Genomic DNA, 72,089 nt, shown 5'->3' on the forward strand with positions numbered 1-72,089 from the left:
GACCGATAGTATCAATATTAGAAATAATCAAATTGTTTCATGGACAATCTTCAGTGCCGAGCTGTTAACACAAGCTGCTCTGGTGAGATCTAAATCATTAGTATCACAAAGAGGGCCAACCAGCCTCTCGGCCAAGTGCACCACGCTAAGAGAATAGCTAAGGAAAGCAGCCAGATTACTAAGAACAGCAACTCAGCAGTCTCCTGTCTGTGAACGCTTAAAACCTCCAAATATACAGTATAAAAACACAACCCTGGGAGGACAGGAGAACTAGTAAAGACACATTCTGGACAAGGCTAATATTCAATGCCAGGCAGACTAATTCAAGAAAAGTCTGGGAGACAATAAATGGGCTTAACAGATCATCTAAAGTGATAAATAACTCAAATATACCTGAGCCGCTATGGGCAGCCCAGCTAACCAATGTTTTCATATTTGAGAAATGCCACTCTGGAGCTAAGCACGGCAAACATGATCTATAAGGTAATAGGTCAGTTTCCACCGATCCTCTTATAACCTAGGTAGTCATGCCCAATGGTCGGTCCGACACAGGAAAAGGTAATGGACGCTCACGTACTCCGACAAAGGTTTCTACTCTCCATCTGAAGTCAGAAACGTTTTACTCACTGGACATCAAGATGGAGCGCTAAGGCCAAATGGAACCCACAGGCTATCTTTAAAGAAGACTCTCCGTTCTGGCCATTTGCGTTATCAGCATTATACAAAGATGTTCGTCAAGTGGTCTCATACCAAAGAGCTGAGTGGCTCTGTAATAAACGCAGTATTTACAGGAGGTGATAAGGACAACCCGGCCAACTACAGGGTCGTTACCCTTCCGAACTCCAAAGTTGGCATTACACCTCCCTCGTACAAGCTGAGCTGATTGACTGGTCAACTTCAAATAATGTGACTCTACTAAACCAATCAGGATTCAGGAAAGGCTCACGTACCACAGCAAACATTCAAGCAACCTTGTTGATAATTGACCAATGTGAACAGGCAAAGAGGAAACTACACAATTGCTTTATAGACTATGAATCAAGCTGCTTTTGACAGTGTCAGCAGAGGGATACTCTGGAACAAATTAAGGAAATGAGGTCTATCCCATAAGTTGACACGAGCAATAGAACAGCTGTACTCGGAAACCTGGATCCAAGTAAAAATTAGAGACATTACTAATATATCTCTGAAGACACCAACTAACCAAGAGTCCAAGCAGGGTTGCATGTTGGCACCTCACCTTTTTACAATACTTATGGCAGATTTATCACCATTTTACAATACTTATGGCAGATTTATCACCAGCCATGGACCAGGAAAATTCCCATCTGCCACGACTGGGCCTGCTCTGCCTCTTCCACCTGCCCTATGCTGACGACACTGTGCTGTTCAGCATGACAAAGGTGGGCCTACAAAGGTTAGTAAACATACTGAAATCTTACATCAAAACCAACAATCTTGAGGTAAATACAACAAAAGCAAAATGACTATCAGTAATCGACCGGGGTGGGCAGCTACAATCCTCCTAAGTGACATTTCCTTGGAGGTGGTGAACTACTACAAATACCTGGGGTTATCCCTGGACTCAGGTGGTAACTTTTTCCACCAGAAACAATACATAGTTAAAACAGTAAAAATGCATGCCTTCCTTACCCAAGCAAAAGAAATTGATGGTCCCTCTTTTCAGCCACTGTTAGCAGTCATCTCTGCCAAATTACTCCAGACCATTGCATATGCAAGAGAGGCCATGAGAGGCCAGGAAGCAGCTGTTTTGGGTATTTTGTAGGTTAATGGCGAGCATTTTTCTTGCCTCAAAAATTATCTTCGGCAGAAATCTGGCTTGAGTTTTATCTAATAAAACAAGAACTGGGCAGAAGGTCCACTGCAATACAATTCTGGTATAAGATAAGGCAAACACAAGGTGCCCCACGAAACAATGCACTTTGGTGGGCTCTACAAAGTGACCAGCAGTCATCTTATCACAATTATTTGAATGATTCCATCAATCAGTTGCACTTAACTGAACTGTGGGGCAGCAGTGTCCCATATAATGCCTTCAAAAGGGCGACAATCAAAGCTGTAAAGTTTCAATTGTGCCTGGAAGACAAAAACATATGTAGTTCCTGATCACAAACCTGGATGATGATTACAAATGATGTTGCTTAGAGGCAGGCGCTACACCTAGGCATCTCTTTTCCAGCATACATAAAGTGGAGATTAATGACCTTCGATTGGGCAAATTACTAGTGGGGGCGCAAACAATTCCACTCCTCTGGTGGAGTTCACAGTGCATTGCCCACTCTGCATCCTGCTTGGAGTGCAGAGTGCTGGCAAAACTCCGCCAACCATTGCGTGGTGGAATTTTTTCTTTGTGCGCAGCTTGCTAAAGGTAAGTTGGCAAATGAGAATTTGAACCCGTCATGCAATTTTCAGGTGGAGCGATTTCTCAACGCAGGTCGTTGTGGCAGGTTGTGAATGATCCCATAGAGAAGCCTGCTGCTCAAAAAGAAAATTGGCAGAAAGAAGCAGCGCCCTCTGGCGTGCCTTGTGATGCTTTTCGCGCTGTAACAAGCTCCTGGTGCTGAAAAAAAGCCACGAGCAGCGTGACATGCCCGAATTCCTCTCACTTCAGGAACTCTAAGGAATCTTGCAAAGTTTTTATGTAACGCCATGACATTCTGTGGAGTGAGACGCTGCAAGTTCTGTCCAGGCCTACAAATCACCAGCACTGGCTAATCGAACAACCTGAATCTACAGTGGACGCACAGAATGTAAACTTTGTAAAGTAAAAAAGGAGGACTTTATCCATCTGGTCTGTATTGGTCCTAGCCTGCACAATCTTCAACTAACATTATTAAAAATGAGTTTTAACAATAGAGAGATTCCGATATGCAGAGAAGCAATAATAAAGAGTCTCAACCCACGGGTCTAGCAACTAAATTGCAAACTGGTGAAAGTTTTGACAATGGGTCCCATATGACACAGTCTAAGTTAATATCACCAGTGCTGGAGCGTAACCATCATTAATAAAAATGTGCTACTTAAACAAAAAGAAATGACATGTTTAAAATGTGTAATGCTGAAAACGTGTGTTTTAGAAAAACATATGCTTTAGAAAACATGAGCACTCTGGTGACAGCCATAAATCCAGTTCGACAATAACAATAAATAACTGTCTAATGAAATGTATTTTGTGCATTCATAATTAAATGTACTGAAAAACAATAATTAATATGTAGTAAAAGAATTAATGGTTTAAAAAGTATGAAATGTTTAATTTAGAATTTGTTTTAAAAAGGCCTCATGTTAGAAATTGCATCAGCTGGAATGTTTAAAGTGCTAACCTTGTGAAATTATTTTTCTAAGCATCTTGTGTTTTGATTTTGCACTCTGGAAAGTTATGTTCTAGACCTGTGACATTTTGTCTGGCTTCCTGAAGATAATATGTATTCCTGAACAAAGACTTACTGATTTTATGAATAGGCTTGTGTGTAATCTGCAACATTTGTATTTTGCTGCGGAGACTGGTGACAGCATTGAGAAAGGATGAACTAATGGTGAATGCAAAAAATGAAAAAAGTTTACAGGTGAGAAAATGGAGAAGAGTTAATTGGTTCTAACCTAAGCCACCCCACAGACTGACCAATAGCATTTTAGCGATTTGAATCAGGGAAGGGTGGGGAAAAAACGAATGCAGTCAAAGGAGAGGGGCGTGACAGGTCGAAAAAATCTGCGCCCTCAAAGGAAGGAAATGCGGTGCCGGAGCACTCAAGTCAAGAGAGTCTACATGGTAAATAAAGGCTCTGAAAGCCTGGGCTGCCGAGAGCTGTAGAAACAACCGAGGAAGGAGTGAGAAGGGAGCGCAAAGCCGACGGAGGCACTGCATTGCTGAAGAGACGCGTGTGCTAACTAGGAGCCGTTAGTGCCGGCACCAAAGTTAACGGGTGGGGAGGTGGGAGCCTAAAAATTCGGTATAACATCACAAACGTGATGAGGTATAAACTAATAATCGACTAAAATTCACCTTACATAAGTGAAAACACACGTTTAAAGATAGCATTTTAGCGTGTAACGGAAAATATACTTATCTTGACTGCGAGCAGCAAGAAAAGAGGGCTGCTTGCAGTCAAGATAGGTATACCTTACATTACTGCCTAAATCTGATTGGTGCACTAAATGATCTGTTTTTTTCCCATTGGCTGCTTGTTCGCTTGTCTTTTGGGACAGGTTTAGTGTTCTTGACTGCAGCTGCTATTCAATTAAAGCAAGAAAAGATAAGCATAATATGAGCCTCCGGTCCTGTCATAAAATTAGTGCACAACTGTGATTGAGTGGTACTGTCATTACTTAGTTTATTGGTTTATTTTGACCATATTAAAATATTTGTTTCTACCATACATATTCTTAAACACCTGCACATTTCATTTACAGACATTTACATTTTTTTGTGTGGTAGAAAAAAATAACATCTACCAACCTTCCTCCAGCACACTCCCAGTAGCCAGCATGATTGTTGAGGTTATAGAACTTTTTATAATGTACAGCAGGGGGTACTTTATCCCTTATATTAAGAACAGTGTACTGAAAGTTCTATCCTCATGCATGGCTGGGTGAAACTGCACACTGAACCTTCATACCCCCATCTCCCGGACCTGTGCACCATCTGCCACCCCTACATCACTTGGAGGGGCGCTGTGTGAAATGGAATATTCATGATGAATCAATTATGATACACTTCAGAAGATTGGCTGAGAGACCTTGCCCTCTGTAACGCATAATAAAATATATGCAGCACTACCACTCCCTTCTTTGAGACCCAAAGATATCTGAGGACTGCTCTGTACCTTTTTATTCCACTCTGCTGAAGACGACGATGGTAAACCATCGACCTCCTCTAGCCTAACCCACACATCATAGTAAGGATTCTATGCCAATGAAATTCTGCCACTATTCAGAGATGTGACAGATTAGAATCAATCAATCAATCAGGAATTTGTAAAGCGCACTACTCACCTGTGAGGGTCTCAAGGTGCTGGATACAATATGACATCTAACCACTGCAACAATCAAACTGTGTCTTGCTATGTAGGGCCTTTTACATGTGCTCTTATGGGCATGGGCTGCATTCACTGTATCTTTCTCTAATGTGACATGTGTGCAGATTTATGCCCATGCACTGATGCAAACATTTTATTGCAGATGCCTTCGTCGGCTATCAACAGGGCCACTGGAACTATGTGTGTGTACGCTGCAGTGTATTTCACATAATTATGGATTTGCCGCATTTGCCACAAAATCCACCACCTGCTGCATAATCTGCAGATTTAATCAAATAAAAAATTCATATGGTTCAACAAATTACTAAAAACACAGTAAAACGTGTTTCAGCATTGTGATAGGCCCTTTTGGAAAAAGTTAACTGGTAACCTTTTTTGCTTGTTGCTATATTTAGGTGTTAAACTGCTACTAATGAGGTGCAACCTAATCCCACAGAGTGCTAAGAAGTGCAAAAATGACAAAATAATAAAATATTATGATATACTACATAATTTGTCTCTTCTTCTCAAATAATTTAGTCAATCCTGTGACAAAATGTGGCCCTCTCCTACTGCATAATTCCAGTGGCTCTATCACCATTTTATCCACATGAAACTGTTTTTCTTTATTTGCCAATTGCTTCTGTCTGCACCCATGAAAATTTAAAATTAATAAAACAATGATAATACAAAACAGAAAAAATAGTATACTTCAATATATTTCAATATGCTTAAGTATGTAACAAGAACAACATAAATAATAACGCTAGGCAAAACTGCCCAAAATGAAATGTGGTTTCTCCCCGTTTCCCATGCTCCAATCTATCCCTTCATTACAAAGATAAAAAACATCAAGCCTAGAAATAGAAACCCATCTAGCAGCTAAATTGTGTAGTGTAAAAATGTAAAATCTCGGCTCAATCCCACCTTCCCTGTTTCACCAAATGGTGTGATCTTAGGCAAATACTGTATTTCACAGTCTCCTTTCTAGCCTTCAGGCATCAGGCTAAATGAGAGCTGAGGCTCCCTCTTTATATCTTCCTCATTGTCCTGCAGGGCTTGTCTTCAAGATGGCAGGTGGGAGTAGGGCCGAGGATGGCATCAACATGCAAACACTGTTGTCTCCTCGACTCTCCCTTTGTTTTCACAGTTGCTTAAAGGGAGAAACTGTAAGCAGCAAAAATAGAAGGGCAGAGGGTATAGTGGCCTCCTGACTCACCTTCATTCTGTGACCATCATATTGGTCACTGAAAACCAGAGGCAGTCAGCAGTTCAAGTGCAGGGCCATTACAAGTAGCGCTTTTGCGAGCTAATGGCCCTGCAAATCATAAAAGTTAAAGGGGTAATTATTTTGTCGCCTTGTCCCCCCACCCTCGTCCCCTGTGTCCTACACACTCCAAAATCTGGGGTGGGGGATACATCCCCTTTGTCCCCCACACTTCCTACACTCATGCAGGAAATATTAGGGTCAGACAAGGGCAGAAAATAAGCCCAGGCACCACAATAAAAGTGGCCCATGTTAGCGAATCAGATAGACAAATAACTGGGCTATGTTTGCAAATTGGTGCAGTTTTGAACTTGTTAGAACATGCAGCATATGTGTTTCGAAGGGTACCGAAGACTGCATGGATTTGTGGTTGTCGCAGGCAATCCATCAGTGGCAGCTGCCATATATAGATTGGTGGGGGGGCATTATTATAATAATAATTTAAAAAGTCACTTACCTTCTTTAGTTGCCAAGACGTCTTCCTCACTCCTGCATCTTCTGTCTTCAAAGCTGCAGCCCCAGGAAACTGCACTACCCAATCTGGCGCTGCTCTCATGCTGTTAAACAGCATAAGAGAAGCATCAAGATTGTAGGGAGTGGCCTCTCTCAGCACTCTTAAGAGCACTGGAGGCCTGTGCTTTCTCTAACTTAGCTGTCCTTAGACAGCTGGGTTAGAGAAGTTTAAAGTGTGCATGTCAGGCTGGCCGTCCAAAGATGGCCAGCCGAAAGGTCATGCACACTTTAAACATAGTGCACAGCTCCCTGCTGCCACTCAGCAGCAATTGCCCTGCACGATCTTGACACTTGGTTCAGGATGGGTTGCTGAAAAATAAATTGGTAATAAATAAACTTTATTACCATTTTAGTTTTCAGCTGCTCTGGCCATTTTTCCAGGGGACAAAGCTCCTCCGCTCTCATGGAGGAGCCGCTCCTGCAATCTTTATTTTAAAATTATAGAAACTGTTAGAAATGGGGTCTGTAGTTGGCAGTCAGTTAACACCCTGACCAAGTAGCAAACCTCACTCTAGTCAGCGTAAGAGAGATACACAGCTCAGATAACCCCTGCTCACCCTCTTGGTAGCTTGGCAGAAACAGTCAAGCTTATCTCAGAGACAATGTGTAAAGTATGTTTAAAACACTACAAAAATAAACCACACCACTTTAGAAAAAAGGCAATATATATCTGAATCAAACTAGACCAAAACAACAAAGTCCTAAAAAATACACAAGTAAAGATATCAAATTTTAAAGTAAAAAGGGTCTTCATCCATAAGAATCAATGGGTGCCTTGTTTTAGCACAAAGTACCTGGTGTGCATAAAAAATAAAGCCACAGTGGCATGTGTGTGTTGGAAAAGCAAGCAATGCGTTGATTCCTTACTTGCAAGTGAGGCTGTGCTTTGATTCTTTCTCTGCCAGGTAAGCGATGAATCAATGCTTTCCTCGCAGGGAAGGGATGCATCGATTTCTGGACAAGAAGCCTAGGGTCTGTGCGGTGATGTTGAAGATTTTGACGCCCAGGGATGTTGCTATGAAAATCCGGACACACTGCAATGGCGAAGTCACGCTGAGTTTGTGATGTGTCGATTTCTGCATCCATGAGGCAGGCGCTGCAGTGATTTTACAGCCGCAAGGTAGGTAATGCGGCAATGTTTCTGCTGCTTGGCTGCAGTTTGTGGATCTTTACTCTGTTTCTGCCAGCGTTTCCTTCCAGGGTGCCAGGGACTGGATGTAGCACCTCTTGGCAAGTCAGGGGGTCTCAGCAAGAGAGCCCATGTGCTGGCAGATTAAGGGGGTTATTACAACTTTGGAGGAGGTGTTAATCCGTCCCAAAAGTGACGGTAAAGTGGCGGATATACCACCAGCCGTATTACGAGTTCCATAGGATATAATGGACTCGTAATACGGCTGGTGGTACATCCGTCACTTTACCGTCACTTTTGGGACGGATTAACACCTCCTCCAAAGTTGTAATAACCCCCTAAGTCTTTGATGGCCCTTAGACTTCTTGACAGGAGGCAAGCTCAGTCCAAGCACTTGTAGAAACTTCACAAGCATGAAACACAGCAAAATCCAGTCTTTGTTCTCTTTCAGGCAGAAGCAGCAAGTGCAGCCCAACCCAGCAAAGCACAGACAGCAAAAGGGCTGTGCTCCTCCTCACAGCTCTTCAGCTCTTCTCTGTGGCAGAGGTTCCTCTTGATCCAGAAGTGTTCTAAAAGTCTGGGGTTTTGGGTCCACTACTTACACTTGTAGGAGGCTGGCCTGGCTTATAGTGGGTACCCTGTGGTTCTTACACCCTGTACCAGGTCCAGTTATCCCTTATTAGTAGAATATAGGTGTTTCTAGCAGCTTAGGCTGATAGAAGGTATCTATGGCAAAGCAGCTTAGGCTGAACTAGGAGATATGCAAAGCTCCTACTATACCACTTATATCATATGCACAATATCATAAGAAACACAATATTCAGAGTTACTCAAAATAAAGGTACTTTAGTTTTATGACAATATGCCACAAGTATCTCAGTGAGTACCCTCAGAGAGAAGGTAAGTAATATACACAAGTTATATGTACACAAACCCAAAACAGGTAAGTAAGAGTAAGAAAAGTAATGCAAACAGTGTAGAATTACAACAGGATGCAATAGGTGAACATAGGCCTAGGGGCAACACAAACCATACACTCCAAAAGTGGGATGCGAATCACGAATGGACCCCATACCTATGGGAGCTTGTAGAGGGTTGCTGGGACTGTAAGAAAACAGTCAGGGAGTCCAAGATACCCCACTCCAAGACCCTGAAAAGTAGGAGTAAAGTACACCTACTACCCCAAAAGGACACAATAGTCATGATAGGGGGATTCTGCAAGAACCACAAACACCAGCAAAGCACTGAAGACGGATTCCTGGACCTGAGGACCTGCAAAGCAAGGGGACCAAGTCCAAGAGTCGCGATAGTGTCCGGGGGGCAGGAGCCCAGAAAACCCCGGATGAAGGTGCAAGGAAGCTGCCTCCGGATGGAAGAAGCTTTGGATTCTGCAACAACGAAGAGAGCTAGGAAGTTCTCCTTTGGTTGAAAGATGTCCCACGTCGTGATGAAGGTTACAGATGTGATCCCATGCAGAAATACCGCAAACATGCCTTGCTAGCTGCAAGGGTCGTGGTAGAGGTTTTTGGGTGATGCTGGGGACCACGAAGGACCAGGATGTCGCCCCTTGGAGGAGGAGACAGAGGGGGCGCTCAGCAACTCAGAGAGCCCCCACAGAAGCAGGCAGCACCCGTAAAAGTACCCAAACAGGCATTTAGAAGATTTGTGAACCAGAGCTGGTTCAGAGTCACAAAGGAGGGTGCCACGACGCCAGAGGCCAACTCAGAGGGTTGAGCACTGCAGGACGGAGTGCTGGGGGCTCAGGCTAGGCTGTGCACAAAGGAAATCCTGGAAGAGTGCACAGGAGCCGGAGCAGCTGCAAATCACACAGTACATGGGTTTGCAGTCTAGCGTGGGGAGACAAGGACTTACCTCCACCAAACTTGGACTGAAGGATCACTGGACTGTGGGAGTCACTTGGATAGAGTTCCTGTGTTCCAGGTACCACGCTCGTCAGGATGAGAGGGGACCCAGAGGACGGGTGATGCAGTCTTTTGGTGCCTGTGTTCGCAGGGGGAAGATTCCGTCGACCCACAGGATATTTCTCCTTGGCTTCCAGTGCAGGGTGAAGGCAGGTGACCCCCAGAGCATGGACCACCAGGAAACAGTCGAGAAAGCCGGCAGGATGAGGCGCTACAATGTTGCTGGTAGTCGTCTTGCTACTTTGTTGCGGTTTCATAGGCGTCCTGGAGCAGTCAGCTGTCGATCCTTGGCAGAAGTCGAAGAGGGAAGTGCAGAGGAACTCTGGTGAGCTCTTGCATACGTTATCTGAAGAATTCCCCAGAGGAGAGACCCTAAATAGCCAAAAAAGGAGGTTTGGCTATCAAGAAAGGAGGATTGGCTACCAAGAAAGGTAAGAGCCTATCAGAGGGGGTCTCTGACGTCACCTGCTGGCACTGGCCACTCAGAACAGTCCAGTGTGCCCCCAACACCTCTGTTTCCAAGATGCAGAGGTCTGGGACACATTGGAGAAGCTCTGGGCACCTTCCCTGGGAGGTACTGGTCAGGGGACTGGTCCCTCCCCTTTCCTTTGTCCAGTTTCGCGCCAGAGCAGGGCTGGGGGATCCCTTAACCGGTGTAGACTGGCTTATGCAGAGATGGGCACCATCTGTGCCCATCAAAGCATTTCCAGAGGCTGGGGGAGGCTACTCCTCCCCAGCCCTTCAAACCTATTTCCAAAGGGAGAGGGTGTTACACCCTCTCTCAGAGGAAATCCTTTGTTCTGCCTTGCTGGGCCAAGGCTGCCTGGACCCCAGGAGGGCAGAAACCTGCCTGAGGGGTTGGCAGCAGCAGCAGCTGCAGTGGAAACCCCGGAAAGGCAGTTTGGCAGCACCCTGGTTCTGTGCTAGAGACCCGGGGGATAATGGAATTGTCTCGGGTGACAATTCCATGATCTTAGACATGTTACATGGCCATGTCCGGAGTTACCATTGTGACGCTATACATAGGTAGTGACCTATGTATAGTGCACGCGTGTAATGGTGTCCCCGCACTCACAAAGTCCGGGGAATTTGCCCTGAATGATGTGGGGGCTCCTTGGCTAGTGCCAGGGTGCCCACACACTAAGTAACTTGGCACCTAACCTTCACCAGGTGAAGGTTAGACATATAGGTGACTTATAAGTTACTTATGTGCAGTGAAAAATGGCTGTGAAATAACGTTATTTCACTCAGACTGCAGTGGCAGGCCTGTGTAAGAATTGTCTGAGCTTCCCTATGGGTGGCAAAAGAAATGCTGCAGCCCATAGGGATCTCCTGGAACCCCAATACGCTGGGTACCTAAGTACCATGTACAAGGGAATTATATGGGTGTACCAGTGTGCCAATGAGAATTGGTAAATTTAGTCACTAGCCTGCAGTGACAACTTCAGAAAGCAGAGAGAGCATAAACACTGAGGTTCTGGTTAGCAGAGCCTCAGTGATACAGTTAGGTAACACACAGGTAACACATGCAGGGCACATACTATGAGAACATACTATGAGCACTGGGGTCCTGCCTAGCTTGATCCCAGTGACACAGGGGATAAAACATACATACATACAGTGAAAATGGGGGTAACATGCCAGGCAAGATGGTACTTTCCTACACAACCCCCCTCCCCCAAACGAAGGACAATAAGACTAGCCTTGTCCTGATGAGTCTTCATTGTCTAAGTGGAAATATCTGGAGAGTCCATCTGCATTGGAGTGGGTACTCCCAGGTCCATGTTCCACTCTATAGTCCATTCCCTGTAGAGATATGGACCACCTCAACAATTTAGGATTTTCACCTTTCATTTGTTTTAGCCAAAGTAGAGGTTTGTGGTCTGTCTGAACAATAAAGTGAGTGCCAAACAGGTATGGCCTCAACTTTTGCAGTGCCCAAACCACAGCAAAGGCCTCCCTCTCTATGGTAGACCAACGCTTTTCTCTAGGGGTCAACCTTCTGCTGATAAAAGCATCTGGTTGATCCTGGCCCTCAGAATTCAGTTGTGATAAGACTGCCCCAACCCCTAATTCAGATGCATCAGTTTGAACAATGAATTTCTTGGAGTAACATGGGCTTTTTAGGACAGGTGCAGAGCACATGGCCTGTTTGAGCTCCTCAAAAGCTTTCTGACAGCTAGCTGTCCATAACACCTTCTTAGGCATTTTCTTGCTTGTGAGATCATTAAGAGGGGCTGCTATGGAACCATAATTCTTGATGAATCTCCTGTAGTACCCTGTGAGGCCTAAAAAGGCTCTAAACTGGGTTTGAGATGTAGGGGGAACCCAATCCATGATTTTGCCCTGTAGTGGTGCAATCTGTTCTCCACCAACCAGGTGGCCCAGATAAACCACTTTCCCCTGCCCTATCTGGCACTTTGAGGCCTTGATTGTGAGGCCTGCCTTATGCAGGGCCTCCAAAGCTTTCCAAAGGTGGACCAGGTGCTCATCCCAGGTTGAGCTAAAGACAGCAATAACATCAAGATATGCTGCACTGAAAGCTTCCAACCCTTGCAGGACTGTGTTCACCAACCTCTGAAAAGTGACAGGTGCATTTTTTAAACCAAAGGGCATTACTGTGAATTGGTAGTGCCCTCCTATGGTAGAAAATGCAGTCTTTGGTTTAGCATCTTCTGCCAATCTGATCTGCCAATACCCTGCAGTCAGATCAAAAGTGCTAAGATACTTGGCAGAAGCCAATGTGTCAGTGAGCTCATCTGCCCTGGGTATAGGGTGAGCATCAGTTTCTGTTACCTGATTGAGCCCTCTGTAATCTACACAAAACCTAATCTCCCTCTTTCCATCTTTGGTGTGAGGTCTTGGTACAAGCACCCCTGGGCTAGCCCATGGGCTTTCAGAAGGTTCAATCACCCCCAAATCCAACATTGTCTGCACTTCTTGTTTAATGTAGTCTCTGACATGGTCAGGCTGCCTATACATTTTAGTTTTGAAAGGCAGGCTGTCACCAGTGTCAATAGTGTGTTCACACCAGGATGTGTTACCTGGTACAAGTGAAAGAGGTCTGAAAATTGGCTTAGGAGATTGTCTAACTGCAGAACAGAAAGACAACTGCATCAATCTGCTAAAACTACTCCCTCCACTAAGGCATCTGCTTCAGTGGTGGAGAAGAGATCAGGGAGTGGGTCACTCTCTTCTTCAAGTCCCTCATCTGTTGTCCTGAGCAGGGTGAGATCAGCCCTGTCATAGTAGGGTTTCAGGCGGTTGACATGAATCACCCTATGGGGACTCCTGGCAGTGCCCAGGTCTACCAAATAGGTAACCTCACCCTTTTTCTCAACAATTAGATGGGGTCCAATCCATTTGTCTTGGAGTGCTCTTGGTGCCACAGGCTCCAAATACCCACACCTTCTGCCCTGGTTGGTACTGGATCAGAACAGCCTTCTGGCCATGCCATTGCTTTTTCAGCTCCTGGCTAGCCTGAAGGTTTTTACTGGCCTTTTTCATGTACTCAGCCATTCTGGTTCTTAGGCCAAGTACATAATCCACTATGTCCTGTTTAGGAGCTTTTAAAGGTTGTTCCCAACCCTCCTTCACAAGAGTAAGTGGACCTCTTACAGGGTGCCCATAGAGGAGTTATAAGGGGCTGAAGCCCACTCCTTTTTGGGGTACCTCCCTGTAAGCAAAAAGGAGGCAAGGTAACAGGACATCCCATCTCCTCCTGAGTTTTTCAGGGTGTCCCATTATCATTCCTTTGAGAGTTTTATTAAACCTCTCAACCAGACCATTCGTTTGTGGATGGTAAGGGGTGGTGAACTTGTAGGTAACACCACACTCCTTCCACATTGCTCTTAAGTATGCAGACATGAAGTTGCCAACTCTGTCTGATACTACCTCTTTAGGAAAACCCACCCTGGAAAAGATTCCCAGGAGGGCCTTTGCCACTGCAGGAGCTGCAATGGTCCTTAAAGGTATGGCTTCAGGATACCTTGCAGCAAGGTCCACTACCACCAAGATAAATCTATTGCCTGAAGCAGTAGGAGGGTCAAGGGGGCAAACTATGTCAACACCTACCCTTTCAAATGGCACCCCAACCACTGGAAGTGGAATTAGAGGGGCCTTTGGAGTGCCACCAGTCTTGTCACTGGCTTGGCAGGTCACACGGGACTTACAAAAGTCTTTGGTGTCCTCTGAGATATGAGGCCATTGAAACAAGGGGACAAGTCTTTCCCAAGTTTTCGTCTGGCCCAAATGCCCAGCCAAAGGAATGTCATGTGCTAGAGTGAGAAGAAACTCTCTGTACTGCAGGGGAATGACCAATCTCCTGGCTGTTCCAGGTTTTGGGTCCCTTGACTCTGTGTACAAGAGGTTATCTTTACAGTATACTCTATGACTGTCACTGACATCCCCATTTTGCTGCTTGACAGCTTGCTGTCTGAGACCCTCTAAAGTGGGACTGGTATGCTGTGCCACACTCAGCTTGTCCCTGGCAGGCCCCCCTCCACCCAAAAGCTCAGCAGTGTCTGCTGCCAGCTCCTCTGGTATAGGTTCTGCACAAGGAGGAAATTCCTCTTCCTCAGAAGGGGAATCATCTGTAGAGGGAGGGATAATGGGTAGGGATTTACCCTTTGTACCCCTAGCTGTAGGGAGCACTTGGTCCATTGTTCCAGGATCCAACTTACCCTGTCCTTTTTGTTTTTTGGCCTTAGCCCTGGTTAAAGCAAAAATATGCCCAGGAATGACCAGCATTGCTGCATGGGCCTCCAACTCCACTTATGCCCAAGCTGATGTCTCCAAATCATTCCCTAGTAGACAGTCTACAGGTAAATCTGTGGCTACCACAACTTTCTTTGGACCAGTAACCCCCCCCCCCTCCCCCCCAGTTGAGATTCACAACAGGCATGGGGTGGCTAAGAGTGTTGTTATGAGCGTCTGTCACTTGGTACTGCTGACCAAGTAGGTGTTGCTCAGGGTGGACCAGTTTTTCTATCACCATAGTGACACTGGCTCCTGTGTCCCTGTAGGCCTGAACCTCAACACCATTTATTAGGGGAAGTTGCTTGTACTTATCCATATTAAGGGGAGAAGCAACCAAGGTGGCAAAATCAATGCAACCATCAGAGACTAAAACAGCCTCTGTGGTCTCCCTTACAAGACCAACCCCAACTACATTGCCAATAGTGAGCCCAGCTACACCCTTGGATTGGCTATAAGTAGTAGATTTCCCACCACCACTGCTATTACTAGGGGCACTAGAATTTGCAGCAGGGGTTGTGGTGGTGGGAGGTTTGGTGTTTTTCTTTGGGCAGCTGGAATCAGTTGCCCAATGGCCTTTGACTTTACACAAATAACACCAAGGCTTTTTAGGTTGATTATTAGAAGAGGATTTGGACCCACCACCCCCAGAGGATTTTTGTGGGCCTGATGAAGACTCAAAATGTTTACTTTTGTCCCACCCTTCTCAGAAGACTTACCATCCTTCTTCTTGCCATTCTTGTCGCCCCCTGTATGAACTTTTCTGTTCACCATTGTCCTGACCCACTTGTCTGCCTTCTTTCCCAATTCTTGGGGAGAGGTCAGATCCGAGTCCACTAGGTATTGGTGCAACAAGTCAGACACACTGTTGTTCAGAATATGCTCTCTCAGGATAAGATTGTACAGGCTTTCATAGTCAGATACCTTACTGCCATGTAACCACCCCTCCAAGGCCTTCACTGAACAGTCAACAAAATCTGTCCAGTCTTAAGAAGACTCTTTTCTGGTGTCTCTGAACTTAATCCTGTATTGTTAAGCCAAATGCATCCAAGAGTGCATCTTTCAAAACTTTGTAGTTGTTGGCTTCCCTTTCTCTAACAGTAATGAGCCTATCCCTACCCTTTCCATTGAAAGATAGTGACAAAATAGCAGCCCACTGCCTTTGAGGGACCAACTGTACCATACAGGCCCTCTCAAGTGCAGCAAACCACTTATTTATGTCATCCCCCTCCTTGTTAGGGGGGACTATCTTGTGCAGATTCCTGGAAACTTGCTCTCTAACAGGATTGCTATCAGGAATACTGCTGCTACCACCATGGTGAACTAACCCCAACCTCTGTCTTTCCATCTCTATGTCTAGGGATTCCCTAAGGCCAGCTGCTGCTGTTTAAGCTTCAGTATGGTCTCTTCAACCCTCAACTTTTTGAGTTCCTTTTCTAACAAGTTATCCTCAGGGTGGGTGGGTTGGGAATGCTTTAACACAGATGAAATTTGGGAAGTTTCAGAGGGGGACCTGTCCCTAACTGTCTGGACCCTGGTAACCTGGACTCTAGGGATAAAGGATGCCCTACTGTTATGGGAACATCTATCACTGCCAGCATCACTAGGTGCCCTGTTAGGGGGCAGTCCCTTGTCAGAACCCTCCCCAGCTTCTCCAGGGGACTCTTCTGAATCAGACTGGGAAGCTTCTCCCTTTTCTAACCTCTCATTTGATGGTCCAGACTGGTTCTGGTCATCTACAACAAGCATATTAAAGAGAAACTCTTTTGTAGGGTTCTTTCCTATACTCAAACCTCTATCCAGGCAGAGACCCCTCAAACTTTTATAGTTCAAGCTATCATATGTTGCATTAACAGTCTTGAGAGTGGACTCTACAACAGACATGATACTAAAGGTTTAAGGATAGTGAGAAAAGAAAAAAGTTTTAGAACTTTTGAAAGCACAGAAAAAAACCTTTTTCTAACTTTGAGAAAACTTTTAGATGTTTTAAGAAACTTTTCAGAACTTTGTAAAACGTTTTAGAGTAGAAAAGTAAACTTTTTAGGTTAAGTGTAGATATACTGAACTGTTTGGTATATGATTCTCCTATGAAAAGTACAAAATGACAAAGTGGTAAAGCAGTTGCAAGTACTTATCCCACTGCTGCACCACCAATGTAGGAGGCTGGCCTGGCTTATAGTGGGTACCCTGTGGTTCTTACACCCTGTACCAGGTCCAGTTATCCCTTATTAGTAGAATATAGGTGTTTCTAGCAGCTTAGGCTGATAAAAGGTAGCTATGGCAAAGCAGCTTAGGCTGAACTAGGAGATATGCAAAGCTCCTACTATACCACTTATATCATATGCACAATATCATAAGAAAACACAATATTCAGAGTTACTAAAAATAAAGGTACTTTAGTTTTATGACAATATGCCACAAGTATCTCAGTGAGTACCCTCAGAGAGAAGATAAGTAATATACACAAGTTATATGTACACAAACCCAAAACAGGTAAGTAAGAGTAAGAAAAGTAATGCAAACAGTGTAGAATTACAACAGGATGCAATAGGTGAACATAGGCCTAGGGGCAACACAAACCATACACTCCAAAAGTGGGATGCGAATCACGAATGGACCCCATACCTATGGGAGCTTGTAGAGGGTCGCTGGGACTGTAAGAAAACAGGCAGGGAGTCCAAGATACCCCACCCCAAGACCCTGAAAAGTAGGAGTAAAGTACACCTACTACCCCAAAAGGACACAATAGTCATGATAGGGGGATTCTGCAAGAACCACAAACACCAGCAAAGCACTGAAGACGGATTCCTGGACCTGAGGACCTGCAAAGCAAGGGGACCAAGTCCAAGAGTCGCGATAGTGTCCGGGGGGCAGGAGCCCAGAAAACCCCGGATGAAGGTGCAAGGAAGCTGCCTCCGGATGGAAGAAGCTTTGGATTCTGCAACAACGAAGAGAGCTAGGAAGTTCTCCTTTGGTTGAAAGATGTCCCACGTCTTGATGAAGGTTACAGATGTGATCCCATGCAGAAATACCGCAAACATGCCTTGCTAGCTGCAAGGGTCGTGGTAGAGGTTTTTGGGTGATGCTGGGGACCACGAAGGACCAGGATGTTGCCCCTTGGAGGAGGAGACAGAGGGGGCGCTCAGCAACTCAGAGAGCCCCCACAGAAGCAGGCAGCACCCGCAGAAGTACCCAAACAGGCATTTAGAAGATTTGTGAACCAGAGCTGGTTCAGAGTCACAAAGGAGGGTCCCACGACGCCAGAGGCCAACTCAGAGGGTTGAGCACTGCAGGACAGAGTGCTGGGGGCCCAGGCTAGGCTGTGCACAAAGGAAATCCTGGAAGAGTGCACAGGAGCCGGAGCAGCTGCAAATCACACAGTACACGGGTTTGCAGTCTAGCGTGGGGAGGCAAGGACTTACCTCCACCAAACTTGGACTGAAGGATCACTGGACTGTGGGAGTCACTTGGATAGAGTTCCTGTGTTCCAGGTACCACGCTTATCAGGATGAGAGGGGACCCAGAGGACGGGTGATGCAGTCTTTTGGTGCCTGTGTTCGCAGGGGGAAGATTCCGTCGACCCACGGGATATTTCTCCTTGGCTTCCAGTGCAGGGTGAAGGCAGGTGACCCCCAGAGCATGGACCACCAGGAAACAATTGAGAAAGCCGGCAGGATGAGGCGCTACAATGTTGCTGGTAGTCGTCTTGCTACTTTGTTGCGGTTTTGTAGGCGTCCTGGAGCAGTCAGCTGTCGATCCTTGGCAGACGTCGAAGAGGGAAGTGCAGAGGAACTCTGGTGAGCTCTTGCATTCGTTATCTGAAGAATTCCCCAGAGGAGAGACCCTAAATAGCCAAAAAAGGAGGTTTGGCTACCAAGAAAGGAGGATTGGCTACCAAGAGAGGTAAGAGCCTATCAGAGGGGGTCTCTGACGTCACCTGCTGGCACTGGCCACTCAGAACAGTCCAGTGTGCCCCCAACACCTCTGTTTCCAAGATGGCAGAGGTCTGGGACACATTGGAGAAGTTCTGGGCACCTCCCCTGGGAGGTGCAGGTCAGGGGAGTGGCCACTCCCGTTTCCTTTGTCCAGTTTCGCGCCAGAGCAGGGATGGGGGATCCCTTAACCGGTGTAGACTGGCTTATGCAGAGATGGGCACCATCTGTGCCCATCAAAGCATTTCCAGAGGCTGGGGGAGGCTACTCCTCCCCAGCCCTTAAAACCTATTTCCAAAGGGAGAGGGTGTAACACCCTCTCTCAGAGGAAATCCTTTGTTCTGCCTTGCTGGGCCAGGGCTGCCTGGACCCCAGGAGGGCAGAAACCTGCCTGAGGGGTTGGCAGCAGCAGCAGCTGCAGTGGAAACCCCGGAAAGGCAGTTTGGCAGCACCCTGGTTCTGTGCTAGAGACCCGGGGGATAATGGAATTGTCTCGGGTGACAATTCCATGATCTTAGACATGTTACATGGCCATGTCCGGAGTTACCATTGTGACACTATACATAGGTAGTGACCTATGTATAGTGCACACGTGTAATGGTGTCCCCGCACAAACAAAGTCCGGGGAATTTGCCCTGAATGATGTGGGGGCTCCTTGGCTAGTGCCAGGGTGCCCACACACTAAGTAACGTGGCACCTAACCTTCACCAGGTGAAGGTTAGACATATAGGTGACTTATAAGTTACTTATGTGCAGTGAAAAATGGCTGTGAAATAACGTGGACGTTATTTCACTCAGGCTGCAGTGGCAGGCCTGTGTAAGAATTGTCTGAGCTTCCCTATGGGTGGCAAAAGAAATGCTGCAGCCCATAGGGATCTCCTGGAGCGCCAATACCCTGGGTACCTAAGTACCATGTACAAGGGAATTATATGGGTGTACCAGTGTGCCAATGAGAATTGGTAAATTTAGTCACTAGCCTGCATTGACAAATTTAGAAAGCAGAGAGAGCATAAACACTGAGGTTGTGGTTAGCAGAGCCTCAGTGATACAGTTAGGCACCACACAGGGAACACATACAGGGCACATACTATGAGCGCTGGGGTCCTGCCTAGCAGGATCCCAGTGAAACAGGGGCTAAAACATACATACATACAGTGAAAATGTGGGTAACATGCCAGACAAGATGGTACTTTCCTACAACACTCATTTCTGCCTTTGAAGTAGGCAAACTTCAAAGGGAAGTCTTTGCAGTGCACAATACCTTGCCTCTTCCTTGCCCTGCCCTAGTCACACTCTAGGAGGTTGGAGACTGTACTGTGCGGGGACAGGAACAGCCCTTTTGAGTGCAAGTATCATCTCTTCCCTCCCACCTTAGCCCAAGAAGACTTATCAGGATATCAGTACACACCTAGGCTCTCTTTGTGTCACAGTCTAGAGTGAATTCACAAATAGCCCAACTGTCAGTCTGACCCAGACATAGATTCAGGAGCCAAGCAGAGGCACAGAATGGTCAAGCAAGAAAATGACCACTTTCTAAAAGTGGCATTTTCAAACAGACAATCTAGAAACCAACTATCCCAAAAGATGTATTTTGAAATTGTGAGTTCAGAGCCCCCAAACTCCAAGCCCCCAAGCTCTATCTGCTCCCAATGGGAAACTGCATTGAAAAGGTATTTAAAGACAATCCCTGTGTTAACTAATGGAAATATATGCCTTGCAATAGTGGAAACCGAATTTGGCAGTATTTCAATCAATCAATCAGCATTTACAAAGCATGACTTACCACCTGGGGGTCTCAAGGCGCTAGCTGGTGTTCGCGGACCAGTCGAAGGAGCATGTCTTGAGGTCCTTCCTGAACTGAGCCAGCGAGGGGGACTACCTGAGGTGGAGCAGCATCATGTTCCAGGTCTGTGCAGCGAGGTAGAAGAAGGATCTTCCTCCAGCCATGTTCTTCCGGATCCCTTTGATGGTGGCGAGGGCCAGTTGAGCAGAGCAGAGTTTCCTGGAGGGTGTGTAAAAGGAGAGGCAGTAGTTGAGCTAGGTGGGTCCACTGTGGTGAAGGGCCTTGTACAAGTGTGTCAGGAGCTTGAAAGTGATGCGTTTGTTGACAGAGAGCCAGTTTAGATCTCTCAAAAGTGCAGAGATGTGTCTGTGGTGGGGGATGTCCAGGATCAGTCTGGCTGTGGCGTTCTATATTCTCTGAAGTCTAGTTTAGAGTTTCTTGTTGATTCTGGCATAGAGTGCGTTGCCATAGTCGAGTTTACTGCTAAGGAGTGCATGGGTGACTGTCCTTCTTGCGTCAATGGGTATCCACTTGAATATCTTTCAGAACAGGCAGAGTGTGGAAGCACGGTGATGAGACGGCGTAGACTTGGCGGGCCATGGACAGTGACGAGTCGAGAATGATGCAGAGATTCCGTGCGTGGTCGGTAGGAGATGGGGCAGTTCTGAGGGTGATGGGCCACCAGGAGTTGTTCAGGGCAGTGGTTGTGGGCCCAAGATGAGGATCTCCTTCTTGTCCAAGTTGAGCTTGAGGCAGCTGTCTCGCATCCAGTCAGTGACTGCCATTGTTCTGTTGTGAAAGTTATTTTTGGCTGTTGATGGTTCGTCGGTGAGGGAGAGAATGAGCTGTGTGTTGGCAGCGTCTGAGACGATTTTGAGCCCGTGCTGTCTGACAATCTTGGCGAGCGGGGTCATGTAGATGTTGAAGAGGGTGGGGATCCGGGAAGAGCCCTGGGGAACTCCGCTCCTGGTTTCTGTCAGCTTTGAGTTGAAAGGTGGGAGCCTCTCAGTTGAGCGACCCCCTCCCACCTCCCTCTTCTTCTTAATGGCGCGCGGTGAAGGGGTGACTTCACTGATCTCTGGTCAGTGTGAGCATCGCTCCACCGCGCAGCCCAACCTGTTGCTGCTGCTTCCCTTCCTCCTCTGAGTCTGCCTGCCTCTGAGGTGTTTGAGGCCCTCCTCCACCCGCAGGCACCCACCTGCGCCTCATCTCTGGCAGCCAGTGGTGGCCTTCTGTCTCTCTCACTCAAATTATTTCTAGCTGTAACGGATCAAAAGTTACTAAAAATGCAGCAACATGTGTTCTGGCACGGTGGAAGTCCCCTTGCAAAGTTTAACTGATCATCTTTCATTTGCTTATTTCCATATGTATTTGCTACACTGAAACTAATGAGGTGAAATATTTGCCCAAGCAGTATAACCATGGTTAAAAATGACATACTTTTGAATTAATACCATCAAAAAATGTGCTGCATCATGCCACATAATTTGCCCTTTCTTGCAGCATAATTTGGTGCTACGTTGCCCCATAATTTCTGTGGCCCTCATTAAAATCTAGTCCGACCCGGTAAATTTCTGTTGTCTTCAAGCCCTCACTCCCTGTTTGTACTGTAACTCTTCTTTGGATACTTCAGGTGAAGGACACTAGAGGGCGCGGTGATGTTAGTATATGGCCGACAACGGTTATTCATTCTTCCAAGTTGCAGAATGAAAATAAAATATGACGTTTTCAGCAGAATTATTGCTTGGTTTTGTACATGGTGTAGTCAGATAGTAATTTCCAAATTTGAAATCTATTGTATTTGTTTTTTGCGTTTGTAAGAAAACGATCAAGAACGTAACACAAATAAAGCGCGATGAAATATACGAGAACTATGCGAGTATTGTATTAAATGTAAAAGACAATGAAACACGGAGTTTATATACAGCTAATCGAGAGTTAAAACACAGATAATCAAGAAATGTAAAGATAAAATATATTGTTAGAAGTTAAAAATTGTTAGCAGAGGATGGTTTCGATCCATCGACCTCTGGGTTATGGGCCCAGCACGCTTCCGCTGCGCCACTCTGCTCCTATCTGTAACGTGCACATGCCTACACTCTTATAGGATAAAAAACTGGGCAGTCGGAGTGTTACAGATGTATCACGCCACAGAGCGGAAATCGTTGAAAGTGAAGCACATGTGGTTGCACTTATGTGTGTGTGTGTGTGGGGGGGGGGGGGGGGGGATAGCCCTTATATATTTCCAATAGCGCGTAAACTAATCTTTGAAAACAAACGTAGTACTCTTTACGTAAAAGATTCTACCTGCTTTGTTCCTGCAAATTGCTTAGATCGTCCCACAAATTGTGACTTTTCTGCAGCTTTTGAAATATTTTACTGGTACGTTGAGTTACTTACTGACCACAAACTCTCATACAACGCTCTTCACCATTAGACGGCTGGAGTGTGGCCATTGGAACAGGGCCCTTTAAGGGCAACTTCTCCTTCCCCAGGAGTCTCCCCTCTCTACATTGCACGTCCAGATGACCCATCACTCGAGAGACAGGACGGAGGCTGAAGTCTGCATACGGGGGTTTGAGTAAAAGATGCAGCTGCCTGAGTGAAGGTGATGGGTCCAGTCAGCGCTGCTCAGCCTCCCTGAGGAGCTGGAAGAACCGGAAAATCTGCGGCTCTTAGAAGGATCATGGAGTGGAAAGCTCTGTGCACACTGGCGCCACAATTGCTCTGCTGTGACAGAGAAGTGCACAGCATGTTTCCAGCTACTGCTCATATCGAGACCAGTAGAACTAAAAGGCAGGAAGCGTTGGTGGTATAGTGGTGAGCATAGCTGCCTTCCAAGCAGTTGACCCGGGTTCGATTCCCGGCCAACGCAGTTCATTTTCTTGATTACAAAATAATAATACCAACTATGTTTTTTCAGAGCAAATTATTTTAGCCTGTCTAGTATTAACATAGTACAGAAATGTTTTATTTGATAACGGCAATTGGGAGAGAAATGCACTTCTTTCTATGATTCAAATGAAAGTGGGGGGGAGAGGTGAAGGAGTTTGGGGGATACAGATTTATAAGGGAGAGAGAGGCATCACTCAGGTTGCATTATTAGCCACCAAGTTATGTTATAGATCTTCTCGCGCAGGGCTGTACTGATGGCTAACCATCTTGCTGAATCTCTGCAGGTTCTAAACTTAACACCGCCAAGGAAATGCATTCAGAAAGCTATAAGCAGGGCCACTGGAATTATGCGGCAGGAGAGGGCCAAATTATGTGGTAGGGTTTAGTAAATTATGCGCAACAAAAAGACAAATTTTATGACAAGACCGGAGGCTCCTATTATGCTTTCTTTTCCTGCTTTATTTTAATAGCAGCCAAGAGGAAAACACCAATCCCAGAGGTTTGCGCAACAAGCAACCAATGGGAGGTAAGACTAATAACATTAACCAATCAGTATACTGTATCAGGTAACATATACCAATCCTGACTGCAGGCAGCCCTCTTTTCTTGCTGCGCGCAGTCAAGATAAGTATATCTTTACTTGTTCCATACATTTCGATAAATTATCGTATCTTGTTTGGGTTAATATGTTGTTTTAACTTTAGCGTGTATGTTTATGACCTTCCTTAACGTGGAATCTTGCTAGCGCGCCTTCTCGCAGCGCGTAGGCTATTTTTAGCCGTTTCTTTTCAATACGCGAAGAGAACGGCCGCCCGCAGGGTCTCCCCTTCAGCTTGCTCGCGTCGCTACGAACGTTCTATTGTGAACGCCGGCTGACGCGAGTGCTAATCAGCACATTCTCCGCATTCCTGAGCGCATTCATTCGGAAGCGCTCCTTCTACTGAAGACGCCTGCAGTGTTTTACCCGCTTTCACCGCCACGGAGCTCCGTTCCTCACCCTTATTCGCTTCAGTGTTTCTTGGCCTCATTCTACTCAGTTTTTTTCCAGTGTTCTGGTGAGTCACACAACGTCTATTCTCAGAGTCCGCCCTTATTTCTTAACCCTTACTTACCAGTTTTTGCCTCTTCCTTTCAGCAACATGGAATTTTCAAATTTCTTCACAGAAAATGATGATTCTGATGAAAACATTTTTACTAACCTAAATAACTTTATTCAATCATCAGTCAAAAAAGCAGTTTCTGCTTCAATGGGAAAGATTTCCAAACAAATCCAATCTACAGTTTCATCCTGTTTGTCCCAATCACAACTGGCCCATTCTGTGGGGGAAAGCAGAAAGCGCAAAGCCTCGGAGGCTTCTCCTAATCAGGCTAACGCCTCATCTGCGCTATTGGAAAGTGAGCCAAGCTCACACAGGACAGAGGACGAAGTTCCTCAAAGGCCTCCTAGTACGGAGGGGAACAAAATTATGGGTACTAAAAGTAAATCTAAAGTAAAAAACTTCACTAAGACCCATAAAATTGTGATTGCGGACATTAGAGACACTGATGACGATGATGACAATGGCTTCAATGTCTCTTCTTCTGAGAATGAGGATGACAACTCCTCAAATTTTTGGATTGGCCCCCCCCCTACAAAAAATCCAAGTCAACATCATCCGATCAATCCCCTCTCCTAGATTCAGATGGTAACCCCATGTTCGACCCCAGTCTAATTCACCACCCAAACTCATCCGAATGGTTACCTTCCGACCACGTTGCAAGTTACATTCTGGCAAAATTACGTCTTCCTCTAGACAAACAGGTACGAGCCAAGCTTCGCTCAGAATGTCCCAGGCCCTCCCTCCCCTTAAACATTACTGCCACCGCGTCTATAGATCCGTCCCTTTTAACTTTTTTCTCCAAATTTGCGAAAGACCCCCGTAAAAGGGTGGACAGAGCCTGGGCCTTGTGTCAGGATAAAGTCCTTGATTTGGTTGGTCCCCTATCACGTATTTTTGACCTAGCTGAATCTGCTAGAATGAATGATGAATCCATCGACCCCGAAGAACTCTCCCTCTGGATCCAGAGAGGCTTTTGTTTGCTGGGAAATGCAAACGCAGCCATGACGCACGAGCGTCGTAAAGGACTACTGCTCAAACTAGATCCTAAACTGGCTAACTTAGCAGCTATGGACCCAGGATCTAAAGCTGATGGTTTACTCTTCGGAGATAATTTTATCAAAGAACTCAGCAAATATGTCACCACCTTTGCTTCATTAGACAAAGCCCAACAATCAATTTAAAAAGTTTTTAACTCACGGGTATTTGGCAGGGCCGGTAGAGGAAGAAGCCGCTCCACCGGCCGGTCCTTCAGGAACCAAGGCTTCCGAGGCTCCTATAGTTACCAACAACAACAACAGCAACAGGACTTTCACCCACAATTTTATCCCCAGCGTGCCAGGAGATACAGAGGAAGGAACCATCGCAGGTCCTACAATAACTCAGGTAAGCCAACATTCTGGCCATCTTTCTATAGGGGGTAGTCTAAAAACAATTCTCCACAAATGGAAAGAAATTACATCAGATCCCTGGGTTCTCAACACTATCAAAGGCTACTTAATAGAACTTTACGAAACTCCCTTCCAACCGTCCCCTCTTCTTCCCCTCAGATTTTCAGAGGAAATGTCAAATCTTATCGATTCAGAAATCCAAGATCTACTTCAAAAACGTGCTATCCAACCAGCTCGTCCGCTCCACTCAGGCTTCATAAGCCCCCTCTTTCTAGTAATCAGAAAAAACAAGAAAATAAGACCGGTCATGAACCTCAAGCAATTCAATCAGTTTGTCATCTACAGACACTTCAAAATGGAAACAATTCTCCATCTAAGAGATTCGCTTCTCCTCAACGACTGGATGGTCCGTCTAGACCTGCAAGACACTTAACAGTCCCTATTCTTCACTCCCACAGAAAGTTTCTCCAATTCCAATGGAAATATCGCACCTATCAGTTCACTTCTCTGCCCTTCGGTCTTTCCTCGGCCCCTTGGTGTTTCACCAAGTTAATGAAACCTATTGTAGCTCTTCTCCGATCTCAGGGTTTCAGACTCATAATCTATCTGGACGATATCCTTCTTATGCACCAAGATATTTTGACACTTCGGTCCCAACTCTCTTTCACAATCTCACTACTATCAGACCTAGGCTTCTTAATCAACAACGATAAATCAATGTTTATCCCATCACAAACAACGGAATTCCTAGGTTTTCTAATCAATTCCTCTCAAGGCCTTCTACAACTCCCGGCCTCAAAAATAAAAAAAATCAAATCAGAGATAACTCTATCTTTACAGCAGACTTCTCTCTCCCTCAGGTCTCTTGCAAAAATTGTAGGTCTTCTTTCTTCTTCGATTCAAGCAATCTTCCCAGGTCCCCTGCACTACCGAGCGCTCCAAAGATTGAAAATCAGACACTTGCGCAAAGGTCTTGCTTATTCAGATTTCATCCCCCTCAACCTCGAATCCCGTACAGAACTCCAATGGTGGCTTGATCATCTAGAAGCCTGGAATGGCAGGACCATCTTTGCCTCAGCCCCAGATCTTGTATTAGAATCCAACGCAAGTCTAACAGGCTGGGGCGCAAGGTGTGGACAGATATCGACTGGAGGCACATGGTCTCGACAGGAGTCTTCATTGCACATCAACTATTTAGAGATGCTTGCAGGCTCCTTTGCAATAAAAGCCTTCACCAAAAACAGAGGGGGTGATTCTAACCCTGGCGGTCGGTGATAAAGCGGCGGCCAACCCGCCAACAGGCCGGCGGTCAAAAAAATGCAATTCTGACCCTGGCGGGAACCGCCAACACATGCCGCCGCTTTAACACTCCGACCGCCACGGCGGAACAAACAAACAGCGCGGCGGTCACCGCCAACAGCCAGGCGGCAGACAATGTACCGCCCACCCTATCACGACCCACCAATCCGCCACCTTTTCCGGGGCGGGAGCACCGCCGATAAAAACACGGCGGAAACAGACATTTTCAATGGAAAACGCTCACCTCTACGCACTCCACGCGGAAGGAGGACAGCATGGAACCCGAATTGAACATCATACCTGCTCTCGTCTACCTGCTCATCTACCACGAGTACGAACTCCGGCGCAGACGTCAACGGTGAGTACTGCACCTACGACACACGGGAGGGGGGAGGACGAAAGGTTACGGGCACACACATATGCGACCCCCCCAATATGTACACACCAATGCAGAGCAACAAGTCACAGTGACACCACCCAAACACCCGTAAAAAATACAATGACATAACCAAATTTGGAATAAATATTTATGTACAAAAAAAGCTCCTGAAAATTATTGTCCAACCGTGAAAAATATTTACAATAAAAATAAATATATACACATCAGTGTATAACTGAAGTAACAAGTCCTGCACATCCTACGAATTTAACATGTCCGTGGGCCAATGTTTTGCGAAACAAGGGCAAAGCCCACACAGGAGACCTGAGTCCTTTGGAGAGAACACTGCAGGGGCATCTGATGTAAAAACTACAGGCACCTCAGGGGGAAGGGAAGGGGGGAGCACCACAGCCACATGAGTCCACGACGCCAGATCCACGAGGAGCCACCATGCCCACTGCACCATCCTGGGGAGTGCAAAGCCACAGTCTCTCAAGTCTCTACAGTGGGTGGGCTGCCCACTGTACCATCCTGGGGAGTGCAAAGCCACAGTCTCTCAATGTCTCTACAGTGGGTGGGCTGCCCACTGTACCATCCTGGGGAGTGCAAAGCCACAGTCTCTCAATGTCTCTACAGTGGGTGGGCTGCCCACTGTACCATCCTGGGGAGTGCAAAGCCACAGTCTCTCAATGTCTCTACAGTGGGTGGGCTGCCCACTGTACCATCCTGGGGAGTGCAAAGCCACAGTCTCTCAAGTCTCTACAGTGGGTGGGCTGCCCACTGTACCATCCTGGGGAGTGCAAAGCCACAGTCTCTCAAGTCTCTACAGTGGGTGGATTGCCCACTGTACCATCCTGGGGAGTGCAAAGCCGCAGTCCATCAGGTGGATGACAGTCTCCACTGGTCAAAGAGGAGGCATGGTGGGCACAGTGAACCATAAACAGTGCTTGAGACGGCGGTGCCCAGCGGAGCGGTGCTTGAGATGAAGGGCCCAGCGGAGCGGTGCTTGAGATGAAGGGCCCAGCGGAGCGGTGCTTGACAGGAAGGGCCCAGCGGAGCGGTGCTTGAGATGAAGGGCCCAGCGGAGCGGTGCTTGAGATGGCGATGCCCAGCGGAGCGGTGCTTGAGATGAAGGGCCCAGCGGAGCGGTGCTTGACATGGCGATGCCCAGCGGAGCGGTGCTTGAGATGAAGGGCCCAGCGGAGCGGTGCTTGAGATGAAGGGCCCAGCGGAGCGGTGCTTGACAGGAAGGGCCCAGCGGAGCGGTGCTTGAGATGAAGGGCCCAGCGGAGCGGTGCTTGAGATGGCGATGCCCAGCGGAGCGGTGCTTGACATGGCGATGCCCAGCAGAGCGGTGCTTGAGATGAAGGGCCCAGCGGAGCGGTGCTTGAGATGAAGGGCCCAGCGGAGCGGTGCTTGAGATGAAGGGCCCAGCGGAGCAGTGCTTGAGATGAAGGGCCCAGCAGAGCGGTGCTTGAGATGAAGGGCCCAGCGGAGCGGTGCTCTTCTGCACGGCGGGCCCTGTTCAGCGGTACCTGTCTTCACGGCGGGGCCCTGTTCAGCGGTACCTGTCTTCACGGCGGGGCCCTGTTCAGCGGTGCTCTTCTGCACGGCGGGCCCTGTTCAGCGGTACCTGTCTTCACGGCGGGGCCCTGTTCAGCGGTGCTCTTCTGCACGGCGGGCCCTGTTCAGCGGTGCTCTTCTGCACGGCGGGCCCTGTTCAGCGGTACCTGTCTTCACGGCGGGCCCTGTTCAGCGGTACCTGTCTTCACGGCGGGGCCCTGTTCAGCGGTGCTCTTCTGCACGGCGGGCCCTGTTCAACGGTACCTGTCTTCACGGCGGGGCCCTGTTCAGCGGTACCCATCCAGTAGGTCAAGGGAGCCAGACCTGGGCTGGACTCCCTGCTCAGTCGCCCTCGGACCGTGACGTTTCTGGACCCTTCGGGGACGGAGTCCTGGGCTCTTTAGTGTCCTCCTTCGCAGCTGGGATGTGACATGTGGGGCCCACCTGCTCCGCGCTCCTGCTGCCCTTCCGCTCCTTAGATGGGGCTCTCGGGCCCTTGCCTCCCCTAGATGTTGTGGCTGGTGAAGTGGGCGCACATTGCTCCTTGGGGGCAGCCGTGTCAGTCCTCGCACGGCGGCCCTTGTGTTTGCGGGTCCTCTTGCCGGGGGGGGGGCTGGATGTGTCCTTGCTGCTGATCGAAGTGTCACTGCTGGCAAAGGGTGGACTCCAGTACCCATGCACAACAGTGACATTCGAAGCTGGGCTGGTGGTGGCTGTGGTGCTCTTGGGACTCTTTGCAGATGGAGGGGGTAGGTCATCGGAGGGAAAGAGGTTAAGATTAGACAGGAAAAGTTTTTTAGGTCCAAGGTAAAGGGTAGGAGAAGTGGTGATGGGAGTGGAGGAAGAGGATGTGGTTGTAGGAGAGTCTGGTGTGCTGTCATTGGGTGAAGGTGCTGGTGCTGTAGGCTGTCGTGAGGTGGATGGCTGTTGGGTGGGTGTCTGCCTGCGTTTGTGTGTCTTAGAAGAGGGGGTGACAGACACAGTGGGAGAGGACACAGGGGACGTGTAAATGCCAGTGGGGGTGGTGACTGCACGTGTGAGGACTGTAGTGGAGGGTGAGGTGGTGATGGAAGCACTGGCTGATGTTGGGGTGCATGCAGGTGTGAGTGTAGACGTCACAGGGAGGGAGGAGGAAGACGAGGAGGAGGGGGACACAGAGGTGGTAGTGACTGTTGGAGTGTCTGCATCTGTGTGTTGCTTGGGTGAGTGTTTGTGGGATCTGTGGTGCTTGTGTCTGGATGAGCTGCCCTTTGGTGTTGAGGTGTGTGCAGGCTGGTCTGATGGTGTGGATGGGATAGGGTGAGGAACAGGAGACAGAGACAGGCTGGAGGCAGACAGAAGAGGGAGGCTGGAAACAGGGACAATGGCTGCCGTCAGTGCTGAGGCCAGAGCAGTGAACGCTTGTTGTTGGGCAGCCTGACCCGAATGAATGCCCTCCAGGTACGCATTGCTCTGTTGCACCTCCCTTTGCACACCCTGGATGGCATTAAAAAGGGTAGTCTGCCCAACAATGAGCGTCCTCACGAGGTCAATGAGCTCCGCACTGAGGGCAGCAGGGGTAACAGAGGCAGGGGCTGAGGTGCCTGGGGCGAAGGAGACGCGCGCCTTCCTGGGCAAACGGGCACGGAGCGAAGACTGAGGGGCTGCTGGGAGGGCGGTGCTGGTGCGCTGGGTGGCGGCTGTACCGGTAGAGGCGGGGGGCACGGATGTTGCCGCCACCGCTGGGGAGCACCCATCCGAGGACGTGTCTGTGTCGCTTGTCTCACCACCGGTCCCCGTTGTGGTGCTCCCCTCGCCCTCCGGATCACTGGTGCCCTCGGTGTCTGTTCCTGGGCCCACCGGGGCCTTGTGACCTGCAGCTCCCTCGTGCTCCGATGCCAGATCTCCTCCGCCTGATGATGCTAATGCACACATGCACAAGAAGATGAAGAAAAAGGGTGGGGGGAGAAAAAAGAAGACCAGGTTGAGTGCATGCAATGTCAACACCGTTGGCGGAGAGGACAGACACAGGAGCCTCATGCACTAAGCCGCGCATTCGGGGTACACTACTCAGTACTACTGACTAGGACAACAGGTCAAGAGACGTCAAACGCGCACATGGGTGATGCTGGACCATCAATGGCTGTACTTGTCACCCTACAGAGGTGGGGGCCGGGGGCACAGGGCCATGCCTAAGGGAGAGGACTATACTACAGAAAGCGCCCTGGCCTAATGTCACCCACAGCCCTCCTCCCCCACCCAGACGCCTCCACTGCGCATAAAGATAGGAGAATGTGCTGATACTCACCCCCTTGTGTCTGCTGTGATGTCTTCAAGCGCCCATCCAAATCAGGGTAGGCCACCGCCAGGATCCGGGACATCAGGGGGGTCATGGTGCGACTGGCACCCCTCCTAGGTTGGGAGGCCATCCCCAGCAGTGATTCTGCGGTCTTCCTTGTTCCGCGGCGGATGTCCTCCCACCTCTTGCGGCAGTGGGTGCCCCGTCTGTTGTGGACCCCCAAGTTCCGGACTTCCTTGGCGATGGCACGCCAAATATCGATTTTCTGATGGGCGCTCACCTGTTTGACATGTACAGGGTGGGAAAGAGAAAACGTCACATTTCTGCATGTTTGGAGTACATGGCCCCCCCTCCCCAACCTTGCCATGTGGCCCATTCTCTCAACTGTCGTGCGTTGCACTCCTCATTTCCTCCCCACCCCACCAACTTACATCCCCCCCACTCCACACAGGCATAACCCATTCAATGTGCACTCAGTGTACTCACCTGTTGGTCTGGAGGACCGTAGAGTAGCGCATACTGGGGGAGGACCCCATCCACAAGTTTGTCCAACTCTTCAGACGTGAAGGCAGGGGCCCTTTCCCCAGTCGCAGCAGCCATTGTCACTTCCAGACCGAGTTCACAGCAGCACTTGCAGTATAGGTCCTCTCCTGTGGATGATCAGGTCTCGAGTGATTAAGCAGATAGGAAATGGCAGTCACGCCCGCGGCGGTGCGTACCGCGGCGGTGCGTACCGCGACCGCCGGCGCACATCGTCATTGGCTCCTGAATCCCATAGGCTTCAATGTTAACCAATGCGTCTTCGCACAGCGGTCTTCGACCGCCTACCGCCACGGTGTGCCCAGCAAGCGCAGTGACCTCACATCCCATTGTCCCACTTCACAGGTCAGGCAGCCGCCATTTCAAGGGCCCACATGGCTTAATTTCTAATGCGTCACACAGGGCTAGGCCTTGCTTTGGCACACATACAAACATAGCAACCCATACATTTACCTGTACTGTGCAAGCTGTGTTGTACGTACCTGTGAGTGGATTGACTCTGTACTCCATATTCTCCTTCCTAGGCACCGTCCGCTGGGACTTGCGATGAGAAGGAGGAATCCTCGCGTGTACTGGCCGCTGGTGGTCCTGTCGACAATGGAAGAACGCCATATAATACTACGATACCGACTTGACCGAGCCACCATCCATGAACTGTGTGCCCAGCTGGAGCCAGCCCTGATGTCCCCCATCCGCCAACCCACAGGAATTCCCTCTCTAGTGCAGGTTCTGTCTGTCCTCCATTTTTTTGCAAGTGGCTCATTCCAGACAACAGTGGCCATGTCATCTGGAATGTCTCAGCCTATGTTTCCCGAGATCTTGTCCAGAGTGTTGTCTGCCCTGATGAAACTCATGCGGAGCTACATCATTTTCCCAGAGGAGGCTGATTTGCCTACTGTGAAAGCTGATTTCTATGCCCTTGGACACATCCCCAACATCATTGGTGCAATTGATGGGACCCATGTGGCTTTAGTCCCCCCCAAATGATGATGAACAGGTGTACAGGAACAGGAAGAATTATCATTCTATGAATGTGCAGGTGGTCTGTTTGGCTGACCAGTACATCTCCCATGTAAATGCCAAGTTCCCTGGGTCAGTGCATGACGCGCATGTTATGCGAAATGGCAGCATTCCCTATGTGATGGAACAGCTACAGAGACAGCGTGTGACGCTAATAGGTGACTCTGGTTACCCCAACGTGCCGTGGCTATTGACCCCAGTGAGGAATCCCAGGACCAGGGCAGAGGAACGGTACAATGAGGCCCATGGGCGTACTAGGAGGGTGATTGAGCGAACCTTTGGCCTCCTGAAGGCCAGATTTAGGTGCCTGCATATGACTGGTGGATCCCTAATGTACTCACCAAAGAAGGTGTGCCATATCATCGTGGCGTGCTGTATGCTTCACAACCTGGCTTTGCAACGCCAGGTGCCTTTCCTGCAGGAGGATGGTCCAGATGGTGGTGTTGTAGAAGCCGTGGAGCCTGTGGAGAGTGAAGAGGAGGAAGACGAAGAGGACGACACAGACAATAGGGACAGAGTGATACAACAGTATTTCCAGTAGCCCACAGGTAAGAATCACCCACGCCATTTCACAATTGCTTATAGCCTCCTGCAACTGTACTTTCTGTAGTTCCCCCCAGTTCTTTTTAACTAATTTTTGGTTTTCCCTTCCCTTCTCAGTGCTGTATGACTCAGTGCGTGACTTCTGCTTGGTTTGCCCATGAACTACATCGTATTGACATTGGTATGTTGTCATCACTAATTGACAGAACAGATATTGAACAGTAATGTGTAATACATTTGTTAAGAATACAGCATGACTCCAAACTGATTTGTGTGCAATATGTGATTTATTTACAGTGCTAGATATTGGTACATGTGATTATAAGGGTGATGGGTGGGGGTGGAGTAATGTCCATGGCAGAGTCCAGTTCTCAGTCTCACAGGTGCATTGTCCTTTTGCCTGTGGAAGGATGGAGCAGAGGCAGTTCATGGTTGGACAGGGTGGCAATGTGGGACAGTGGGAAGACTTCAGGGGGTATGTCCTGCTGGCGGGGGTCTTGACATCCTACTCTGTCGTTTTTTTGGATCTCAGGCTCCTCTTACGGGGTGGTTGTTCTTCAGCAGGAGGTGGGGTTCTGGTGGGCTGTGGTGGTGTTGGGGCCTCCTGTCCACTAGCGCCGGCGGAGGTGGTAGGCTGTTCCTGGTCCGGGCTAGTGACAGGGGCCCTGTGTGGTGCCACATGGTCCCGCAACGTGTCTTCGATCCTGTTGAGGGCCAGGACGATGGTCCCCATTGCGGTCCCGATGTTTCTCAGCTCGTCCCTGAACCCCATGTAGCGTTCCTCCTGCTGTGCCTGGATCTCAGTGAACCTGGCCAGTACCGTCGCCATCGTCTCTTGGGAGTGGTGGTAGGCCCCCATGATGGTGGTGAGGGCCTCTTGGAGAGTGGGTTCCCTGGGCCTCTCCTCCCCCCCTGTCGCACAGCAGCCCTCCGAGCTGCCCGGTTTCCCCCGGCCTCTGTCCCCTGGACGGTGTGCCCACTACCACTGCCCCCAGGTCCCTGTTGTTGTTGGGGTGTTGGGTTAGCCTGGGTGCCCTGTAGTGGAAGACACACCGCTGATTGACCTGTCCTAGAGACAGAGGCATGGGCCCGCTGGGTGGGAGCTGTGCTGGTGTTGCCAGAGGGGGTCGGGTCTGGTGTGGCCTGTGGCTGCCTGAGGGGAACCGACTGCCCAGAGGTCCCCGATGGTCCGGGCTGGTCATCAGGTTCAGTGTCGACAGAGCTGCTGTCCTCACTGTGGGCCTGTTCCGGGGGTGGGATGGACATTTCTGGACCCTCCTGAGCGGTGTGTTGGCGTTCGGGTCCTGCATGGGGTAAGAGAGTTTGGTTATTGTTTCTGTGTGTGCAATAGCGTGCGTGTTATGGGTGCCCTTGTCCCCCAGTGCAGGCATTCCCTTGAGGGAGGTGTTGTGAGGGTAGTTAGTGGGGGGGGATGGGTAAGTGCAGTGGTCATGCTTAGGTGATGGGTGTCCATGGTTTGTTTTGGCATGCAGGGGTTGGTGTTGGGATGGGTGGGTTGTGCTGGTGAGACATTCTCAGGGAGGATGTGTGCTGGGGGGTTGGGGGTGAGGGTGGGGGTGTGGGTTGGCATGCTGGTGGGTGGGGGGGATATAGTAGTTGAGATTGGACTTACCAGAGTCCATTCCTCCGGCTACTCCAGCGAGGCCCTGAGGATGCAGGATGTTCAAGACCTCTTGCTCCCATGATGTAAATTCGGGAGGGGTGGATGGGGGTCCGCTGCCAGTCTTCTGGACCGCGATGTTGTGCCTGGAGACCATCGAGCGGACCTTCCCCCGTAGGTCGTTCCATCGTTTACGGATGTCCTTCCTATTCCTGGGATGCTGTCCCACCGCATTGACCCTGTCCACGATCCGCTGCCATAGCTCCGCCTTCCTAGCTATACTGGTGTGCTGCACCTGTGAGCCGAAGAGCTGGGGTTCCACTCTTAGGATTTCCTCCACCATGACCCGGAGTTCTTGGTCCGAAAACCGTGGGTGCCTTTGGGGTGCCATGGGGTGGTGTGGGTGAGGTGTGGGGTGGTGTATGTGATGATGAGTATGTTGGTGTGTGTACTTTGTGCTACTATGTGGTGTGTGTGATGGTGTAGTGTGCCTCAGTGTGTATTGCTATATATTGTTTGCTGTGTCTCTCTCTCCTTCGTCAAAATTTGGGTTGTAGGGGTTTGTGGGTGATGTGGGTGTGTGTTTTATAGTTGGTTGATTGTGTGGGAGTGGTGTGTGTATGTGTATCAGGTGTGTGTATTTCGAATTGTCCAATGTGGCTGTGTTTTGGTGCTGGGTGTGTATTTTGACCGCAGCGGTGTGTAGCGCCAATGGAATACCGCGTTTGAAAGACCGCCGCGTGGATTCGTGGGTCAGAATGGCATGGGCGTATTTCTGTTGGCGTGACGGTGGAGGTTTGGTCATCTCCAGTTTATCGCTGCCCGCTGATGTGGCGGGCTGCAGTGGAGGTCGGATTTTTGGAGGTTTGGCCGTTGTGGGTCAGAATGACCGTGGCGGCGTACCGCGGCGGTGTTATGGCGGTCTTCTGACCGGCGGTAAGCGCCTTTTACCGCCGAGGTCAGAATGACCCCCAGAGTCTCTTGTTCCGTTCTTCTTCGTATGGACAATCTGACAGCTGTAAAATACATCAATCATCTCGGCGGTACCAAGTCCAAACCCCTTGCAGATCTAGCAAAAAGCTTTTGGGAATTTTGTCTTCATCAAAAAATTTCAGTTCAAGCAGAATACTTACCAGGTTCTCTCAACTCAGTTGCAGACTGGTATTCTCGTCATCTTTCTGATTACAGCGACTGGATGCTTCACTCCTCAGTTTTCACATCTATCCATCGCAAATGGGGTCCATTTCAGATAGATCTCTTCGCTTCCCGCTTGAATGCTCAACTTCCTCGCTTCTTCAGCTGGAGATCCGATCCGCACGCCCTGGCGACTGATGCATTTCTCCAACAATGGAATCATGCAATAAACTTTGCATTCCCTCCTTTTATCATGATAAACAGAGTCCTCAACCAACTTCGCCGTCAAAGAGCCACACTAGTTCTAGTAGCCCCATTGTGGCAAGCCCAAGTGTGGTACCCCACTCTCCTAGATTTAGCCATCGACTTCCCGGTTCTTCTACCCTCCTTTCCCTCCCTCCTTCTGAACCCTCAAGGTCTCCCTCACGACCTCATTCTCAACAAAACTCTTCTCCTATCCGCCTGGAAGGTTTCAGGTCTTCCTCATCTTACCCAGGAATTTCACTCGAGGCTTCAACCTATATCAACAATTCCTGGGCCCCAGGCACGTCCAAGGCTTACAAATCAGCTTGGTCCATCTGGTCTAGCTGGTGTTTGGGAAAATCACGCGATCCCTTTTCAGCAGATCTAACCCTAATAGCTAACTTTCTTGCTTCCCAAGCTAGCGCCTGCAAATCTTACAGAACCATCAATCTCTATAGATCAGCTATATCCCTACACCACCCGTTTATAAACGGAAAACCTGTAGGTGAACACCCTGTTATTTGTCGTCTATTAAAAGGAGTAAAATTCTCCAATCCCCCAATCCCCAAGTATTCCACTTTATGGGATGTGAATCTTGTTTTGCAAATGTTCGTTTCATGGCAGGATAACGATTTCTTATCTTTGAAAATGCTTTCAGCCAAACTAACAATGTTACTTTGTCTTGTGTCTATCAAACGTCTTTCTGACGTCAAAGCTCTAGATATTTCGGCTCGTCACTTCACTCCTACTGGTGTTATGTTCAATGTCTCTCGTCGTACAAAAACTAATATTACTTCTGTTTTCTATCCCTTCTTTCCAAATCACCCAAAACTTTGTGTGGGAAACTGTTTAAAAGTTTATGAACAAAAAACGGCCGATCATAGAACATCTTCCGCTTCCCAACTGTTGATTTCCTTCAGAAAACCCCATAAACCTGTATCTTCCCCTACCTTAGCTCATTGGGTCAAGTGGGTGATGTCCCTAGCAGGCATCGATACTTCAAAATTTGGTGCCCATTCTGCTAGAGGCGCCATGGCGTCAAAAGCTTTCTGGGCTGGATCACGCTTGGAAGATATTCTAAGATCGGCAGATTGGTCAAACGATGCTACCTTTCGTACTTTTTATTGTAAACCTGTTAGTACAGCATCTTCTGTAGTAGTTAACATGCTTTAAACAAGCATAATAGGAGCCTCCTGTCTTGTCATAAAAAGTCTTAATTTTATTAAAGACACGGAGGCGAGTATTATCCCACCGCTTATTGTACTAACGTTGTTTTTTCCCACCCTCTCTAGTTAATATCAACGCTCCAGCATCCTCTTCAACCTAATGCATTGGATGCCAATTCTCCTCGACGGACTCGTTCGCCGCAACCTCCATTGATCTTGGATCCCTGCATCCATAATCCTGTCAAGCCATCCTATTCACCTAACTTGGACAGAATTCAAAACTTTTTTGCTCTAATCCTGGCAATATGTTTAATTTGTTGTATAGTGCCTTTATTCAATTCTGTTTCTTGACTGTCTCACAACCGAAAAGAGGGCTGCCTGCAGTCAGGATTGGTATATGTTACCTGATACAGTATACTGATTGGTTAATGTTATTAGTCTTACCTCCCATCGGTTGCTTGTTGCGCAAACCTCTGGGATTGGTGTTTTCCTCTTGGCTGCTATTAAAATAAAGCAGGAAAAGAAAGCATAATACTCGCCTCCGTGTCTTTAATAAAATTAAGACTTTCCATCATAAAATACTTGGAAAATCTACATTATGTGGCATAATGCAGCATATTTTGAACTAGTATTACATCATTATTTCATAATTTTTAAACTCAGTAACACTGTCTGGGCACTGGTTGCACCTCATAAGTACAATCTTTAGTACCCAAATATAGTAATAAGCAAAAAAAGGTGACCAGTCCAGCTTTGCAAAGGACCTTTTACTGCGTGTCAACTTGTGTCGCTGCATTTTTGGTAAATTTTTAACCGTTTGTGCTAGAAGCAATTTTTTTTGCTAAAAGCTACAGATTATACAGATATAATGGAGCACCTGGAGTGGATGTGACTGAATTTAGGGGCAGATTTAAGGAAAGTGGCGCTGAACCTAGTGGAGTGCCACTTTCCTTGCACCTCTTAGCGCCCCCTACTGCCACCATGTGTGCACTGTATCTAAGATACAGCACACCATGGTGCAGGGTAGGGGGCAAAAGTGTCAACATTTTTGATGCTATTGATATACTGTTCAGGGTTAGCACCCACATTGTGTGGTGCTAACCATGAACAGTATATAGGGGCCCATTGTAAACAATGGTGTGCCCCTTTAAGTGCCGAAAAAATGACTCTTGGTGTTATTTTTTCAGCGCCCCCTAATGGGGGAATGCCCCCTCTGTATACATTATGCATGGTATATGCATAATGTAGCACAAAGGGTTACAAAGTGTTACACTGAAAGCATTTCACCACTTTGTGAATATGGTGCGGAGAAAAGACCACCTTAGCATAAAACAAATGACGCTAAGGTGGCGCTAGGCCCTCTCACATCTGGGCCTTAGTGCATGAGCAGAAGCAGGAGGAAAGAGAAAGCGAGGGTTAGGGTGAGGGCGAAGCCAGGGACGTAACTTTGGGGGGGTGGTTTGGCGCGTTACGCCCCCCTAAAAATGTATTCTGTAGTAAATAGTTGGGTACAAGGGCTTTCAGTCAGATATGATGAAGTCTGTTGGATTTCACCTTTCATTACATGCCCACTCAGATGAAACACACACACTTTCTCCATCTCTCTCATCTGTTTTGAAGGCCTTAAAAATGTTGATCAGTTTGAAAAATGTTGTGTTTTAACTACCCCTAAAAATCCGTCCTCCTCTCTCTTTCCACTGCCTCTTATGCCCTCTTATGTTGTGCTTCTCATATAATGAATTTTAACAAGATATCCCAGCAAGACTGTTAAGAAATCTGATGCATACTTTCCCCCAATCTTAATGATCAAGCTACGCCCCTGGGCGCGGCTGGAGGCTTGCAGGAGATGCAGCCCGCAGTCCACTGTTTGGCAGAAGCAGCAAAGCAGTGGCTGTGGCTGGGCGACCCTCCTAAAGCGACCTGGCTGAGCAGCAGGACACAGCTAACCAGTGGTTTGGCACTCTGGTGCCCAACAGTGCCAGAGAAGCCCATTTAGCCGCCACCGCCGAAGCCCAAGCTTCAAGCCCAAGGAAGCTGCCACAAGAAGCACAAGAGCTAAGCAGTGACATGGCGGTAAGTGCACAGGCACAGGATGGCTCCCTGCCTTGAGTGGAGGTGACCGCAGTAAGATCAGTGCAGCTTGCTTGCAGAGGGGGAGACACCTATACTGCCTGAGTCACCCATTATTGCCCTTTTTGTACAAAATTATCCCCACATTGTCTAAATCTGCGATCGTTGTCACCCACAGAGTCCTACTCGTCACCCCCTGAGCAGCACCCCCAATGGCCACGTTGGCTGAATGCCCCAATTTGCCCACTAATCTAACCTGTCCCAATGCACCTTGGGTGCACTCAGGTGCCCGCTTAGAAAAACTGCAAGAATAGCTGGGGCAGACTCGGTGGGTCATTGGAGATTGTAGTCACCCGGAAGGGGGTCTGGTGCAGAGGATAGAACGAAGATGACAAAGAGGAGTGTAAGGGGTGGACCGTGCTGTCGGGGCAGAAACTATCCTAATATCATTCCAACTGGTCCACTGCACTGCAAATGGGTTCAACCTCCCCAAGTTTCCCCAAGTGTTGTCTACTTCAGAGATTGCCTCTGAAGGCAAGGTCCCAAGCCAAGGAAGTCTGGAAGAGGAGATAGTTAGCTGTGCTCGTGCCCTCTCATCCTGATAAGGAGCTGAACGATCTCCAAGGGTTGGACGGGCTGCCATCGCGTCGCCACAAGATCTCGCACATCCAAAGGCTGGGAGAAGGCAGCGGCAGAAGACATATCAAGCGGCCTATTAAACATCTATCAAATGCAAAGTGCAAAGAATAAATCTCCAAATCTAATACAGGTAAAAAGGAGCCTGAAAGGCCACACTCTGTGCTGGACCAGGAGTAAGGGATAGCCAAGCTTGTTTTTTGCAGGTTGTTCTCATAAACCCCTCCGAACCCAACCAAAATCCAACCTCTACTTGTCTAAACATCAATCAAAAACTAATAAAACTGCAACAAAAGGCCAGTCTTTCGCTGGCCTCTACCAAATGGACTGTAGTCCAGTAAGTTACCTCTCAGCCAGCCTCCCAAGATGAGATCAGGAAGACCTGGTAACCAATATTCCACAAAGCCTATAAAAGACCAACTCAGAGAAAAGCAAACCAAGATATTAAGACAGTTAAATCCTGTGACAGAAGAACTCCTCTAGGGTGTACCCTTTTGACACCGCCAATAGTGACATTCTTCGGCAAAGCCAACTCAAACCACAAATTTACATTCCTCAAAGTCCCCATGTCAGCAATAGACCCTACACCAGAGGGAATTCCAGAGCTGCCTCACTCCTTAACACCTCAGAAGATGAATCAAGAAATCAGGAAATCAGGTTCAACAGTTGTTTCCCAAGTAAGCCCAATACAAAAGTTTGTTTGCACCAGCGGAAAGTCCCCTACACTGCTGTTCGATCCAAAACCTAATGCAATTTTGGTTGAAGCTCCGGTCCGCGTGTTGTGTAGCCATTTTAGTTATAGCTCCATGCACATTATTTTAGCAAGACCAGGCCTGCAGCTGTGCACTTTACCCTAGATATATTTTATTCAGCTTCGTTTATTATTTTAACAATAGCCACATTTGCGGTCTTGTTTTATTTCTCTCTAGCTAGCTGTTCTTTGCCTAGGCCAGCACTGCCTTTTACTCTCTGCTTCTCTCAAGGCTGCAGTAAGATAGCTTGCCGGTAAACGTGGTAACGCTTTGTCTCTGGTATTCATAGAAACATGCACATCCTTATATAGGGATATTTTCCCAGAACATCAGCTGTTTCATTATAAAAACACTTCTCTGTCCCATACACGTTAGATGGAGATTCCAGCCAGATGACAACAACTGTATGCTGATTGCTGAATGCCTCGCTACAGCTGCTTATGTAGACTTCAGGCCTCTTTCTCAGGTATGAGGGATGATGTCTTCCCAGAGGAACCTGAAGGGCAGAACTAGAGCTGTGCTCTAATATAGCCTAGGTAGGAATTAGTCTATTGACCCTAATGACAATATGGTAGCATTATTTTTATGCTTTACTCTCCTTGTCACAATTTTAATCCTGTCATGCTTTATCGTCCTGGTTATTGCAGTACATGCTTTGCTTTATTATCTAAGATGCAGTTGCTTCATTAAAACGTTATTGAAACATATACTGCCTCTGATTGTCCTTATATATGTGAGACTAATGTAACTGAGAGATACGATCTGAGTGTCTTGTGCCCAATCATCCCTGCTCTTGGGTGGAGATGAGGCACTGCTAGTTAGCCAGAACAAAACCCAGATTGGGCCGCCAGGTGTCACCTGTAATGGGTTAGACTCAGTCTCCCACACCGCAGGCGATTCTGCCACTCAAATCCAGTAGTCTCATTAGAATAATGAGAGTCTACATGACACACGTACCTAATCAATTGCGCTCCACCCCACATATAGCCTGTGAGAAGACTTTAAATCAAGATAGTCAATGTTGCACTAACCATGGAATCATGGCAGATGCTAAGGTGAAGGTCAGCTCATGGTCGTGTTCAATTTCTATCTCAAACAATATGGACCTAGTGCAGGCACTGGAAAATAGGATTGAGAGAGCGTAGCTTTTATGCTCAATATTAACATGAAATGTTTATGAACTAATGCGTAATAATGGCGCATAGAAAATGTATTAATGTGCTTTTGCTAAACGTGCGCTTGAAGTGTGCCCACGGGGAGTGGCCGCCAATTTATACAATGATTAATACAACTGACTAATGATGTAGAATTAATGTATTAATGTATGGTTTTACACTAAATATTAACGGTTATATGTTAAAGTTTTGCAAATAAATCATTAGGCCTTAGTTAGCATGAGTCGAGGCCTAGCTGCCCAGTTTCATATTAAATGTGTTTTTCTAACGTACAGTGTGCTGACTTGCTGAAGGGCATGAACTCGTACTTTTCCAAAAGCTAGAAGATGAGTGTAACCGTTGTAGATCCGTTCTCATGAAATTCGACTTGCTCAAGAAAACATTCTTGCTGAATGCATCAGTGTGGACTAGATATAGGTACAAGGTCGCCTGAACCGGTACAGACAATGGAACCACTGACTAGAGATGCGAAAAGGACCACGAGAGTATGAAATCATACCGGACATTCTACCCGTTGGAGACGTCAATCACATGAACCAATAAACTATGTGAGAACTGTTATGGGGTGACAATTTTGATGAAATCACTGGAAACCTATTGGATGGAGATAGTTGGGTGCCAACCTCACCCAATCCGAAATTAGGGGACTGTACAACAGAAAAGGGATAAAAACCTATGATACAAGGAGCCATTAGGAGATGCCATTGCAAACTTTTGGTATGACCCAGACACTTTGTCACGCTGCCGAGAGACTTTGCTGTTTGGTTCTTCAAACCATCCTTGCCCTTATCTTGCCCGTTATATACTTTACCTCCTTATGAGGGAAGTGTCCCTTTATACCCGTCTCGTTGGATTCCTTGACTGATGGCAAATCAACTGATGTCCTGAGGACGAAGACAGAATCTGTATGCTGACCCAATACGGAGGATAACTATATGACAATGAAATTGTAATTGCCTGTTTGCTTTTCTTTTCTAGGTACCAACTGCTTCTTTTGTCAGAGATCTTAGTTAGAGGTTTTCCAAATTGATGTTACTAAATTGTTTTGCATGAAGCCCAACATGCCAATGCTAATTCGAGGTTAGTTAAGGGGTTCATTAAACGGACGCAAATAGACAAATGACTGAATCGAGGCTTTGTTGAATAATGTTCTAATGATACTCTGCTAAGGATAACCTATGTTGACGTCCTGCTATATTCTAATGTACGTGATCTTTGCTTTGATGAAATCTTATCAGAGTTGCCATATTGTGACAATGTTAATGTGTTTCATGGTTTTGAGACTAATAAACTTACTAGTAGAATTGTAATCAGTAGGGAATAAACATCATAAAATTGTACTAAACTGGTGTGGTTATTCATGACTGAAAGGTCATGGTGGTTTCTGAGTTTTATTAATGTCATTGATTAATTTGAATTGTTTTGTTACGGTGAATATTGATGACGTTATTGACATATTGATTGACATGCTGATTAGCTATCTCCTCCTAAGGTGTCTTCAATCAGGGTCAAAAGATTAATTGGCCTAAAACGAGTCCCAGAGTGAATAAATTAGTCATAAAGGGACGCGTTAACAGGATAATACCCCTAGACAAGAGCTTCAGCCTAGAACCTATGCCTAGTACAACAAACAATAATGGTACAATGCTAGTGAGGACGGAAAATGAAGATGGAGGCACCAGCCCAGAACAAACACTATGTGCAATAAACAAAAACAACATAAATACACATTTTGCAAATCAAAATGCTGGTCAAGAGACACCAGAGAAAGCACAAACAAGTACAAGAACAAGGGATTATACTCCCCAGGAATGCCCAGAGGGCAAGGAAAGAATTCCACACAATAGCTCTGCTAACGCGTCCCTTTATGATAATTTATCACACATCAGGACTCGTTTTAGGCCAATGAATCTTTTGACCCAGTTGAGAGACACCTTAGGACGAGATAGCTAATCAATATATCAATCAATACATCAATAATGTCATCAATATTTATCACGACAATGCATTTCACTTTAGTCAAAGTCATTAATCAATTCAAAGATGCTACCATGACCTTTCAGCCATGAATAACCACACCTTGTTTAGTAGAATTTTATGAGTTTTATTCCCTATTAATGACAGTCTATTAGCAAATGTGTTCATCACAACACCAAGAAACATTATAGCATAGTTACAATATGGCAACTTTGGTAAGCTTTCATTAAAGCGAGAATCACAAACATCAGAATATAACACGGCGTGAACATAGATCAATTTAGCAGCGTGTCAATAACGCGTCAGTTCAACAAAGCATAATCTTGGTCTTTTGTCTATTTGCGTCATTTTGATGAACACCTGTCCTAACCACTGATTAGCGTTCGCATGTTGGGCTTCATGCTAAATATTTAGAACACCAATTTGGAAAACATCTAGCTAAAGTCTCTGTCAAAAGCAAGCAGTTGGTACCTAGAAAGGAAAAGCAAACAGACAAGTCACAAATGCATTGTCATAATTACCCTCCAAAGTTTAGGTCAACGCACAGGTTTCAGTCTTCGTCCTCAGGACTTCAGTCAAATCGCCATCAGTCAGAACTCAGCTCCGGGGCAAAAGGGCACTTTCCTCATAAGGAGGTAAAGTGTAGAGTGGACAATTCTAAGGACGAGGATGGTTTTAAGTAACCCACCAAGTCACCAAACAGAGTGACAGAGTTTCTGGATAAAATCAATAGCATTCCCTAACCCACCTAATTGAGTCCGCGTGACATGGGTTTTTATCCCTTTTTCGTTGTACATTCCCCCAAATTTCTATTGGGCACTTGCTATACCCCACTATCTTTAACCTATCATAGAACACATTAGGTAATTCTACTCTTCAACCCATATTATTTTACAAGTCTGTGATTGGTCTCCGTAATTGACGTCTTCAGAGGGGGTACGTTCGGTGTGATTTCATCCTTCTGTAATTCTTTGCACATCTTTTGGTCAGCAGTTCCATTGTCTTCACCGGTTTGAATGACCTTGTACATTACATTAATCTACATTGTTTCAATTCACTTTTAAAATTTAGTCGGTGGACAAGGGGAGATGGTGAGAACGGATCTAACATGGTTACATTCATCTTCCAAGTTTGAAGAAAAAGAACAAGCAGGGTCATGGCCCCTTGTGAGTCAGCACGCTGGAAAAATAGAAAAATGCATTTAATATGAGAGCCAGGCAGCTAAGCTCCGGCTCATGCTAACTTAAGGCCTATGAGGATTTCAATACAGATTTAATAACGCAAATGTTAGTATAAACTTATTTAAACATAATATAAACACTTTGGTCATTATTATTAGTCTATGTATACATTGGTGGCCACTCATCGTGGACACAATTCAAACGCATGTCTAAGCAAAATTACTATTATTATTATAGTTTCTATGTGACAGCATCATACCTTAATTCATAAACATTTCATGTTAATATAGATTATATCAACTACGTTCTCTCAGCTCCAGTAGAGATAGGTACAATAAACGTAACCAATTTAAAGCCTTTGAGATGGAGTAACAGTTCAATAAAAGATCTTGTCATCCTGGCCAGAGACCTCTTGACCGATAGTATCAATATTAGAAATAATCAAATTGTTGCATGGACAATCTTCAGTGCCGAGCTGTTAACACAAGCTGCTCTGGTGAGATCTAAATCATTATATCACAAAGAGGGCCAACCAGCCTCTCGGCCAAGTGCACCACGCTAAGAGAATAGCTAAGGAAAGCAGCCAGATTACTAAGAACAGCAACTCAGCAGTCTCCTGTCTGTGAACGCTTAAAACCTCAAAATATACAGTATAAAAACACAACCCTGGGAGGACAGAAGAACTAGTAAAGACACATTCTGGACAAGGCTAATATTCAATGCCAGGCAGACTAATTCAAGAAAAGTCTGGGAGACAATAAATGGGCTTAACAGATCAGCTAAAGTGATAAATAACTCAAATATACCTGAGCCGCTATGGGCAGCCCAGCTAACCAATGTTTTCATATTTGAGAAATGCCACTCTGGAGCTAAGCACGGCAAACATGATCTATAAGGTAATAGGTCAGTTTCCACCGATCCTCTTATAACCTAGGTAGTCATGCCCAATGGTCGGTCCGACACAGGAAAAGGTAATGGACGCTCACGTACTCCGACAAAGGTTTCTACTCTCCATTTGAAGTCAGAAAAGTTTTACTCACTGTAGGAAAGTACCATCTTGCCTGGCATGTTACCCCCATTTTTCACTGTATATATGTTGTTTTAGTTGTATGTGTCACTGGGACCCTGGTAACCCAGGGCCCCAGTGCTCATAAGTGTGCCTGAATGTGTTACCTGTGTAGTGACTAACTGTCTCACTGAGGCACTGCTAATCAGAACCTCAGTGGTTATGCTCTCTCATTTCTTTCCAAATTGTCACTAACAGGCTAGTGACCATTTTTACCAATTTACATTGGCTTACTGGAACACCCTTATAATTCCCTAGTATATGGTACTGAGGTACCCAGGGTATTGGGGTTCCAGGAGATCCCTATGGGCTGCAGCATTTCTTTTGCCACCCATAGGGAGCTCTGACAATTCTTACACAGGCCTGCCACTGCAGCCTGAGTGAAATAACGTCCACGTTATTTCACAGCCATTTTACACTGCACTTAAGTAACTTATAAGTCACCTATATGTCTAACCTTTACCTGGTAAAGGTTAGGTGCAAAGTTACTTAGTGTGAGGGCACCCTGGCACTAGCCAAGGTGCCCCCACATTGTTCAGAGCCAATTCCCTGAACTTTGTGAGTGCGGGGACACCATTACACGCGTGCACTACATATAGGTCACTACCTATATGTAGCTTCACAATGGTAACTCCGAATATGGCCATGTAACATGTCTATGATCATGGAATTGCCCCCTCTATGCCATCCTGGCATAGTTGGCACAATCCCATGATCCCAGTGGTCTGTAGCACAGACCCTGGTACTGCCAAACTGCCCTTCCTGGGGTTTCACTGCAGCTGCTGCTGCTGCCAACCCCTCAGACAGGCAGCTGCCCTCCTGGGGTCCAGCCAGGCCTGGCCCAGGATGGCAGAACAAAGAACTTCCTCTGAGAGAGGGTGTGACACCCTCTCCCTTTGGAAAATGGTGTGAAGGCAGGGGAGGAGTAGCCTCCCCCAGCCTCTGGAAATGCTTTCTTGGGCACAGATGTGCCCAATTCTGCATAAGCCAGTCTACACCGGTTCAGGGACCCCTTAGCCCCTGCTCTGGCGCGAAACTGGACAAAGGAAAGGGGAGTGACCACTCCCCTGACCTGCACCTCCCCTGGGAGGTGTCCAGAGCTCCTCCAGTGTGCTCCAGACCTCTGCCATCTTGGAAACAGAGGTGCTGCTGGCACACTGGACTGCTCTGAGTGGCCAGTGCCACCAGGTGACGTCAGAGACTCCTGCTGATAGGCTCCTTCAGGTGTTAGTAGCCTATCCTCTCTCCTAGGTAGCCAAACCCTCTTTTCTGGCTATTTAGGGTCTCTGTCTCTGGGGAAACTTTAGATAACGAATGCAAGAGCTCATCCGAGTTCCTCTGCATCTCTCTCTTCACCTTCTGATAAGGAAACGACCGCTGACCGCGCTGGAAGCCTGCAAACCTGCAACATAGTAGCAAAGACGACTACTGCAACTCTGTAACGCTGATCCTGCCGCCTTCTCGACTGTTTTCCTGCTTGTGCATGCTGTGGGGGTAGCCTGCCTCCTCTCTGCACCAGAAGCTCCGAAGAAATCTCCCGTGGGTCGACGGAATCTTCCCCCTGCAACCGCAGGCACCAAAAAGCTGCATTACCGGTCCCTTGGGTCTCCTCTCAGCACGACAAGCGAGGTCCCTCGAATCCAGCGACTCTGTCCAAGTGACCCCCACAGTCCAGTGACTCTTCAGCCCAAGTTTGGTGGAGGTAAGTCCTTGCCTCACCTCGCTGGGCTGCATTGCTGGGAACTGCGACTTTGCAGCTACTCCGGCCCCTGTGCACTTCCGGCGGAAATCCTTTGTGCACAGCCAAGCCTGGGTCCACGGCACTCTAACCTGCATTGCACGACTTTCTAAGTTGGTCTCCGGCGACGTGGGACTCCTTTGTGCAACTTCGGCGAGCACCGTTTCACGCATCCTCGTAGTGCCTGTTTCTGGCACTTCTCCGGGTGCTACCTGCTTCAGTGAGGGCTCTTTGTCTTGCTCGACGTCCCCTCTCTCTTCAGGTCCAATTTGCGACCTCCTGGTCCCTCCTGGGCCCCAGCAGCGTCCAAAAACGCCAAACGCACGATTTGCGACTAGCAAGGCTTGTTGGCGTCCTTCTGGCGGGAAAACACTTCTGCACGACTCTACAAGGCGAGAGGGATCCGTTCACCAAAGGGGAAGTCTCTAGCCCTTTTCGTTCCTGCAAAAACCTCAGCTTCTTCTGTCCAGTCGAAGCTTCTTTGCACCCGCAGCTGGCATTTCCTGGGCATCTGCCCATCTCCGACTTGCTTGTGACTTTTAGACTTGGTCCCCTTGTTCCACAGGTACCCTAGATTGGAAATCCACAGTTGTTGCATTGCTGGTTTGTGTCTTTCCTGCATTATTCCTCTAACACGACTTCCTTGTCCTTAGGGGAACTTTAGTGCATTTTGCACTCACTTTTCAGGGTCTTGGGGAGGGTTATTTTTCTAACTCTCACTATTTTCTAATAGTCCCAGCGACCCTCTACAAGGTCACATAGGTTTGGGGTCCATTCGTGGTTTGCATTCCACTTTTGGAGTATATGGTTTGTGTTGCCCCTATCCCTATGTTTCCCCATTGCATCCTATTGTAACTATACATTGTTTGCACTGTTTTCTAAGACTATACTGCATATTTTTGCTATTGTGTATATATATCTTGTGTATATTTCCTATCCTCTCACTGAGGGTACACTCTAAGATACTTTGGCATATTGTCATAAAAATAAAGTACCTTTATTTTTAGTATAACTGTGTATTGTGTTTTCTTATGATATTGTGCATATGACACTAAGTGGTACTGTAGTAGCTTCACACGTCTCCTAGTTCAGCCTGAGCTGCTCTGCTAAGCTACCATTATCTATCAGCCTAAGCTGCTAGACACCCTATACACTAATAAGGGATAACTGGGCCTGGTGCACGGTGTAAGTACCCCTTGGTACTCACTACAAGCCAGTCCAGCCTCCTACATTGGTTGTGCAGTGGTGGGATAAGTGCTTGAGACTACTTACCACTCTTGTCATTGTACTTTTCATAAGAGAAAAATATACAAAACAAGGTCAGTGTATATACACATAGCCAAAAAGTTTTGCATTTCCTCTTTTCACTCTTTTCTAAGTGCTGAAAAGTACCTCTAAACTTTCAAAAAGTTCTTAAAAGTTTAAAAAGTTTTTTTCTGTCTTTCCATAAAGTTCTGAAAACTTTTTTCTCTTTTTCTATCACTTTAACTCTCTTTAAAAATGTCTGGCACAGGCCAAAGTGTTGATCTGTCCAAACTTGCATATGACAACCTTAGCTGGAAAAGAGCAAGGAGTCTCTGTATAGAGAGAAGTTTGAGTGTAGGGAAGAATCCTTCCTTGGAACTGTTACTTAACATGCTTAGAGAACAGGATAAGGCCATAGGTGCCCCATCTGTTGAAAAAGTACCTAATAGTTCCCAATCTGATTCAGGGACTCCCCCAGGAAAAGATTCAGGAAAGAAACTTCCTAGCCTGCCCATTACTAGACAATCTAGCATAGATGGTAATGATGATGAGCCACACCAAATAAATAGTGTTGTCTCACATCATAGCAAAAGCATTTATTCTCACCATACTGGTAGTAATGTTTCTGTAAACCAAGCTGTTAGGGTGGCTTCTGTAAGGGACAGGTCTCCTTCTGTTCATTCCCATCATAGCTCTGTTTCTAGAAATGTCCCTCCCACCAACCCTGATGACAGAATGTTAGAGAGGGAACTCAATAAGTTGAGGGTGGAACAAACCAGACTGAAGCTTAAAAAGCAACAGCTGGATTTGGATAGACAGTCTTTTGAATTAGAGAAGGAAAGACAGAAGTTGGGTTTAGATACCCATGGTGGCAGCAGCAGTATTCCCCATAGTCATCCTGCAAAAGAGCATGATTCCAGGAATCTGCACAAGATAGTTCCCCCTTATAAGGAGGGGGATGACATTAACAAGTGGTTTGCTGCACTTGAGAGGGCCTGTGTTGTACAGGATGTCCCTCAAAGGCAGTGGGCTGCTATCCTATGGCTATCATTTAGTGGAAAAGGTAGGGATAGGTTCCTTACTGTGAAAGAAAATTATGCTAATAATTTCCAAGTTCTTAAGAATGCACTCCTGGATGGTTATGGCTTAACCACTGAACAGTACAGGATAAAGTTCAGAGAGACCAAAAAGGAGTCTTCACAAGACTGGGTTGATTTTATTGACCATTCAGTGAAGGCCTTGGAGGGGTGGTTACATGGCAGTAAAGTTACTGATTATGACAGCCTGTATAACTTGATCCTGAGAGAGCATATTCTTAATAATTGTGTGTCTGATTTGTTGCACCAGTACTTGGTGGACTCTGATCTGACCTCTCCCCAAGAATTGGGAAAGAAGGCAGACAAATGGGTCAGAACAAGAGTGAACAGAAAAGTTCATACAGGGGGTGACAAAGATGGCAACAAAAAGAAGGATGGTAAGTCTTCTGACAAGGGTGGGGACAAATCTTAAAATGAGTCTTCATCAGGCCCACAAAAACACTCTGGTGGGGGTGGTGGGCCCAAATCCTCTTTTAATCAGAACAAGGAAAAGAAACCATGGTGCTATTTATGTAAAATAAAAGGCCATTGGACAACAGATCCCAGTTGTCCAAAGAAAGGCACCACTGCTCCTATCACTACAACCCCTACTGCTACACCTAGTGTCCCTACTAATAGCAGTGGTGGTGGGAGCAAAACTACTAATAGCCAATCCAAGGGAGTAGCTGGGCTCACTTTTGGTAATTTAGTTGGGGTTGGTCGGATTAGGGAGACCACAGAGGCTACTTTAGTCTCTGAAGGGGCTATTGATTTAGCCACTTTGGTTGCTTGCCCCCATAACTTGGAGAAGTACAAGCAACTAACCCTAATAAATGGTGTTGAGGTCCAGGCCTACAGGGACACAGGTGCCAGTGTCACAATGGTGATTGAGAAACTGGTGCACCCTGAACAACACATACTTGGACACCAGTACCAAGTAACCGATGCTCACAACATAACACAAAGCCACCCCATGGCTGTTGTAAATCTCAACTGGGGGGGGGGTAACTGGTCCAAAGAAAGTTGTGGTAGCTTCAGATTTACCTGTAGACTGTCTATTAGGGAATGATTTGGAGACATCAGCTTGGTCAGATGTGGAGTTGGAGGCCCATGCAGCAATGCTGGGCATCCCAGGGCATATTTTTGCTTTGACAAGGGCTCAGGCCAAAAAGCAAAAAGGACAGGGAAGCTTGGATCCTGGAACAATGGACCAAGTGCTCCCTAAAGCTAGGGCTAGTAGAAGCAAACCACTTCCTACTATCCCTCCCTCTACAGTGGATTCTACTTCTGAGGAAGAAGAATTCCCTCCCTGTGCAGAACCTACACCAGAGGAGCTGGAAGCAGACACTGCTGAGCTTTTGGGTGAAGGGGGGCCTGCCAGAGAGGAGCTGAGTGTGGCACAGCAAACCTGTCCCACATTAGAGGGTCTCAGACAGCAAGCTGTCAAACAGGCTAATGGGGATGTCAGTGACTCTCACAGAGTTTACTGGGAGGACAACCTCTTGTACACTGAGCATAGGGATCCTAAACCTGGAGCTGCTAGGAGATTAGTGATTCCTCAGGAGTACAGAAAGTTCCTCCTAACACTGGCACATGACATTCCCTTAGCTGGGCATCTAGGACAAATGAAAACTTGGGACAGGCTTGTTCCCCTGTTTCATTGGCCTAGGATGTCTGAGGACACAAAGGAATTTTGTAAGTCCTGTGAAACCTGTCAAGCCAGTGGCAAGACAGGTGGCACTCCAAAGGCACCCCTTATCCCACTGCCTGTGGTTGGGGTTCCCTTTGAAAGGGTAGGGGTTGACATAGTTGGCCCCCTTGACCCTCCTACTGCTTCAGGCAATAGGTTTATCTTAGTGGTAGTGGACCATGCCACAAGATATCCTGAAGCTATTCCTTTAAGGACCACTACAGCACCTGCAGTGGCAAAAGCCCTCCTGGGAATATTTTCCAGGGTGGGCTTCCCAAAGGAAGTAGTATCAGACAGGGGAAGCAATTTCATGTCTGCATACTTAAAGACCATGTGGAAGGAGTGTGGTGTAACGTACAAGTTCACAACACCCTATCATCCACAAACAAATGGACTGGTGGAGAGATTTAATAAAACTCTCAAAGGCATGATTATGGGTCTCCCTGAAAAACTCCGCAGGAGATGGGATATCCTTCTACCATGCCTCCTTTTTGCCTACAGGGAGGTACCCCAGAAAGGAGTGGGCTTTAGCCCCTTTGAACTTCTTTTTGGACACCCTGTTAGGGGTCCACTCACACTTGTAAAGGAGGGTTGGGAACAACCTTTAAAAGCTCCTAAGCAGGATATTGTGGATTATGTACTTGGCCTCAGATCAAGGATGGCTGAGTACATGAAAAAGGCCAGTAAAAACCTTCAGGCCAGCCAAGAGCTCCAGAAGCAATGGCATGATCAGAAGGCTGTTTTGGTTCAGTACCAACCAGGGCAGAAAGTTTGGGTCTTGGAGCCTGTGGCCCCAAGAGCACTCCAAGATAAATGGAGTGGTCCCCACACAATTGTTGAAAAGAAGGGTGAAGTCACCTACTTGGTTGACTTAGGCACTGCCAGGAGTCCCCTTAGGGTGCTCCATGTCAACCGCCTGAAACCCTACTATGACAGGGCTGATCTCACCCTGCTCATGGCAACTGATGAGGGACAGGAAGAAGACAGTGATCCTCTACCTGATCTCTTCTCTTCCACAGAACAAGATGCTCTTGTGGAAGGTGTAGTTTTGGCAGATTGTCTTACTGCTGAGCAGAAAGACCATTGCATAAATCTCCTAGGACAATTTTCAGAACTCTTCTCTACTGTGCCAGGCACCTCTTCTTGGTGTGAGCACACTATAGATACTGGAGACAGTTTACCTGTCAAAAGTAAGATCTATAGGCAGCCTGACCATGTCAGGGACTGCATAAAGCAAGAGGTCCAGAAAATGTTAGAACTAGGAGTAGTTGAGCACTCTGAAAGTCCATGGGCTTCTCCTGTGGTACTTGTACCAAAACCCAATTCCAAAGATGGAAAGAAGGAAATGCAGAGTGCTGGCAAAACTCCGCCAACCATTGCGTGGTGGAATTTTTTCTTTGTGCGCAGCTTGCTAAAGGTAAGTTGGCAAATGAGAATTTGCACCCCGTCATGCAATTTTCAGGTGGAGCGATTTCTCAACGCAGGTCGTTGTGGCAGGTTGTGAATGATCCCATAGAGAAACCTGCTGCTCAAAAAGAAAATTGGCAGAAAGAAGCATCGCCCTCTGGCGTGCCTTGTGATGCTTTTCGCGCTGTAACAAGCTCCTGGTGCTGAAAAAAAGCCACGAGCAGCGTGACATGCCCGAATTCCTCTCACTTCAGGAACTCTAAGGAATCTTGCAAAGTTTTTATGTAACGCCATGACATTCTGTGGAGTGAGACGTTGCAAGTTCTGTCCAGGCCTACAAATTACCAGCACTGGCTAATCGAACAACCTGAATCTACAGTGGACGCACAGAATGTAAAGTAAAAAAGGAGGACTTTATCCATCTGGTCTGTATTGGTCCTAGCCTGCACAATCTTCAACTAACATTATTAAAAATGAGTTTTAACAATAGAGAGATTCCGATATGCAGAGAAGCAATAATAAAGAGTCTCAACCCACGGGTCTAGCAACTAAATTGAAAACTGGTGAAAGTTTTGACAATGGGTCCCATATGACACAGTCTAAGTTAATATCACCAGTGCTGGAGCGTAACCATCATTAATAAAAATGTGCTACTTAAACAAAAAGAAGTGACATGTTTAAAATGTGTAATGCTGAAAACGTGTGTTTTAGAAAAACATATGCTTTAGAAAACATGAGCACTCTGGTGACAGCCATAAATCCAGTTCGACAATAACAATAAATAACTGTCTAATGAAATGTATTTTGTGCATTCATAATTAAATGTACTGAAAAACAATAATTAATATGTAGTAAAAGAATTAATGGTTTAAAAAGTATGAAATGTTTAATTTAGAATTTGTTTTAAAAAGGCCTCATGTTAGAAATTGCATCAGCTGGAATGTTTAAAGTGCTAACCTTGTGAAATTATTTTTCTAAGCATCTTGTGTTTTGATTTTGCACTCTGGAAAGTTATGTTCTAGACCTGTGACATTTTGTCTGGCTTCCTGAAGATAATATGTACTCCTGAACAAAGACTTACTGATTTTATGAATAGGCTTGTGTGTAATCTGCAACATTTGTATTTTGCTGCGGAGACTGGTGACAGCATTGAGAAAGGTTGAACTAATGGTGAATGCAAAAAATGAAAAAAGTTTACAGGTGAGAACATGGAGAAGAGTTAATTGGTTCTAACCTAAGCCACCCCACAGACTGACCAATAGCATTTTAGCGATTTGAATCAGGGAAGGGTGGGGAAAAAACGAATGCAGTCAAAGGAGAGGGGCGTGACAGGTCGAAAAAATCTGCGCCCTCAAAGGAAGGAAATGCGGTGCCGGAGCACTCAAGTCAAGAGAGTCTACATGGTAAATAAAGGCTCTGAAAGCCTGGGCTGCCGAGAGCTGTAGAAACAACCGAGAAAGGAGTGAGAAGGGAGCGCAAAGCCGACGGAGGCACTGCATTGCTGAAGAGACGCGTGTGCTAACTAGGAGCCGTTAGTGCCGGCACCAAAGTTAACGGGTGGGGAGGTGGGAGCATAAAAATTCGGTATAACATCACAAACGTGATGAGGTATAAACTAATAATCGACTAAAATTCACCTTACATAAGTGAAAACACACGTTTAAAGATAGCATTTTAGCGTGTAACGGAAAATATACTTATCTTGACTGCGAGCAGCAAGAAAAGAGGGCTGCTTGCAGTCAAGATAGGTATACCTTACATTACTGCCTAAATCTGATTGGTGCACTAAATGATCTGTTTTTTTCCCATTGGCTGCTTGTTCGCTTGTCTTTTGGGACAGGTTTAGTGTTCTTGACTGCAGCTGCTATTCAATTAAAGCAAGAAAAGATAAGCATAATATGAGCCTCCGGTCCTGTCATAAAATTAGTGCACAACTGTGATTGAGTGGTACTGTCATTACTTAGTTTATTGGTTTATTCTGACCATATTAAAATATTTGTTTCTACCATACATATTCTTAAACACCTGCACATTTCATTTACAGACATTTACATTTTTTTGTGTGGTAGAAAAAAATAACATCTACCAACCTTCCTCCAGCACACTCCCAGTAGCCAGCATGATTGTTGAGGTTATAGAACTTTTTATAATGTACAGCAGGGGGTACTTTATCCCTTATATTAAGAACAGTGTACTGAAAGTTCTATCCTCATGCATGGCTGGGTGAAACTGCACACTGAACCTTCATACCCCCATCTCCCGGACCTGTGCACCATCTGCCACCCCTACATCACTTGGAGGGGCGCTGTGTGAAATGGAATATTCATGATGAATCAATTATGATACACTTCAGAAGATTGGCTGAGAGACCTTGCCCTCTGTAACACGTAATAAAATATATGCAGCACTACCACTCCCTTCTTTGAGACCCAAAGATATCTGAGGTCTGCTCTGTACCTTTTTATTCCACTCTGCTGAAGACGACGATGGTAAACCATCGACCTCCTCTAGCCTAACCCACACATCATAGTAAGGATTCTATGCCAATGAAATTCTGCCACTATTCAGAGATGTGACAGATTAGAATCAATCAATCAATCAGGAATTTGTAAAGCGCACTACTCACCTGTGAGGGTCTCAAGGTGCTGGATACAATATGACATCTAACCACTGCAACAATCAAACTGTGTCTTGCTAGGTAGGGCCTTTTACATGCGCTCTTATGGGCATGGGCTGCATTCACTGTATCTTTCTCTAATGTGACGTGTGCAGATCTATGCTAATGCACTGATGCAAACATTTTATTGCAGATGCCTTCGTCGGCTATCAACAGGGCCTCTGGAACTATGTGTGTGTACGCTGCAGTGTTTTTCACATAACTATGGATTTGCCACGTTTGCCACAAATTCCACCATCTGCTGCATAACCTGCAGATTTAATCAAATTAAAAATTCAAATTGTTCAACGAATTACCAAAAACACAGCAAAACATGTTGCTGCATAGTGACAGGCCCTTTTGGAAAAAATTAACTGGTAACATTTTTTTGCTTGTTGCTATATTTAAGTGTTTAACTGCTACTAATGAGGTGCATCCTAATCCCAGAGAGTGTTAAGAAGTGCAAAAATGACAAAATAATAAAATATTATGATATGCTGCATAACTTGTCTCTTCTTGTCACATAATTTAGTCAATCCTGTGACAAAATGTGGCCCTCTCCTGCTGCATAATTCCAGTGGCTCTATCACCCATTTATCCACATGTAACTGTTTTTCTTTATTTGCCAATTGCTTCTGTCTGCACTCATGAACATTTTAAATTAATAAAAAAATGATAATACAAAACAGAAAAAATAATATACTTCAATATATTTCAATATGCTTAAGTATGTAACAAGAACAACATAAATAATAACGCTAGGCAAAACTGCCCAAAATGAAATGTGGTTTCTCCCTGCTTCCCATGCTGCAATCTATCCCTTCATTACAAAGATAAAAAACATTAAGCCTAGAAATAGATACCCTTCTAGCAGCTAAATTGTGTAGTGTAAAAATGTTAAATCTCGGCTCAATCTCACCTTCCCTGTTTCACCAAATGGTGTGATCTTAGGCAAATACTGTATTTCACAGTCTCCTTTCTAGCCTTCAGGCATCAGGCTAAATGAGAGCTGAGCCCCCCTCTTTATATGTTCTTCATTGTCCTGCAGGGCTTGTCTTCAAGATGGCAGGTGGGAGTAGGGCTGAGGATGGCATCAACATGCATACACTGTTGTCTCCTCGACTCTCCCTTTGTTTTCACAGTTGCTTAAAGGGAGCAACTATACGCAGCAATAATAGAAGGGCAGAGGGTATAGTGGCCTCCTGACTCACCTTCATTCTGTGACCATCAGATTGGTCACTGAAAACCAGAGGCAGATCAGCAGTTCAAGTGCAGGGCCATTACAAGTAGCACTTTTGGGAGCTAAAGGCCCTGCAAATCATAGAGGTTAAAGAGGAAATTATTTTGTCCCTTTGTTCCCCCCACCCTCGTCCCCAGTGCCCCACACACTCCAAAAACTTTGGGGGGAAAACATCCCCTTTGTCCCTCACACTTCCTACACCCATGCATGAAATATTAGGGTCAGACAAGGGCAGAAAATAAGCCCAGGCACCACAATAAAAATGTCCCATGGTAGCGAATCACATAGACAAAAAACTGGGCTATGTTTGCAAATTGGTGCTGTTTTGAACTTGTTAGAACACGCAGAATATGTGTTTTGAAGGGTACTGAAGACTGCATGGATTTTTGGTTGTCGCAGGCAATCCATCAGTGGCAGCTGCCATACATATAGAGTGGTGGGGCGGCATTATTATAATATTAATTTAAAAAGTCACTTACCTTCTTTAGTTGCCAAGACGTCCTCCTCACTCCTGCATCTTCTGTCTTCAAAGCTCCAGACCCAGGAAACTGCAATACTCAATCTGGCGCTGCTCTCATGCTGTTAAACAGCATAAGAGAAGCATCAAGATTGTAGGGAGTGGCCTCTCTCAGCACTCTTAAGAGCACAGGAGGCCTGTGCTTTCTCTAACTTAGCTGTCTCGAGACAGCTGGGTTAGAGAAGTTTAAAGTGTGCATGTCAGGCTGGCCGTCCAAAGACGGCCAGCCAAAGGGTCATACACACTTTAAACATGGTGCACAGCTCCCTGCTGCCACTCAGCAGCAATTGCCCTGCACGATCCTGACACTTGGTTCAGGACGGGTTGCTGAAAAATAAAATGGTAATAAATAAACTTTATTACCATTTTATTTTTCAGCTGCTCTGGGCATTTTTCCAGGGGGAGAAGCTCCTCCACTCTCATGGAGGTGCCGCTCCTGCAATCTTTATTTTAAAATCATAGAAACTGTTAGAAATGGGGTCTGTAGTTGGCAGTCAGTTAACACCCTGACCAAGTAGCGAGCCTCACTCTAGTCAGGGTAAGGGAGATACACAGCTCAGATAACCCCTGCTCACCCTCTTGGTAGCTTGACAGAAGCAGTCAGGCTTATCTCAGAGACAATGTGTAAACTATTTGCACAAACACATACAGTAACACAGTGAAAACACCACAAAAGGACTCCACACTACTTTAGAAAAAAAGACAATATTTATCTGAATCAAACAAGACCAAAACAACAAAATCCCAAAATACACAAGTAAAGATATCAAATTTTAAAGTAAAAAGAGTCTTCATCCATAAGAATCAATGGATGCCTTGTTTTAGCACAAAGTACCTGGTGTGCATAAAAAATAAAGCCACAGTGGCGAGTGTGCATTGGAAAAGCAAGCAATGCGTTGATTCCTTACTTGCAAGTGAGGTTGTGCATTGATTCTTTCTCTGCCAGGTAAGCGATGAATCAATGCTTTCCTCGCAGGGAAGGAATGCATTGATTTCCGGACAAGAAGCCTAGGGCGTGTGCGGTGATGTTGAAGATTTGGATGCCAAGGGATGTTGCTATGAAAATCCATACACACGGCAATGGTGAAGTCACGCTGAGCTGGTGATGCGTCGATTTCTGCATCCATGAGGCAGGCGCTGCATTGATTTTACAGGCAGATAATGCGTCAATTTTTCTGCTGCTCAGCTGGGGTGCGTGGATCTTTACTCTGGTTCTGCCAGCTTTTCCTTCCAGGGGGGCAGGGACAGGATGTAGCACGTCTTGGCAAGTCAGGGGGTCTCAGCAAGAGAACCCAGGTGCTGGCAGAAGAAGTCTGTGATCTCCCTGAGACTTCTTGACAGGAGGCAAGGTCAGTCCAAGCCCTTGGAGAAACATCACAAGCAGGAAATACAGCAAAGTCCAGTCTTTGTTCTCTTTAAGGCAGAAGCAGCAAGTGCAGCCCAACCCAGCAAAAGGACCATGTTCCTTCTCACAGCTCTTCAGCTCTTCTCCTTGGCAGAGGTTCCTCTTGATCCAGAAGTGTTCTAAAAGTCTGGGGTTTTGGGTCCACTACTTACACTCATTTCTGCCTTTGAAGTAGGCAAATTTCAAAGGGAAGTCTTTGTAGTGCACAATACCCTGCCTCTTCCTTTCCCTGCCCTAGTCACACTCTAGGGGGTTGGAGACTGTATTGTGCGGGGACAGGAACAGCCCTTTCAAGTGCAGGTGTCAGCTCCTCCCTCCCACCTTAGCCCAGGAAGACTTATCAGGATATCAGTACACACCTCAGCTCTCTTTGTGTCACAGTCTAGAGTGAATTCACAGATAGCCCAACTGTCGGTCTTACACAGATGTAGATTCAGGAGCCAAGCAGAGGCACAGAATGGTCAAACAAGAAAATGCCCACTTTCTAAAAGTGGCATTTTCAAACAGACAATCTAGAAACCAACTATACCAAAAGATGTATTTTGAAATTGTGAGTTCAGAGACCCCAAACTCCATATCTCTATCTGCTCCCAATAGGAAATTGCATTTAAAAGGTATTTAAAGACAATCTCTGTTTTAACTAATAGAAATATATGCCTTGCAATAGCGGAAACCGAATTTGGCAGTATGTCAACCAATCAATCAGCATGTATAAAGTACGACTTACCACCCTGGGGGTTTCAAGGCGCTAGCTGGGGACACAGCCTAGTCAAAGAACCAGGTCTTGAGGTCCTTCCTGAACTGAGCTAGCGAGGGGGACTGCCTGAGGTGGAGCAGCATCATGTTCCAGATCTGTGCAGTGAGATAGGAGAAGGATCTTCCTCCAGCCATGTTCTTCCGTATCCTATTAATGGTGGCGAGGGCCAGTTGAGCAGAGCGGAGTTTTCTGGAGGGTGTGTAAAAGGAGAGGCAGTGGTTGAGCTAGGTGGGTCCGTTGTTGTGAAGGGCCTTGTACGAGTGTGTGAGGAGCTTGAAAGTGATGCGTTTGTTGACGGAGAGCCAGTGTAGATCTCTCAAAAGGGCAGAGATGTGGCTGTGGTGGGGGATGTCCAGGATCAGTCTGGCTGTGGCATTCTGTATTCTCTGAAGTCTAGTTTGAAGTTTCTTGTTGATTTCGGCATAGAGTGTGTTGCCGTAGTCGAGTTTACTGCATAGGGGTGCATGGGTGACTGTCCTTCTTGCATCAATGGGTATCCACTTGAAGATCTTTCGGAACAGGCGGAGAGCGTGGAAGCACGATGATGAGACGGCGTTGACTTGACGGGCCATGGACAGTGACGAGTCGAGAATGATGCAGAGATTCCGTGTTTGGTCGGTAGGAGATGGGGCAGTTCCGAGGGCGATGGGCCACCAGGAGTCATTCAGGGCAGTGGTTGTGGGCCCAGGATGAGGATCTCCTTCTTGTCCAAGTTAAGCTTGAGGCAGCTGTCTCTCATCCAGTCAGTGACTACCATTGTTCCGTTGTGAAAGTAATTTTTGGCTGTTGATGGTTCGTCGGTGAGGGAGAGAATGAGCTGTGTGTTGGCAGCGTCTGAGACGATGTTGAGCCCTTGCTGTCTGACGATCTTGGCGAGGGGGGTCATGTAGATTTTGAAGAGGGTGGGGATCCGGGAAGAGCCCTGGGGAACTCCTCACCTGGTTTCTGTCTGCTTTGAGTTGAAAGGTGGGAGTCTCTCAGTTGAGCGACCCCCTCCCACCTCCCTCTCCTTCTTAATGGCGCCTGCCGCGCGGTGAAGGGGTGACTTCACTGACCTCTGGTCAGTGTGAGCATCGCTCCACCGTGCAGCACCACCTGTTGCTGCTGCTGCTGCCCTTCCTCCTCTGAGTCTGCCTGCCTCTGAGGTGTTTGAGGCCCTCCTCCACCCGCGCCTCATCCCTGGCAGCCCGTGATGGCCTTCTGTCTCTCTCACTCAAATTATTTCTAGCTTTAACGGATCAAAAGTTAGTAAAAATGCAACAACATGTGTTCTGGCGCGGTGGAAGGCCCCTTGCAAAATTAACTGATGATCTTTCATTTGCTTATTTCCATATTTATTTGCTACACTGAAACTAATGAGGTGAAATCTTTGCCCAAGCAGTATAACCATGTTTAAAAATGACATACTTTTGAATTAATACTATCAAAAAATATCGCGCAGCATGCCACATAATTTGCCCTTTCTTGCAGCATAATTTGGTGCGACGTTGCCCCATAATTTCTGTGGCCCTCATTAAAATCTAGTCCGACCCGGTAAATTTCCGTTGTCTTCAAGCCCTCACTCCCTGTTTGTACTGTAACTCTTCTTTGGATACTTCAGTTGAAGGACACTAGAGGGCGCGGTGATGTTAGTATATGGCCGACAACGGTTATTCATTCTTTCAAGTTGCAGAATGAAAATAAAATATGACGTTTTCAGCAGAATTATTGCTTTGTTTTGTACATGGTGTAGTCAGATGGTAATTTCCAAAGTTGAAATCTATTGTATTTGTTTTTTGCGTTTGTAAGAAAACGATCAAGAACGTAACACACATAAAGTGCGATTAAATATACGAGAACTATGCGAGTATTGTATTAAATGTAAAGGACAATAAAACACGGAGTTACTGCACAGCTAATCAAGAGTTAAAGCACAGATAATCAAGAAATGTAAAGTTAAAATATATTGTTAGAAGTCAAAAAATGTTAGCAGAGGATGGTTTCGATCCATCGACCTCTGGGTTATGGGCCCAGCACGCTTCCGCTGCGCCACTCTGCTCCTGTTTGTGTCACCCAGATGCCTAAACTCTTATAGGATAGAAATCTGGGCAGTCGCAGTGTCGATATATTTTGTCACAGGGCGGAAGTCGCTTAAAAGTAAAGCACACTTGCGTGCACTTGTGGGTGTGGGAGGAGGCTGGGGAGGGGCGGGAATAGCCCTTATATATTTCCAATAGGGTGTAAACTAATCTTTGAAAACAAAGTAGTGCTCTCTACGTAATAAGATTCTACCTGCTTTGTTCCTGCATATTTCTCAGATCGTCCCACAAATTTTTACTTTTTTGCAGCTTTTGAAATATTTTACTGCTACGTTGAGTTACTTACTGACCACAAACTCTCATACAACGCTCTTCACCATAAGACGGCTGGAGTGAGGCCCTTTGATGACAATAACCTCTCCTTCCCCTGGAGTCTCCCCTCTCTACATTGTACGTGTTGCTCCCCAGTGACTCGAGAGAGCTGGAATTCACTGTCCCAGGACAGGACGGAGGCTGAAGTCTGCATACGGGGTTTGGGTAAAAGATGCAGCTGGTTTCTGCTTGAGTGAAGGTGATGGCTCCAGTCAGCTCTGCTCAGCCTCCCTGTGGAGCTGGAAGAACCGGGAAATCTGTGGCTCTTAGAAGGATCATGGAGTGGAAAGCTCTGTGCACATTGGCGCCACAATTGCTCTGCTGTGACAGAGAACTGCACAGCATGTTTCCAGCTACTGCTCATATCGAGACCAGTAGACCTAAAAGGCAGGAAGCGTTGGTGGTATAGTGGTGAGCATAGCCGCCTTCCAAGCAGTTGACCCGGGTTCGATTCCCGGCCAACGCAGCACATTTTCTTTCTTAATGATTACAAAATAATAATACTAAGAATGTGTTTTCAGAGCAAATTATTTAGCCTGTGTAGTATTAACTTCTTAGCTGCTGGGCCGTCCCCCCCATACCACCCCCCCCCTTCCCGCTGAGCCCTTTTTGGGCTATTTGGGGTAGTTCGCGTTTAGGCCTTCATAATTTTTTGTCTTGCTTGTGGTTTTTCCCCTGAAAATGGCATCAACAAAGGGTTTGCGCTGCTAAAATCACCAGCTTCCAAGCTTTCAGGAAAAGGCAGACTTGAAACAGAAAACCAAATTTTTCAACACAATTTTGGCATTTTTCTGAGACATACCCCATTTTTACTATTTTTTGTGCTTTCATCCTCCTTCCAGTTAGTGACAGAAATGGGTGTGAAACCAATGCTGATCCCAGGAAGCTAAATATTTTTGAAAAATAAACACAATTCTGAATTCAGCAAAGGTTCATTTGTGTAGATCCTACAAGGTTTTCCTACAGAAAATAACAGCTGAAATAAAAAAATATTGAAATTGAGCTGAAAACAACAGCCATTTTTCTTTATTTTTTACTCTAACTTTTTCCTGCAATGTCAGATTTCTGAAAGCAATATACCGTTATGTCTGCTGGACTCTTCTGGTTGCGGGGATATATAGGGCTTTTAGGTTCACAAGAACCCTAGGTACCCAGAGCCAATAAATGAGCTGCACCCTGCAGTGGGGTTTCATTCTATACCGGGTATACGGCAATTCATTTGTTGAAATATAAAGAGTGAAAAATAGGTATCAAGAAAACCTTTGTATTTCCAAAATGGGCACAAGCTAAGGTGTTGAGGAGCAGTGGTTATTTGCACATCTCTGAATTCCGGGGTGCCCATACTAGCATGTGAATTACAGGGCATTTCTCTAATAGACGTCTTTTTTACACACACTCTTATATTTGGAAGGAAAAAATGTAGAGAAAGACAAGGGGCAATAACACTTGTTTTGCTATTCTATGTTCCCCCAAAGTCTCCCGATAAAAATGGTACTTCACTTGTGTGGGTAGGCCTAGTGCCCGCGACAGGAAATGCCCCAAAACACAAAGTGGACACATCACATTTTCTCAAAGAAAACAGAGGTGTTTTTTGCAAAGTGACTACCTGTGGATTTTGGCCTGTTGCTCAGCCGTCACCTACGGAAACCTACCAAACCAGTGCATTTTTGAAGACTAGAGACCTAGGGGAATCCAAGATGAGGTGACTTGTGGGGCTCTCACCAGGTTCTGTTACCCACAATCCTTTGCAAACCTCAAAATTTGGCTAAAAAAACACCTTTTCCTCACATTTTGATGACAGAAAGTTCTGGAATATGAGAGGAGCCACAAATGTCCTTCCACCCAGCGCTCCCTCAAGTCTCCCCATAAAAATGATACCTCACTTGTGTGGGTAGGCCTTGTGCCCGCGACAGGAAAAGCCCCAAAACACAACGTGGACACCTCACATTTTTCCACAGAAAACAGAGGTGTTTTTTGCAAAGTGCCTACCTGTGGAGTTTGGCCTCTAGCTCAGCCGGCACCTAAGGAAACCTACAAAACCTGTGCATTTTTTAAAACTAGAGGCCTAGGGGAATCCAAGATGAGGTGACTTGTGGGGCTCTCACCAGGTTTTGTTACCCAGAATCCTTTGCAAACCTCAAAATTTGGCTAAAAAAACACTTTTTCCTCACATTTCGGTGACAGTGTTCTGGAATCTGAGAGGAGCCACAAATTTCCTTCCACCCAGCGTTCCCTCAAGTGTCCCGATAAAAATGGTATCTCACTTGTGTGGGTAGGCCTAGTGCCCGCAACAGGAAATGCCCCAAAATACAAAGTGATTATATCACATTTTCTCAAAGAAAACAGAGGTGTTTTTTGCAAAGTGCCTACCTGTGGATTTTGGCCTCTAACTCAGCCGGCACCTAGGGAAACCTACCAAACCTGTGCATTTTTGAAAACTAGATACCTAGAGGATGGATCCAAGATTAGGTGACTTGTGGGGCTCTCACCAGGTTCTGTTACCCAGAATCCTTTGCAACCCTCAAAATTTGGCTAAAAAAACACTTTTTCCTCACATTTTGGTGAGAGAAAGTTCTGGAATCTGAGAGGAGTCACAAATTTCTTTCCACCCAGCATTCCCCCAAGGGCCCCAATAAAAATGGTACCTCACTTGTGTGGGTAGGCCTAGTGCCTGCAACAGGAATGGATCACACAAGTGTCAATGGTAGTCCTTGCATGAGGGCTACTGTTAACCCTGGAGTGATCCATTCCTGGAGCAGGCACTAGGCGCATGCACACAAGCGGGGTTGTGTTTTTATCAGGACAAGTGGGGAAACACTGGGTGGTAGGAATTTTGTAGTTTCTGTGATAAAAAAGAAAGGAAAAATAGTGGTTTTAATCAACGTTTCACTTTTGCAGGGTATTCTGGGTAAGAAAACTTTGTTAAATCCAAACATGCCACATTTACGTGGGCTGCCTTGGGTTTCTAGTTTTCAGAAATGCCTGTGTTTGGTAGGTTTCCCTATATGGCTGCCGAGCCCAGGACCAAATACTTAGGTGACTGTCTTAAAAAACAAGGCTGTTTTGTGGTAGGTAATTTTAATGTCTCCACAATCCGTTTTGGGTACTTCCCTGTTGTGGTCACTTGCACTTGCACACTCACTAAAGTGAGGCAGTTTTTCGCTGGAGACTTAGTGGAACTTGTGGCTCCCTGTAGATCCCTGGACGCAAGTCCTGTACCCTTGGACTCCCCTGGTACTAATTTGTTAAAGTTAACCCACCACTCATACTGGTTGGTTTTAGCACCTCCAGAAATTATGGTTTCAAAGCATGAATACTTATCAAAGTACCGGAATATTGAAACCAAGCCTTCTGAAGGTGGGCCATAAAGCCACGTCCAGACACCAACCTCTTTATGGTCCATTCACACGCCATTCACGCACAACAAACAACCCTTTCATATCGCCGGCCACGGGCCCAATCCAACCAATCACTGCACTCACATTAACTTACCGCTGCCAGACAAGGGCCCATCACATTCACACACCACAGAAAGGAATACGTTTGACTACATTTTACCACCTGTCAAGTAACTGCCTCCTTCTTCCTTAACATTACCAAATGCATGCGTAACAAACCTTTACTAATGACTCCTGTGACAGCCACCTGAGGCTCAGGAAGACATGTTTTTCATGCGCCTTTAACGTACTCTCTGTGCTAACTCCAACTCCTTCCAGTTTGTGGATGCAAGTTGGGGGTATCCGAGTATGCCGTACAAAGCGATTCCTCAAACTGGGTGAGCATATCTACCTTTGAAACTAAGGGAGGCATGCTGGGGTTTTCTCATGATGTTCCCTAAAGAGAAGGTCATAGGCTATGAAAAAGGGTAGTGTTTGGCACACAGGGGAGTCCATGAGAACGTAGCATATGTCCCAGCCAACTTTATGTGCAGTGATGTGACTGTAATGCACTTATACAGCAAACTGAACATCTACTAAGTTCTGATGGAGGATGATCATGAAAAGCAGGTCAAACACTGACCTATACAAGTCATTCTCCTTCAGTGCTGGGATGGCACCAATAGGTTTTAATCCATAGGTGTAGATGATGTACATCTGTACTACCCTTACTATCTGCCTTCTACCTGTGCAATAACCCTGTGAATGCACACCTACCATAAGCTTTCCTTACCCATTCATGTCTCTGTTCTCATCAGAGTCCTGGCTAATCCTGTATAATTGCCAAGTGAACCTATACTAGTTTGTGGATGCAAGTTGGGGGTTTCCAAGTATGCCGTACAAAGTGATTCCTCGAACTGAGAGAGAATATCTACCATTGGAAGTAAGGTAGACATGCTGGTGAAGAAAGGGCCTGCCTTTCAGGTTCCCCCGGGAGGACATAGACCCTCATACCTGAGCAAAGGCCTGAATTCTGCATCAGCATCTGCAACGGGGCAGTCAGCATCTAGTTGTAGGTTCCTGGTTGGAATCTCCCTCTGACATGTACTAGGACTAGAAGGTGTTTTTATAACTAACACGCAGATGTTCTAAGAAAATGTCCCTACGTAAGGATGCGTTGTTTTATACGAACACTAGAGGCTAAACTTCTACCACATTTACCGGCAATGTACCAGACTGTAGCCTTGACTGAAGCACAGGGTGAGCAAGAATGCATTGTTTGAGAACACTGTGCTGAATTAAGCTAAACAGTGTGATAGAAGGAAATAAAAACAAGACAGTAAAATTGGTTACTGTAAAATAACAGTGCGAGGTTGAATAAAATGTATCTAGGGCAAAGTGCACAGAGACCTAATATGTTAACCTAACGTGCATGAAGCTATATTAATAATAGCTACACTACACCCTCCCCTTGTCGGTAGAAAGTGGTTTAAGCCGAAGCTAAAATGCCCTAAGCTAAAATATAAGTAAAACCCTATTTAATTTCAACAGGTTAAGAGGACACACAAGCATAGTAATTGTCAATTTAAAAAATGAGCACGCGGCCAAATGCCGAATTCAAAGGATAATGTCAATTTAGAATAAGTCCTAATCAAGTATCGGTCATGGAAAGCAGGAGATTCTCCACTTCGGCAGATGACAAAACCGGAAAATCCACGCCAAAGACTATCAAGGAGCAGGTGTGTTCCAAAGTCCCAGTGTCAACCAAGGCGGTATCCCGTGCAGTGCCTATAAACGAGTTAATATCAACTTCCTCCAGGAAGGGTATCTTGCAATCAGCTTCTCTAAGCAAACGCAGCGCGCATGTCTGGTGATGAGCCCTCATCGAGAACATCAACAGATCAGCATCAACCACTAGGGGGCATCATGTGAGAGGCAAACGTCCAGTGCATGTTCAAAAGAGCACCAACGGCACTGAAACACGGGCTGCACGCAATCCAAAACCGGTCTGAATGACAGAGACCATTTACACTCCAAATGTTCCAGGAGTGTTGCTCCAAAGTACTGTATCATGCATTCACGACACAGCTGCGCTGATGGGACCACCCACATTCGTCCTTGTTGTGGCGGGACAGCCATTGCAGAAAACAACAGCAACAGCAAAATGCCGGCTAATAAAGCCAAAGTTATCGGAAATCCCCCAAAAATGCTTCCAAAAATTGAATGAATAGCCTAAGGTATTAAACCGAATATGGAAGAGAAGGTGTGACCGAAACCAATACCAACAGCTTTGAAAAAATGTGCTAATCCAGCCGTGCTGGAAGCATTAAATATACGTCCCACGAGTTCACCAAAGTGGCTCGGAAAGTTTGTATTTAACGGGGACTGTATTTCCGCCAACGACCTTGCCACCTGAAGTGCGTAGGTCTCGCGTGCAGATGTAAGGGCCACATGCTTCTGAAACAACAAAGCCTTCAGTCTGCTTAACCTGTCAAAATTCACCTTGGAAGTAGCAATGTGAGGCCAAATATCTGCCACCTCCCTAATTTTAGTGGGGGGAAACAACACGTTCCCGCAGCAAGTAACGACCTTAGTGACTGAAACAACGTAAACTATTCCGGCCCGCATGCCACAACAGTCTTCACTATTGAGGAGGACGTAGCTGCCGTTTGAAAGCACCTGGAATGTACGTTTAATCACAGGGACTGGAACTCCCTTCAGATAGCAAGCCAAGTTTGCAACTGAGGCATTACATGCCACATGCAAAGACAGCTGCTTTCAAATCATCGAATGGCTTACTGAAGTCTCACATTCACTGCCGCTAAGAAAGACCTCTTTCATGCCATTGAGCCATTTGTACAAAAAGGGAAGCTCCCACACCTCATGGATGTAACTATCTCCCAGCTTTTCATATCTGTCTACCGGAACGTTTCAAACAAGAAGTGAATTGTAATGTAGAAATAGGCAGATTAATAACCCCGTGTATCAACCACTCTGCTGAGGGAATCTCGGCCACGGTAAAAGGCAATCTTTCTAACTTTTCATTGTTGAGCATGACATAAGTCGCCTCCTTCTTAGCCATTAGTTGTTGTTGTTGCGTCAAATTAAAGGAAAAAAATATTTCCCAGGCACTGATGTGCTGCCACGGAACGTGACCGGCCTTCAATGTCTGAAGCGTCCAGCCCAACTGCATAATGGACCTAGTCTGACTCTGTCCATGATATAAAGAAGACATTTCAGATCGTATAATGTCTATAGCAGAAGAAACAATGTTGTTAATTGTATATATTCGGTCAGACAAGGTGTGAATTCCATTATCCACAACAGCTAATGCTTTTTTCAGATTTTCCTGATCTATCTGCCTTAACCGGGCTGCAGCCTCTTGTTGGGAAAGTTTCCATATTTCATTGTATACTTCATACAAGAAACGCTTCCTACGTGGTATATTTGGGCCTGACAAGAAATCTTGTAAGTCAGGGTCATTAGACAGGAGAGTGAGATGTGTCTTAACTGCATCTAGCGAGGATGATTTTAGCCATTGCTGGCACAATTTTCCCACACTATATGTAGTAATTATTTCAGCATGTTCTGGTGATATATAGCGAGGGTCTGACCTACTCGTTCGGAAACCCCCAGAGGAGGTGACAAAACATTGATGACACCCGTTGGTATCTATTGGCCACAATAACCACCCGCCCGGACGTGTAAGTGAAGTGTTAAATGTACCCATGCAGTAAGTTCACTAAAAGTTGCATTCGTGTACTTTTGCCAGTCACTAAATTTTGCAGGGGCAGGTATGCTAGGCATGTTTAATTCTCTAATTGTAGCTAAGCCTAAGCAGCTGGTCTGTTGTACTGTTTCATTTTAAAAAATAATTTGAACGGGAATGAGACATGCTCTAAACAATGTTTCTCTACCCTTAGTTTGCCAATTTTTTGTTCCACAAACACTCTTCAAATCAAAGTTTTTTGACCAATATTCATAACCTTCAATTGATAACCGGGAAACAAAGGAGTCCGAATATATAAATTTTGTGTTGGTCAATAACATTTGTTTATCCTTAGTCGGAGTTAACTTAAAATAATAGAACTCAGCATTCTTTTGATGATGCCTAGAAAAATACGTAAATGTTTCAAAATAAGTTTTGGAACTCCCTTGTGGGGGAATTGGGCAATGTTACCATTGCGTATAGTCGAATATGGTTTTCGGACTGCTGGCTTTATGTATGAAGTGGTACCCATAATAATTATAGCAAAACATGTCACCATAAACTGGTAAACATCTTAATTTTCATAGACAGTGTAATATTGTAATTCTGTCATCATTGAGTCAACTGTCTTCACATCCCAATCATCAGATACAATGCCTGGTATTACTATATCATTCATAGATAATTTTAGCACATACGGTATTTGAATTATTTCAGTGGGACCATATATATCAAACATTAATTTATCCCACACAATCCCATCTGGAATTGGCACTGCAGAAATGTTCACAAAGGACAAGTCTCTTCAAACCTTATGTGATGAAAAATGTGGTTTCAACACCTCCTCCACCTGTTCAATCGCTGATCTCTCGGGAAGAAAATGATCATGTATCAACAGAAAAAAGGTAATGACAAACCCAATCCAAAGAAAAAATGCTAGCATAGTCAATAAAAGCCACAGATAGTTCCATGGAAAAACAAAATATGTATCTTTAAGCCAATGTATCAGCTTACGTGGACCTGACAGGTCAGCAGTCAAACAGGCAAACAAGTCCGATAGACCGTCGTTGTTGTCAGCAAAGTAACCAGAGGCAGTTCGTGCAAAAGGCGTTGCCATAGTCAGTGGAGGAGTTGGTGTTTCCCGCGGTGGTACACTGTAGGCAGCACCATCCGTCACATTTATAGTCATGGTGACTTGATCAAATGTTTTCTAAGTTAGTCGCTGTTAGTGGAATCATCATCCACCCTCCCCAAGCTCGGAGAGACAACAGTGTTGGTATAGACAACTTGAAGCGGAATATCTTCTCCAATAGTGGGAGGGATTCGGGAACTACTGGATGTTCCTTTTGGTCGGCTGTGTAGAATCGGCCACATGTTGTAACTTGACATTGTCAATAGAAACAAAGCGATTTTCTTAGGCACCTGGCAACGGGGGTAGAATAACAGTTCTTGTTCCGTGTATCCCCAACACAGGGACTGGTGCACAATAAGAATGCCCAAATTCTTTTTTTACTGCAACTTTTTCACGCACAAGATCCCCAACCCTGGGAATCCAGCCGGTAGGTGTTACTGGCACATCCTTAATTCCTGTGGAGGCAGCACTTTTAGAAGAGTTATCTTCACGGAACTGCTGTAATTCCTGTAAAACAGTGACACGTTCATTTATGTCAAAAGGTGTTTCTGCCGCCTCCACACCAGGACCATCAAGATCCAGAACAAACATTTGTGTTCCGAACAGGCACTCATATGAAGTACGACCCCCCAGGGACCTTCTAGGCAGGGTATTTAGTGCTCTTTGAACTCCATACAGGTGGGATAGCCAACTACGACCCGTACCTAAGACTCTGGCTGTTAAGGATTGCTTTAAATTGCGGTTTAATCGCCCCACGACAGAATTTCCCTCGGGATGAAATGGAGACGAGTACTGGAGCTGGACCTCCAATGAAGCCATGGTGTCCCTGAATGCCCTTGAGGCAAAAGCAGGGCCCTATTCCGAATGGAATGCCGCAACTGCATATGTACCGACAAAGACTCGCAAATCTTTAATAACAGTCCAAGCGTCAGCCGAGCGTTGTGGCCACACCCACAGAAATCTGGAGCAGGAATCAACAGCGACTAGTATATATTTGTATGCACTATCCAGTGTTAATGAGCCGCTATGGTCCAAGTACACACATTGTAGTGGTCTGTTTGATATTAAGAGGGGTGTCTGCAACGGGCGCTTAGCTATTGAAACTTTAATTTGTTGACAGATGTCGCAATAAAGGACATACTGCTTAGTCTCTTTATAGAGACCCTGCCACCAAAAACGGGCTTGTAAGAGTGAAATTGTATCAGCCACGCCAGCATGTGCAGATGCCACTCCCTCATGCTCTGCTCTAATCAATTGTGATCTTACATCTTTATTGGGGATGTCGAGTATGCCTACTCCTGGAATTTTAACTTCAGCGTTCAGCATACTTCCCATCAAGTATTGGTATTTGTTAGAAAATCCTTTAGGATAAGGCGTGCCATCAACC

The 72,089-nt window shown here is 46.3% G+C and overlaps 1 non-coding gene across 1 annotated transcript; it reads left to right on the forward strand.

The window, feature by feature from the left end:
• Positions 1–23,140: 23,140 nt before the first annotated feature.
• Positions 23,141–23,212, forward strand: TRNAG-UCC (transfer RNA glycine (anticodon UCC)). The gene has a single exon. It is a non-coding gene; the product is annotated as a tRNA-Gly (tRNA).
• The last annotated feature ends 48,877 nt before the right edge of the window (positions 23,213–72,089 follow it).

This window comes from Pleurodeles waltl, chromosome 12 (assembly GCF_031143425.1).
Source record: "Pleurodeles waltl isolate 20211129_DDA chromosome 12, aPleWal1.hap1.20221129, whole genome shotgun sequence".
In the NCBI taxonomy this organism is placed as follows: Eukaryota; Metazoa; Chordata; class Amphibia; order Caudata; family Salamandridae; genus Pleurodeles; species Pleurodeles waltl.